Here is a 72089-nt window from a genome sequence, read left to right as displayed (position 1 = left end):
ACAATATATTTTATAGTTAATTAAAACTATTAAAAAGCATAGACTAAGCTGAAGGAAAGAGAAAGTGAATGTGATAAACTCTGTTAGCAATGTATGATATGTTAAAGTATATTAAGCTTTAAAGAGCCCCTATTATGGGTTTTGAAAATGAGACCAGTTTCTTTGTCCTCCGGATCATAACATGTAAGTGGAATTAAAATTGTTGCCTTGTTTTATGTAGTTTTCAAAATATGTGTTTAATTGTGTGTTAAAGTTGTAATCACTCCGTGCGGCTTGTAATCACGTATTGCTATAGCCACCATCAGCTGTTCCTCACACATGCGGCGCAGTCAGAACTTTTGCCACTGTGTGGATTAATACTGAATGCGTGACGCTATTACTTGGAGTTAGCGTTAAGAGTAGAGTAATATGCTGGTGTTTAACTGCAGTGCTTTATTGCATTCCTGCATTGGGCTCTCACATACTTTCTGCTACTTCATACTGTAGCCGTGGTGGGCATTTCTCTTTGTCTCACGCTAAACGCAGTCGACCAATCGCAATAGACTCGGTCATCGGTTCAATCAGCTCAGATTAGCTTCACACTAAGGAGGGGTAAGAGAACAAATTAATCGCTGAACGATTCATACGGGAGTCGCTGGGATAATTATGCAATGAAGGTGTTTTTTGACCTTGCACGCACATAAGCATGTTGTTGGAGACCCCCAAAACCAACATGTGAGATTGTCACAGTAGAATAAACCGCCAACTTATCCAGCAAACTAACTATGGTCAAGTTAGTTTATTGAATTTACCTATAGCACACATCTTTGAACTGTGGGGGAAACCAGAGCACCTGGAGGAAACCCAAGGCAGCATTAGGAGAACATGCAAACTCCACACAGAAATGCCAGCTGACCCAGAAAGGACTTGAACTAGCAATCTTCTTGCTGTGAGGTGACAGTGCTAATCACTGAGCCACCGTGCCGCCCCAACTTCCACATTCATTAAGATATTAAATGAAGAAATTAGGTTAAAAGTCTAAGTAATCACTTCGGTAATGTAAATTACTGTTTGGATGTTACTGTAGATTTAAAATGTAATCAAATATAGTTACTTATATTTATTTTTTAATTATGTACACTGTTTCATGTTTCATTACTTCCAGCCCTAGTTTTACGTCATCATTTGGCACACAAGTCAGTGTAGATAAAATAGCAGCGTATTACTTTCCTACTGAAAAGTTCAGCTGGAAATGTCTGCGATATTTACAACACATAATTCTGGATTTTTACCCCCAGCTAGACATATTTAATTATCTAAAAGCCATTTTGCTAAAGGTTGTGCAACAAAACGGCCAAGCGCTCTTCACACAGAGAACAGACAAATATTCCATGAGTCATGGCCTGTCACTTTGACCGAAACTGTAATGATACCAGTCCAAACACCAGCAAGGACAGTCAGCCGTGTTTCCGTTCTGCAGTTCCCATAGTGTCTGGTGCTCTGCACGCCTCAGTAACCGAGAGAGAGAGCAGAATAAAAAGAACCCAGCAGGATCAATATCACTCAGAGCTCTTTTATGATAGCAGGAAAATGCCCTGGATCTGCCATGTGCAATTATATCAGAACTGCCTCCGTGCATGCATGCAGACTCCCAGACACTCCACACTTCTGTCCCCCGTCTCTACCCCTGAGGGTTGTATAGCGGGATAAAAGTAACTAATGAATATCTAGGCATGTGCCAGCTTGTCACCCTGTTGAACAGATAGAAATTGTACATGTGACATTTGGATGTCGGTCTACAGGTGCTTCATTTCACACACATGCAGTTATGCTATTGGGGGAACAAAGGTGACAGTGGTGACACTTCTGCAAAATACGATTGCAATCGATAATGTAAAAGTGTGATGAAAGTTGTTGTAATCAATATTGTTCTTTAGACCACAGTGGAGGAACTTTGACGTCAATTATTTTGCAAAAACCCGGAAGCAAATTAGCATTTTAGCAGTTCCAGTTTCCTCGTCCCAAAGTCAATGGTTCTTTTGACTGGGATTTCGGTTAAATGGCTAACACAAACTCAAGATACTCTCAGGTTTTATTCCACAACATACTGTAAAACACATCAGTTACATCACACTCTTGATTTTTTAAATCAGTTACACTTCTTTAAGATGGTTGCTATCAAGTTGCTAAATAGGACTACAGGCGATGTCAGAGGCATTATCCGTCAAGCTGATCTGGAACACAGCCCGCTTGCGTTGCATTTGTATTTGTCTGTTATTTACGTATTTTCATGAATACTATTTTATAGTTTGTAGCCTTTTTCTAATTGGGAATATTGTGTGTAAATAATGCCTTCACTTGTAAAGACTGTCAAGACAGATACATTTGTTGATCCTTTATTTTAATTAAACGATATTATGGAGCTACTGCTTACCAGTGGAGTCTGTCTCTTTCCTGCTCTCAGTAATGCAAACATGTGAATAAACGTGAGGGTTTTTTTTTTTTTTTTTTTTGCAGTTGTTGTTTTCGCGAATCCACGAGAGGCAGCTCTGTACGCTTTTTGAGATCCCGACATACATAGCGAGCTAACGGGACAAACTGGTTACAGCGGGAAAGCCATCTACACGGAGGTACGCGTAAAAAGGTACAGTGTCATACGGCCCCATATCGTTCGTTTAAAAAATAAATGCAGCCATATGTACCTCTGCCTACATAATTTGCGGTCTCCAGAAACGTATGTAAGGTTACGTGTTCATTATGTTGAAAAAAATTATATTGGATGTTGTTCTCTATCCATGATGGAACTTGCAGGCATATAGACTTGTCCCTCACACCTCATATCTGTCGTCTGTTACTAAGGTAAGCGTGCTGTATGCACACGAGCGATACACTTATTTAAATATGTCTTATGATAATACTATGTAGGCACATTTATACATACATTTTTTTAAACTTTTACAACTCTAAAGAAAAACTAAAGGTATTTCTAACGTAAAAAAATCTAGCTAAAGGCATGTAGGTCTATGTGTTTATGCATATTTATTTGTTTATAATTTATAGCGTGGATTATAATATAAAAATCGAGAAAGTAAATCTTTGTCATGGACTATATCTTTAAAAATAAGCTTGAAAAGTTGTCTGTAGCAGGGTGGTGCTGACGTCACAGGCGAGCGTCCTGAAGGCACTGTAGCCTGTTTATATCCTAACAATAGCTTTTCAATTCTTGCTTTTGCAATAAGATCCAAAAGTGCTAAAAGATGTATTTTTATGTAAGGATTATCCAGTTGGGACAAAATGTGCAAGTGTAATGAGCGGTGTTTGAACACAGCAATTTTCGAAACCCTATGGTAAAATCCTATAGGGATTTTATCGAGGGAACCAGTTTTAAACTAGCAGCCCATTAGCCTAAGTGGGGTCATGGTTCCTCCACTCTATTCACGGTTTTAACAAACCATTAACTAACACTACTAGCTTAATAAACTACTAATTAACTGTTTATTAATAGTTAGTAAGGTATTAGTTTAGGTTTTGGGTAGAATTATGCTTTGGACACTGCTAACATCCACATTGCACAAGGAATGGTCAAAACTATCTAAAGTTTTCATAAAATTGGTCTTGTACATGAATAATATTAAAAATATGACATAACAGTTGGGGGCGATATCTCGTGTTTACATATGACTTCACCCAGAAATTAAAATTATGCTCTCATTAACGCACACTGACACTCTATATGACTTTTATGTTCATTTTTGTATCCCATGATCCTTTTTAATGAATCAAACCTACAGTCCCTAATGCAGGTAGATTGATAAAGTGGCTATAAAAATGATGGTAATTAATATAATGAGAGTAATTCATAAATGATAATATTCTGTCCTTATTTTCATTTTCAGTTGATTTGTCGCTTTAAATATGTGTCTTGCATCTATTGTAGTCTATAAATATAGGAGGCACAATAATAATTTCATCATTCTCTCCAGCTAATTTTAGATCTCCACCGCTTCTCTCTTGCCTCATTATGTGTCTTGCATTTATCTGAAGCTGCAGCATTTTCTCACATGTAAGGGAATGCGAGAGGGAGGTGGCAGCCATTGAGGTAATATCCTGATGCCATGCGGTGCTGAGATATAAATACTTTATTCATTTTCATTTGGTGATTGTAGCAACTGCAGCGCTCAGATCAGTAAACATGTCACTGTCAATTGAAAGCTAATATTAAGACATAGATATTCCTGTCTTAATAAAGCTGACAGAACCCAGAGGAAAATGTCATCGCTCAAAGGTTGATCTGTCAGCGCTCAAGAGACCTAATGGTGATCTCAGATGGCTCATTTAAGGATTAGTATTGTCAAGGATGTTTCTCAGAAAGTCTTATTTGGGAAATAAAAATAGACATTCAAATAGACAATGTTTGAAATACTGTAAGGATATTAAATATACATTCTATAATCAAACATAACTAGATTTTTGTATGCTTTCTGAGTACATTGTGATTGTTGTTGCTTGTCGGACTTAATGCTAGGGTTTTCTGGAAGCAGCTTTTACAGAATTCTTTGTGGTTGTTAGAGTGTTGTTATGTGGTTACTAAATTCTTTATGTTGGTATTGTGCTAAATTTAAGCATAAAGTGGGACTAAATTGAGATCTACAACTCCATGGTTATTAAAATAATTAGTGATGATAAGGACCCACCCATGTGAGTTACTCATTTTGTAAAATTGTAAGGCAGATATATACACAGATTAGCCAAAGCATTATAGACCATTTTGAGGAATGTAAACAATAACAATGGTCCTAATGTATTTCCTGTTTTACATTTTTCATTTCCATAGCTTCCGAGAATCAAAAAAGGTCCTTATATTGATAAATAATGTTATGATAGCTGTTTTAATGTGAAAATATGTATGAATTACCTTTTCTTACAGTCATGATAAAGTATGAAAATAAGCAGGAAATGTTCAAGGACCAGTGACATTACCACATTGAAGTGGTCTATAAACTTATAACATTATAACAAAGCATGCTGTTAACAGTTCTGCCAAAACGTGGTCTCTACAAGCTGTGGTAAAGCTAGGAATTGTGTAACGTAATGTGTGTATTTATATAGCGCATTTTATCAGGTATGGCCATGATGCAATGGCAGCCACAGGACAATGGCGCTCACCACACACCAGCTATACAGTGATACAGCCAATTCGGTGAATGGGGATGATTGGAGGTCTATGATGGGTAAGGGTTGATGAAGAGAATTTGAACAGGACACCTGGGATATACCCCTACTCTTTACGAGAAATGCCATGGGATTTTTAATGACCACATAGAGTCAGCACCTCGGTTTAACGTCTCATCTGAAAGACGGCGTTCATTGACAGTATAGTGTCCACTCCACTATACTGGGGCATTAGGACTCTCACAGACCGCAGATTGAGCGCCCCCTGCTGGCTCCCATCCAAGTCTCCCATCCAAGTACTAACCAGGCTCAGCCCTGCTTAGCTTTAGTGAGTAACTTGTCTTGGGCTGCAGGGTGCTATGAATGTGGATTGTGAGCCCTATGAAGACGACCTTACACAGGCCCCCTTAGTAAAGATTGTTTTCTGGGGGCCCAAGCATTTGAGCCCTATGCATTCTGTCCCTCTTTCCTTTGCACTTATGACACACCATCTACAATACCCCTAATTGTGTGCTGTGGTCTCTGGCACTTAGACGTTAACAGAATATTCTTAAAGTCCTGCAGGATGCAAGGTGGCGCCACTACATCCCATTCCAGTTGAGCACAGCCCATAGATTGATATCTGCCAAGTCTAAAGTAAGACTAAGCGATTAATTGAATAATCAATAATTAAAGCTGCGTGTCAGGGAATAACATTTCTATTAAATGAGGGCACTCTCGCACAAAAAACATCAAATACCCACAAAGAAGAAACCCAGGGTACTGTGCGTCGTAAGTAGTAAGTGCACTGATCAGGTCACCAGCCACTTTTAGGTGCTTTGTCCCATGGCACTGAAAATTCCCACAATGCACCATGAAAACCAGGGTGCATTGATACACACTATGTGCCCTAAATGGAAGTTCAGAAGTGTGAAATATAAATCTTGAGACGAAACGTAATGACAAATGAGTGACATGTTTCTAAATAGAAACTGATATTTATTTATTTATTTATTTATTTATTTATTTATTTATTTATTTATTTATTTATTTATTTATTTATTTATATAAGTTCAAGTTTAACAACTTTATTAATCCCACCAGGGGCAATTAGACTAGGGTAATAGCTTTTTATGATTCAACAAACACAGACAAATCACTTACAGACAGTGTTTAAAAAAAAAACAAAAAACAATCCAGCATGCTTCATGTATAACTTCATAAATAGCACAAAAACCTTGGAAAAACACATGTATTACAAATGTAAATTTAAAACTTGCTAAAATGTAATGTTGTAAAGCCTTACTGCCTCTGGAACAAATGTAAATTTATATCTGTTGGAAGAGCATTTAATGCTTCTTAACCTTCTTCCAGAGGGCAACAGAACAAAAAAAGGCTTCAGAGGATGGGAGTCATCTCTTATCACACTTTGAGTTTTCCTTAATACTAGCTGTTCATGTAACTCTGCTAGACTCCTCAGAGGTAGACCAATAATCTTGGAGCAAGTCTTGACTAAATTTTGCAGTTGATTTTTCTCTCTAACGGAAAGTGAAGAGAACCAGCATAAAAAGGAAAAGCTTAATAAACTCTCGATATAGGTGGTATAAAAAGTTCTCAGTATGCGTTTTTCTACACAGAAAGAGTTCAGTTTTCTAAGAACATACATTCTCTGATGCACTTTCTTAGCAACAGCTTCTGAATTCTGCTGGAACTTTAATGTGGTATCAAATATTGTACCAAGATACTTATATTCCTGTACCCTTTCAACTTGTTTTCCGTTAAAATACACTGGTTCCACTTCTAAGGCATTTTTTCTAAAATCAATTACCATCTCTTTTGTTTTTGTGATATTCAGTTGTAGTTCAGCTTCTTTGCACCACTTAAAAAATGCATTATGATTATCGCTGTCATTACAATCTGTATTTGTTAACAAGGATAAAAAAACTGTGTCGTCAGCATACTTGATTATATGGCAGTTGTTCTTAGTGCTACGACATTCATTTGTGTACAATATAAAAAGAATTGAGGACAGTACACAACCCTGTGGGGATCCTATTGATGTAAAAAGCATGTCTGAAAGCACTCCGTTCAACATGACTCTCTGCTGCCTACATGTCAAGAAGTCTAAAATCCATAAAACCAAACCATGACTCACATCAAATTCATCTACAAGTTTCTTTGCTAAAATAAAAGGATTCACAGTATTAAATGCAGAGGAGAAGTCCACAAATAGCATTTATTTATTTATTTATTTATTTATTTATTTATTTATTTATTTATTTGTTTGTTTGTTTGTTTGTTTGTTTGTTTGTTTGTTTGTTTATTTATTTATTTTTAACATGAACAAACATAGCTAGACGGATTAGGAAAAATCTGAAACAATCAAATTTAGCCTTTAAAAACTTTTTTAAATGAATATATGGAATATAAAAAATACTATATGGAAATTATTAGCTCTGTTGTTATTTATAATCTCCAGTTTTGATTATGTACAATGAGGACAATCTTATGCCACACTCAGTGTGTCCTAATGTGTGGTGAACCAATCTCATCACTGCCCTTACTACTAAACTATGAACGACTTTGGTAGCTATGGTGCTGATTGAGACGCAACAGTAAATTCCCATAGCAGTTGATAAATAAACAAAAGATTTAACTGCTCTTGTGGATTTCAACATGTCTAATGACCACACAACTGCTAAATCATCTTATAGAAGCTTATGAAGCTAGGAAGTGTGGATTTAAAATATGTTATGTGGTGTTTTCACATGCTTTTATTATACTATACATTATATTATACTATGATATAATGTATCATATTATACTTTATTGTACTATACAAATCAGTAGATCACAAAACAGCCATGCAAAGAGTTGTAGTTATTCCATAATTTTTTTCTTGATTCCATTTTCGTCGGGGTTAAATCGACTTTGATTTTAAACGTGATTTTGCATAATTTGTGTAACAATATGTCTCCGTGTAGTAAATGCTACACATGCAGGATATTTATTGACAAAATGATTCAAATAATAGCCCAGCACTAGTCAAAGGGAAACTTTTCCCTTTTTAAACGTGTGCAGTGTGGCAGGTTCATTATCTTGCTGAAAGTGGTCACTTTCTCTAAATTTACATCCTTGTGAATGACTGGACCCAGGGTTTCCCAGCAGATCATTGACCAGAGCAAAAAACTCCCTCAACTGACTTGTCATCATCCCACAGTGCATCCTAGTGCCATTACTGAAATAGTACCAGACATACACATATTGTAGAAAAATATAGGACACATTGGATGGCTCAGCCTCCTAGTGACCAAAGGTCTCGTTCCATGGCTTGAATGTCCATTGTAAATGTTTTCTTCAATAAAGAGGGGTCATCAAAGGCAATCTCATTGGTCAACAAGCAAACATTCACTGCCCTCATGCATCAATGCACCTTTGACACCCAATACCCTGTTGTCATTTGTGGTTTTCCTTACTCAGTCCAATGTTGGTAAATTCTCACCAATCAAATAGTGTCTCTGATAGTATAGTTTAAGTTGCCTTTGTGCATCTGTGACTCTTGTGCCTTCAATACTTTGTTGTGATTTGTCCTTCATCCACTCTTGGTTATTTTACAATTGCTGACTAGGAGTAACGCACAAGATACTCTGACCCAGGCATCTTGCCACAACAATTTGGCCCTCTTCATAGTCGTTCAGATTCCTGCCCATTTCTCTAGCATCCAACACATCAAATACTAGAATTAACTGTTTATTGTCCCCAAGCCCGAGTCTGAAAATCTTTAAGTCTAAAAGTCTATCGTTTCATATTATGCTATATGGTTTATTTTGTGACATCATAAAAACATGGGCAGCACGGTGGCTCAGTGGTTAGCAGTCCAGGCTAGACCAGTTGGTGTTTCTGTGTGGAGTTTGCATGTTTTCCCAGTGTTCCCATGGGTTTCCTCCTGGTGCTCCAGTTTTGCCCACAGTCTAAAGTCATGCGACCCCTGATATTTAGGAACTAAGCCGAAGGAAAATGAATTAATAAAAAACATTACAGTGATAATTTTTCATAATTTAAAAGTTATCAACATTATATACCATTGCAGGGATGCAGACAGAAACATTAATAACAGCATCGTGGGAAAGTTGCAATCTTGAAAATACTATGTTTACATATTGCACTTTTATTTACAACATAGGCTCATTCTGAAAACGTAGCCCTATGTACATTTTAGGAGATTGCGAATTATGTAGCCAGAGCTTTAAAATGAACAATACCCCGTTCCTTTTCCCGCTTACCAGCTGACCGCTTACCTCGGTATGGATGGCCTTTACGGTGTTACGAGTCTGTCTGGTAGCTCAACATGTACGTTGGCAGACTTGAGACGCAGAGTGTAACTGAGCAAGACAACAAGGTTTGAGTTCCAGAAAGCAGGTAAGACATAAACAAAAGCTAAAAAATAAAGTAAACAAGTAAATAATAGGGTGAGAATGTGGTAAAATCTGAAAATGTGGTAAACATTAGGGGACTTTTCTTTTTCTGGATTGCCTTTTAAAACACTGCAGTTGGGTTTAGGGAAGGGGGTGGGCAGGTCAATCAGTGCTTTTAAAACACTATTGGTTGAGTTTAGAGAAGGGAGGTGGGAGGATGTCAGTCGGTTGGTCAGTCAGTCAGTCAGCAACAGCAGCCTCTAGTGGATTTACGGGAGAACAGCAGGCGAGAATGGCACTCGCGAGAGAAATTTGAGATCTGAAAAAGCGTACACAGCGGCCTCTGGTAGATTTGCGAAAACAAAAACTGCAAAAAACGTACTTGTCTCTTTCCAGAAATGTATACAGGTGGAACATAATTAAAATGAGCCTGGGTTGTTTATTTATTGATATTTCAATTTTATGTTGGACCTGTAATCATTGGTTTTCGCAGAGAGTTTTTATTGTGTTATTATTTATTTCATATTTCTCAAGCATTTGCTCTGAAGTTTTAAATAAATAGAGAAATGTGACATGAATGAGTACATTTTGAGCCTACTTTGAGCATACATGTCAGATTTATTAGCCCCCTTTTGAATTTTATTTTCTTTTTTAAATATTTCCCAAATAATGTTTAACAGAGCAAGGACATTTTCACAGTATGTCTGATAATATTTTTTCTTCTGAAGAAAGTCTTTTTTATTCTGGCTAGTTAACCTAATTAACCTATTTAAGCCTTTAAATGTCACTTTAAGCTGTATAGAAGTGTCTTGAAAAATATCTAGCAAAATAAACTATAAATTGATTGCATCTATAGAAACTGTACTTGCGATATATGGACCAGGCCATATCCTATACAGATGCTGTGGTAGTCGTGGAGGATCGGAGAGCATGAGACTGATTCCTGAAAGACCCCAGTGACAGATGAGTGTCTGCGTTGATCCCATGGGCCAGCCTGAACACTTGTGACCTCACACAACGGTGACCTCTCCTACCTGCAGCTTCTCCACGATGGACGTCCAGCGTTCTCCAGTGCCTAGACTGCAGCTCTGCACAAGACGTTTGGCCAGAGGAGAAATGGTCATGCCCAACTGAGCCTGGTTTCTCTCAAGATTTTTTCCTTCACTTTTGTCAATTGGTGAAGATTGTTCCTCGCCACTAGCTTGTATGGTTTGTATGATTTGCTCTTCAGTGGTTTGACTTTCAGCATTGAAAATTAAACCACACTGAACTGAACTAAACTGAACTTCAACTCTGAAAACTGGACTGACACAGTTAGAATTTACTATAATCTTCTATGTGAAGCTGCTTTGACACAATCAACATTGTAAAAGTGCTATAGAAAAAAAGATGAATTAAACTGAATATATTATTATCATGCTATGAGATGAATTATGAAATAAATGATATTTTTGTCATGTTTCCCAGTGGATTATATGACATTACAATATTTGTTCACCCCCTAATTATGTTGCTGTCTACTAGAAATGTGTGCTGTGTAGATTGATGTAGTGTGATTTGTCTTTCTCATAGGATAGTGTTCAGCTTGTCTTGACATCTTGTGAACACTTCAATGGCAGGTCAGCAGGTTCTGAGGTTGGAAAGACATCCCGGAATTGGTTAATCGTTAGGTGAGCGACTACCACCTGTCAGGGGTGAACTTGAGAGAGGTCTGAAAAACGAATGGCCACCAGCAGACAGGGGTGGACTGTGTGTGTGTGAGTAAAAAGTGTGTCAGTGCTTTCCTGAAAAACTCTTTTATCAAGAGACAAATTTCCTCCCTGCTCTCTGTAGGTTGTCTCAGTACAATTTCTAAGATTCTATGTGTGTGTGTGCGTGATGTTCAAACACTGAACTGGACTCACCCTGTGCTCTCCGCACCTCTCAAGCATCCATCTCACTCCCCTGCAGAACTATCAATAACCCGTTTGGCTGGAAATCAAGAGGTGTGGCTGATGTAATTCAATGAAACATCCTTTTTGGCCAAAGGTTATTGAACCGCAAGAAGGAATTTAAGTTTTAATGAGGTAACAGAACGTGAAGAGTCAGTTTCTGTTCGTTTTCCAGCGATTTGTTTACTACCAAACTATCTAGCAAACACACACACACTTTCATTTTAAATGAGTCTTGTTCCTAGAAAAAATAAACTCATATATTAGGCCTAGTTTTCAGAGAATGTATTATTCAATTATATTAAAATCCTTCAAAGGTTTGAATATTTATAAAGTGTTAATGAAGCAAATGGATGTTCACCAAGGTTGACTTTCTGTGGAAGCTGTGATTCATATTTTAAGGATATTTTTGATGAAGACAAAGTTCTGAATAACCTTTATTTAAAATATGCACTTTATAACATTATGAATGTCTTTACCTCTTTTAGATTTATTATATTGCATCAAGTATGACTAAGGGTAAGATTACACAACTAACTAAAACTACACTGTTAAACCCAAAAAGTTAAGGTAACTTAAACCATTTGAGGAAACTGATTGCAAAAAACAAAGTTCAAAAACTAATCCTAATGAGCACTGTGAACTTAATCCATTTGAGTAAACAAAGCAATTTGAGCTCAGTAAAACCCAATAAATGTAGAGAACTCAAACCAACTGAGTACTGTAAAACGCAATAAGTTAAGGCAACTCAAACCGTTTGAGGAAACCGAATGCTACAAACCATTTGAGTTAAAAAACTAATCTATATGTGTACTGTGAACTTGAGTGCTGTTGAAGTAATGAGGTATTCAACACTCTTTTCAAATGAGTAGAATTAACTTTCAGTAAATTTTGAGCTAACTACACTTATTTCATTTAATAAAGTTGACTGTTGGGTTTTACAGTGCATGAACAAAAAAGTTTTTTGCTATTTGTTCAAATTATTTATTTAAAATGAGCAGAAACACCACAATTCTTGAGATTTTTTTGTGACGACTTAATTGTTTTACGTTCAGTCTACATTTATTTTAACATATTCAGTATGTGTCGGGATAACATGAATTAATTTTGTGTAATTCATTTTAAGGTTCCACAAAATTCATTCATGTTATCCCATCACAAATCGATAAAGTTAACTTAATTGTTTTTACAAATTTTGTTGAATTGAACATAAAACAAATTGAAGAGGATCACGTGCTAATGATTGCTTGCGGCTAGCCCTGCATTATCCGATTTATGATTCCACAATCAGACGATTCCTAAGCCACCATAAATACCCATAAGTTCCATATAACCGCCATCTTCATTTTGAAGAATCCGCCCTTTCACTAATACTTCTCCTCCTTTCCTAGATGGGTGGCACAGTGGCCAAGTGGTTAGCACTGTTGCCTTACAGCAAGAACATCACTGGTTATAGTCCTTACCAAGTCAGCCAACCTTTCTGTGCGGAGTTTACACATTCTCCCTGTACTCACGTGGGTTTCCCCCAGGTTCCCTGGTTTCCTCCCACCGTCCAAAAACATGCAACTTAAGTTAATTGACTAATCCAAATTAGCACCATAGACGTTTCATCAGGGAAACTCCTGAGGTAAATAAGTTCTATCTTTAAACTTTAATAATAAATCTAAATAAAATGCTGCGCTTCCCACCTCCAGTCGCTATGACTTCAGGGATTTCTAGAGGGAGTTCGGTGCATGCCAAACAAGCTTTATAATCAATCATCAGCTAAGTGTGAACTCTTGAAATAAGTAGTGTAAATAGGCAGCAGTATGTGTTGGTCATTCATTCACACAACAACACATTTTTGAGAGCACGATAGATATCTATCTAAATAATCATGGCTGGTTTACCGATTTGATTATTATAATTTGTGTTGTGGTTTCCTTCACCAATTTTTATGCCGTCTTTCATAACTAGGCGACCATAAAGCATTTTCTCAGAGAATGACAAACGGACAAACCATAGCTGCAGCTCCAATACAAAGTTATGGAGAAAATTAAAACCATTGCAGTGTTTAGATATGCTGTGAGCTACTTACTTGAATTGCGGCGCGCTCGTGGCATTCGGAAAAGATCAGATGTTTTTTCACAACTAGGTGTACCTGGAAAATGCATGTGTGTCATATGTGTGCGGCTTGAACAACATGTGCGCGTCATACAAGTTGCGCGCCTCTATAGGATATGACAAACTTACACCCTAAGCTTATTGGCATTCCTTCAAAGGCGTGCGCTCAGCATCCCCATTTTACTAAAACTATTAGCGCTTCATATCAAAACTTCATGCCAAACTTTTTTTTAATTGTTATTGTTGTTAATGGCTGCAGCAGTGGCAATGTTATCACACACTCTGAAAATCAGCTTACTTCTGTCAATTTAACCAACTTTGGAAGTTACCAAGATGAGGTACTATTTTCAAAAAAGTGGAGTGTTCCTTTATGCATCAGTTCTTCCCGATGCAGTTATTTTACTTGTAGTATATGCAATATGTTAGAATAAATCCAGGTAATTCCAGACTGCTCCTGGCCTTTAGACATCAGAAATCCTGATTAACGCTCTGAACAGGTCCTCTGTGTCTGAGAGATGTCCAGACGGTTTTATTTTGAGCCCCAGGCACCGAAAATGATAAGCATCTATGGGAGTCATCGAGAGCTTATGTGCTTTAAAATGGTAGGTGGCTAATGACTGTTTTAAGACATTGATGCACAGGGGGCTTTCAGCATCTGCAAGGTGAAGAAAGAACATTACCATATTAAACATGTAAAATATGACTCCTGAGGAGTGCAGCCCGGCTTAACTGTCAGGGAAAATGAAAGGTGCAGTCAGAGGAATGAATAAGAAGTCTGCCCAAACCAGCCAACGCTCCAATTATTTACTACCTCTTAAACTGTTCAGTGCAGTTGCCCTCATTTTTATGGACTAAATGTGTTTTCAAGAAGCAAATCTTACAGAAACATCTATTTATCGTTACTCAAACCTATGAACAGCAATTCATAGATGAGACAGAGACTGAACATAATATACTCTTAAAAACATATTACAGTTGAAGGCAAAAATATGCAACATAGGCTCATTCTGAAAACATAGCCCTAAATACATTTCCGGAGCTCACGAATTATGTAGCAAGAAGTACATTTGGCTGCATTTCCTCTTTAACCTCCTAGGGCTTGAGTGTCCATATACGTGGACAGCACATTTTAGCTCTTAAGTGGATATTTAAAATACTTTGAATGTTTTATATTTTGTTACAGACATACAGTGTCATCCTGCAACTCTTTTGCAGCATATGAAATGGCCCAAACACTATTTTTAACTGTCCAAAATGGGAAAAAAAAAATGTTTTTACTCTCTGATAGTCAAAGCAAGTAAAAAAAATACCATGTTAAATATGCATTAAAAAATTCAGGAAAAATTGTTTTATGTAAATTCGAACCAGGAGTCCACATATATGGACATCATTTTTCTCTAAAAGTACTTTGTATCAAAAGATGATCCTTAGGTTTTTATTCTAATTAGGTGTTAATAAGCCCAAATAGCAAAGAGAATTTAAAAAGGCATGTTCAAAAAACACATTGGGCCTTAAGAGGTTAAAATATATGCTACGTGGCGGTATGATGTTCTTTTTCACCATTAACAGCTGACCGCTTACCTCCGTGTGGACGGCACTTCTGCTTTTACCAGTTTGTCCAGTAGCTCGCTGTGTACTTTGGCAGATTTGTGACATGGAGTGGAGTTGACCGCGACGATGAGGTTCGAGTCTGGCAAAGAACAGTTCCAGAAAGCAGGTAAGATAAAAACAAAAGCCAAAAAATAAAATAAACAAGTAAATAACAGGATGAGAATGTGGTAAAATCTGAAAATGTTGTAAAAATCAGGCTGCCACAAGGGCTTTTTTTTCTGGATGCTTTTGAAAACACTGTTGGTTGGGTTTAGGGAAGTGGGTGGGTGATGGTCAATCGATGCTTTCGAAAACACTGTCAGTTGGGTTTACGCCCCATTCACATGGGGCGTCAGCTTCAACACTTCCCATTCAGTTTGAATGGGTGACGTCAGGCATTGCCGAACTGCATTGTGGATGCGTTGCCACCGCTTCAGAGGCATTGCTCGCTGCAGAAGTTGGGATTTACTCAACTTTTCAAGCACCAACGGAAGCGTCAGCCAATCAGATCACTGTATGCAAATACACCAGCTCAGGCAGTGGCCTATTGCTGACTAATTTTATTGGCTGACAGTGCTATGATGATCGCGTCAGCCCCAATTTCAGACACGCCCTCTTCCAAGCGTTGTGAAGCCCCGTGTGAATGGGGCGTTAGGAAAGGAGGAAGGTGGGTCAGTCGATCAGTTGGTCGGTTATTCAGTCAGTCAGTCAACAGCGGCCTCTGGTGGTTTTTCGTAAAAAGAGCAGGCACAAATGGCATTCGCAAGTGAAATGTGAGATCTTAAAAAGTGTACACAGCGGCCTCTGGTGAACTAGCGAAAACAAAAACTGCGAAAAAACGTAACTCCTGGGACATATTTGGTGCTCTCCAGAAATGTATATAGGGCTACAGATTTAGAATGAGTCTTGTTGAAATTATTAGCGTTGGAATTTCAGTTCTTTTTTCAAATATTCCCCATGCAACACATTAATTTTAAACAATATTTCTAATAACTGATTTCTAATAACCTGTTTCTTTTGCCATCTTATACTAGTTATTTCACAAGCTACTAGTACTCAGCTTAAGGTAAAATTTTTATACAATATTTCACAATATTGTTTTTTATTAAAAAATTGTTGGTAGTTGTAAAATACTATAAAATAGTATAAAACATGCCAACTTCAAGGAATGAAAATGAAAAAGAACATATTTCTGTAAAACATTTTAGCCTATTAGAATGTTTTAATACTGTAGTAATAATAATAATAATGATAATAATAATAATTTAAGGACTAATTTTAAATTATGATAAAGTAATTGTAAATAAGGATAATGATCGAATGGATTTACAGTTTACAATATGGCTGGATAAACAAAAAGTGATTGTGTTAAATTGTTTTAAAGTTATAGTTCACTCAATAATCTACATGCAAACAATATGAATGGGCTATATGTACACAGACTTTTAATTTTCAGCCACGCCGCCCAAGGGCTTCCGGTGTCTTTCCATTACAAAATTGTCACGTTTAAGGTCTTCACTGCCTATTAGGTATGCGATATAAAGTGGGTCTCAGATCGGACAAGAAGCACTGCATTAAATTCCATTTCTCTACGCCATGTCTTTAAAATATAACAGTTTATTTTACCCAGTATTTTCAATGGAATTTCTACGCTTGCCTGTTGCTACTGACGGCGCTAGTGGTTACAATGGTCTTTCATCTCGTTTTACGCTTGAACAACAAAATGAATGCTTAAGTTTATTTAACTGAATGTATTGTAATTGTAACAACATCGATGCTGTAAAAGTAACTTTGTGAAACAGAAAATTAAGCTTTCACCTGAAGTTTATTGTTGGCTTTAAAACCCTAGCTGTGAATAGAGCCCATTATATGTTTGTGTTTAGTTTTCTTAATATATAGATCTAGGTAACAATGCAAAAATAAAAAAAATAAATAAGCACTATCCTAAATAATACGGAACATCTCTACCAACCTTAAAAAAGCAAGAACGCAAAAGCAAAAAAAAAAAGCTCACTGATGTGAAAAGCAACATTGAATAAAGCCATCATGATCTCCCCAATGTCAAGTTCAAGTATTTTTGTCCCTGAAGAGCTTTCTGTGGACACCACGGGGTTATTCAATATCCTTTCTTTCTCTCCCTCCCAATTAAAATCCAGCCCAAGGCTCTGCTAAAACAATCAAGCCAAGGATGAGGCTTTAGCCAAACATTGAGGAGAGCAGCGTTCTCCCTCTGTTCTGTGTTAATAGCGATTCAGTGAAAGCTGAACAGCTCCTCCAGCCTGCATTACTGCAGCACACGCTTCATTGAAAGCCACAATGGTTTGGCTGACTGTTGACTTTTTCCATCCTTGTTAAATCTTTTATAAAAATCAGCCTCCTTGTTTTTGCCAAATATGGAGCCAGACTCTTAATGCAAAAAAATATATATTTAAGAGCTTGGACTAAAAGAGATGGGCTCTTAGACAGTAATGGGTGCTGAGTGTCATTCCCACAAATATTAATTTAGTTAGTAGGTGTGTAAAAAATAAGGGACAGAGGATTCTGCTGGGACCTGTTATTCTGACAGAAACTCTTATTCAAGCTCCAAAAAACAACCAGAAAGAGCCAGCAGATGTTATTACACAGCACATTAGGACCCTCTTCAGGTTTCAAACATTCTTGAGGAACTATAAAATGTGACGTTATATAATTGACAAAGAATTCTTTCCTTGAGGCACATACAGACATATTATTATAACCACTTTCTGTTTAAGGTTTTAAAACTTTCAAACTAATGAAAAGTCAAGATTTTACAGAACAAAGTTCATTTTCAACTGCCAAGATTTCAGCCTGATACACAGTAAGCCCGATGAAAAGTGTACAAAAATCACACAAATGTTAGAACATGACACAAAGTATCAAACAATTGTCATTGCCAGTGGTGTTTTCTCTGCTTTAGATTACTTCCGGTGTTCTGTTGATTTGTCCTACCTTGTCAGATTGTCCTACCTCCCATTCAAAAAGTAGGTAGCACATTTTGATAACGCAATATGCTACCCATCAGATTTTGATACGAGTTTACATTTTTTATGTGGATTAATGTAATATGAAGCTGTAATATCGCCCTAACCTACATAATCCAGGGGTTCTCCATCTTGGTGTTGGAGGTCCGGTGTCCTGCAGATTTTAGCTCTGACCCCAATCAGATGCACGTTGGCCAGCTTTCACTAGTTTTTTTAGAAACATGCTTGCAGGTATGTTGAGGCAAGTTGGAGCTAAAATCTGCAGGACATCGGACCTAATCTCTAACCCCAGCCTCAGAACCATTCAAATACAGTGTTGGTAGCATAACCTGAGGGGTAGGATAAAATGTAAGGACACTGTTACTCCTACCAAACTATAACTCCCAGAACTCTTTGCCACTCGTGCCACAGCTGACAATAATCCAGACACTCTCTCTCACACACACACACAGCTGAATCTTGTCTTTACTGATTACATGGACTATATATATCACTCACTTTCACAGACACTTTGCTGAGTCTTGTTTTTTGCTAAACATTACAAAGCATTTTCTCCTTTCTAGTCTTCTGGTGTTTTGACCTTTTGCTTGTTTACCGTTTTTGATACTTTTAGGATTCCGCCAAGCCTGACTATTTGCCTGTATTTTGATGACATATTTTGGATTACCTTTATGCTCCTGTTTTTGATCATTGCCTGCACAACTGCTATTTAATAAACTGCATGTGGAGTAGACGACGCAGTGGCGCAGTAGGTAGTGCTGTTGCCTCACAGCTAAAGGTCGCTGGTCTGAGCCTCGGCTGGGTCAGTTGGCATTTCTGTGTGGAGTTTGCATGTTCTACCTGCATTTGCGTGGGTTTCCTCTGGGTGCTCCGGTTTCCCCCACAGTCCAAAGACATTTGGTACAGGTGAATTGGATAGGCTAAATTGTCTCTACTGTATAAGTGTGAATGAGTGTGTATGGATGTTTCCCAGAGACAGGTTGCAGCTGGAAGGGCATCCGCTGCGTAAAACATGTGCTGGATAAGTTGGTGGTTCATTCCGCTGTGACGACCCCAGATTAATAAAGGGACTAAGCCGAAAAGAAAATTAATGAATGCATGTGGAGTAATTAAATACAGTAGAAAAATTTTATTTAAAAATAAAAAAAAATTATATTAAAAATGTTAAATATATTAAAGAAAATTGACTTATTCAAACTAGACTAATATATTCAGATATCAATCATAGTCTCAAATATAATTTCTAACCAAAATATCATGACAGGGTAATTTTAATTTCATTATATATCGACATGATGCTGATGAAATGCAAATGCTTTCCTTACTTTTGATTTCTCAACTTTGAAATTTCATATTCATGGGGACCAAAAACGTAGCTTCTGCTACGCTCGCCACCAGATTGTGTCTAATATGGTCACACTCACAACCACAGCACATATAAATGAGACTACATGATGATATTTTGCTAAAGAATAAACAAATACTCAACCCAGGCTCATTCTGAAAACGTAGTCCCGAGGACGTTTCTGGAGACCACGAATTATGAGGCCGGAGGTACGTATGGCTGCATTTAATTTTTTAAGTGAACGCTGCATGGCGATATTACGCCGTTCCTTTTTGCGCTTGCCGGCCGACCTCTTACCTTTGTGTGGAGCTTACGCTCGTCCTGTACGTCGGCGGACTTGAGACGCAGAGTGGAGCTGACCACGACTACGACGACCGGGTTCGAGTCCGGGGTGGAGCAGTTCCAGAAATTAGGTAAGACTAAAACAGAATCCAAGAAATAAAGTGAAGAAGTTCATAACAGGGTGAGAATGTGGTAAAATCCGAAAACGTGGTAAAAAAAAATCAGACAAGGGCTTTTCTTTTTTCTGGACCGCTTTTGTAAATTGTTGGTTGGGTTTAGGGCGGGCGGGTCAATCGGTAAAATTGGTTGGGTTCAGGGAAGGAGGAGGGTGGGTCGGCCGGCCAATTGGCCGGTCGCCCAGTCAATCATTCAGCCAGTCGGACAGACAGACAGCAGCCTCTGGTGGGTTTACGTGAGAACAGCGCGGGCGCGAACGGCACTCGCGGGAGACATCTGAGAAGCCAAAAAAGCGCACACAGCGGCCTCTCGCGGATTCACGAAAACCAAAAACTTCACAAATACGTACCTCCCGGGACGTATTTCGCGGTCTCCAGAAACGTCCTTGGGACTTGGTTCCTTAAAATCTGTGATGTCTGTCTCAACTTCCTTTTCTGTACAATTATGCACGGCTTCACTACTGTTTGCCATGGCCACGAACTTTAGGACATACAACCTAAAATGTATATCTAATCCACACCAAACAGCATCGACGCTCTGAGGACATTTACAGTCAGGACATGTTTATCATTCAAAATGTATTTGAAAATGAAATGTAGCTGATCAGAGAAAGTGATGTACATCTCAGCAATTAACATGACATCCATGATTTTTATTTGTGTCATAAACATAGCAGATGGCACATGTGTCATGGATTGGTCAGGCTCTCACGACCCCCACTCACGAAGATCACCATCACCTGACTTCTAATGAGCACACAGCTGCATCACATTCACGAGCACCAGATAAAAGCACAGCACTCCAGTCGCTCATTGTCCGGGCTCGTCTCGACGAAAGCGGACAACTGAGCGACCACTCAGCGTAGTCATCCTCAGCTAAAACAAACGATTTACTTACCTGTTCTCTTTGTATTCCTCCTAGTCTTCCTGGTCCTCCCGAATCGTCCTGTCTTCCAGTCCTTCCAAGTCTGTGTCATCCTCTGTCAGCTGTATCTGGTGTGTGCTGTCCATCCTCGTGTATTCCTGTTACCCAGCCACGGAGGAAAAGACCCCAACATCATTCCTGATCCTCCTGGCTATCCTTCATGTGCTCCTTGTTGTCATTTAATAAACACCCTAACGTTTCCTTACCTCTGTCTCCTGTCCGCTTCATAACAGAAGCCCGGACCTATAACGACGACAACATGAGCACCCCCGATCACTTACAAGAGCTGGTGGACCAGTTGAAGCGGATTCTACAGCCACCAGCTCCACTTTCCAACGCACCACCAGCACCGAGCACTTCCGCCTCCACAGTTTCTTCTTCGGCCCTTCCTTCCAGTCCCATGGCCCGACCAGCGCCCTACTCAGGCGGAGCGGGGGAGTGCAATGGTTTTCTGTTACAATGTTCCCTCATATTCGAAATGCAACCTTCTCTATATCCCACAGATAAGTCGAAGATCGCCTACATCGTATCTCTACTCTCTGGACCTGCACTTAAATGGGCTGAGACGATCTGGAACCAAGCCGGGCCGGTCATGAATTCCATCACTACCTTCACGGAGTATTTCAAAGAGGTGTTTGGACGTTCTGATGGGGAAGTAGTCGCTGGAGAGCAGCTGTATCATCTAAAGCAAGGTACTCTATCTACACAGGAATATGCTCTCCGGTTTCGCACTCTAGCAGCTGCAAGTGGATGGAATGAGAGATCGTTGTTGACCACGTACCGGCTCGGCTTGGAACCCACTCTCCGAATCCAACTGGCCACATTAGATGATACAATGGGTCTGGAGAGATTCATCCAACATTCTCTCCGATGTTCCGATCGTCTCCGTTCCTATCAACAGGACACCATCACCCCCTCGTCTGCACTCCTCCAATCGCCTGAGTCAACAGCCTCTCCAGAACCAGAACCCATGATAATAGAGTCTGGAAGACTGACATCAGCGGAACGACAGAGGAGGCTGACCCGGGGTCTGTGTCTATACTGCGGTGTCAGTGGACACACCCGTATGGAGTGTCCCCTTCGTCCCATTCGGACTTCAGTGAGTGTATTCAGTACGAATATTGAACAATGTAAACCACTTACTACCACCGTACAAATAACTACTGCCTCTATTTCTCTCCTTGTCACAGCCCTCATCGACTCCGGGTCAGCAGGGAACTTCATCTCCCAATCCCTCTGTCGTCAACTCCACCTCCGTACTGAGGCGTCCTCGCACATATACCAGATACAACCGATAACCCAGTGCACTCGATCTTCGACCCGTATCCATCGACAATGCGAAGACATCCTTCTTCAAGTGGGGTTGTTACATCAAGAGAGGATTCAATTTCTGGTTCTGGAGGGTGCAAATATGGACATCATTCTAGGGCGCCCGTGGCTGGTGAAGCACGATCCCATCATCTCTTGGGGCACAGGAGAGATAAAGAAATGGGGATCTGGATGTACACCTGCCTGTTTTCCAAATCTCCCTCTTCAAGGTCGGAACCCCATTTCTTTGTTTGCAACATCGGTCGAGAGCCCTCCTGAGAAGCAGTCTATCCACATTCCTAAGGAGTACAGCTCCTTTCAAGATGTCTTCTGCCCCAAGAGAGCTTCCCAGCTACCGCCGCATCGGCCATGGGACTGCGCGATCGACCTAGTTCCAGATGCCCAGTTGCCAAGAGGTAGGATCTACCCGCTCTCGCTTCCAGAGAATCAGGCAATGGAAGATTACATAAGGGAGGCTCTGAGTCAGGGGTACATACGTCACTCAAAATCACCAGCCGCCTCAAGCTTCTTCTTTGTGGCCAAGAAGGACGGAGGGCTGCGTCCATGCATCGACTACAGGGTCCTAAATAACGGTACAGTAAAATACCGATATCCCCTTCCTCTGGTACCAGCCGCTTTGGAACAGCTCCGAGAAGCTAAAGTCTTCACTAAATTGGACCTCCGCAGCGCGTATAATCTGATAAGAATACGTGAGGGGGACCAATGGAAGACAGCATTCGTGACCCCTACTGGCCACTATGAATATGAGGTCATGCCTTACGGTCTGGTCAATGCCCCCTCCGTATTCCAAAACTTCATTCATGAAGTCCTCCGGGAGTTTCTTCACCACTGTGTAATAGTGTACATAGATGACATCCTCATTTACTCCCGGAGTGAGGCCGAACATCGCCAACACGTTGCGGAGGTCCTACACACATTGAGAGAACATCACCTCTACCTCAAAGCGGAGAAATGCTCATTCCACCAGAAGTCGATTCATTTCTTGGGATACATCATTGACCAAACCGGTATACGTATGGATGGGAAGAAAATTGAGGCTGTTCTATCCTGGTCAGAACCCACTTCCATTAAGGAGCTCCAGAGGTTTCTTGGGTTTGCTAACTTTTATAGACGGTTTATCAAGGACTACAGCAGGATTACATCACCTCTCACTAATCTCCTCAAGGGTAAACCCAAAGGACTGGAGTGGACCAAAGAAGCAGCCGCAGCCTTCCGCCTTCTTAAGAAGGAGTTCACAAGGGCCCCACTCCTGACTCATCCTGACCCAAATCTTCCTTTCGTGGTGGAAGTGGACGCATCCACCACCGGCGTCGGGGCAGTATTATCTCAACATCATGATACACCGCCCCGACTGCATCCCTGTGCCTATTTCTCTCGGAAGTTGAGCCCGGCGGAGCAGAATTACAGCATAGGAGACAGGGAGCTTCTAGCAATCAAGCTAGCCTTGGAGGAGTGGCGTCACTGGTTGGAGGGAGCCAAACATCCGTTCCAGGTGATCACAGATCACAAAAACCTCCAATACATCAAAGAGGCCAAGAGACTATGTCCACGTCAAGCCAGATGGTCACTTTTCTTCTCACGTTTTGATTTCTCCATTTCCTATCGTCCAGGACCCAAGAATCTAAGAGCAGACGCTCTCTCTCGTTTACACGAGCATCACGATCATGAAGAACTCCCAACGAAGATTCTTCCCGAACACATCTCCATTTGTCCGATCACCTGGAACGCTCCTCCAGTCGTTGCCACTCCGGAAGCCCCTGCTCCGCCGGGATGCCCTCCTCATCGGCAGTTCATACCACCTGAACACCGGGTAGATCTGATCCACTCCTTACATACCTCGCTAGGCACTGGACATCCAGGGATCAACAATACTCTCTCGCTAGTATCCCAACGATTCTGGTGGCCAAACATGGCAAGGGATGTGAGGCAATATGTTCAGGGCTGTAAGGACTGTGCCCAATCCAAGAGCCCACGTCATCTACCCGCTGGAAAGCTCCATCCCTTGCCGATTCCGAACCGTCCCTGGTCACACCTAGGAGTGGACTTTATCACTGACCTCCCTTCGTCAGAAGGTAATACCTGTATTCTAGTCATAGTAGATAGATTCTCAAAGTTTGTCAAACTAATCCCTCTGAAAGGTCTTCCCACAGCCTTTGAAACTGCCGACAATATCTTTAATCAAGTCTTCAGGTCATTTGGTATTCCAGAAGATATTGTGTCGGACAGAGGTCCACAGTTCATCTCACGTCTATGGAAAGCCTTCTTCAAGCTCCTAGGTGTGGCCGTCAGCCTCTCTTCTGGATATCATCCCCAAACCAACGGGCAGACAGAGAGGAAGATTCAGGAGGTGGGACGGTTCCTGAGGACCTTCTGCAGTGGTCACCAGAACTCCTGGAGCCAGTATTTGGGCTGGGCAGAATATGCCCAAAATTCACTGCGGCAACCCTCCACCGGACTCACGCCATTCCAGTGCGTCCTGGGCTTCCAACCACCGCTCTTTCCCTGGGATGGCGAACCATCTGATGTCCCCGCAGTGGATCACTGGTTCCGGGAGAGCGAGAGAGTCTGGGACGAGGCTCATCAACATCTGCAGAGGGCAGTCCGTCGAAGCAAGGTAACCGCCGATAGGAGAAGGTCTGAAGAACCCAGATACACACCCGGACAAAAGGTGTGGCTATCCACCCGGGACATACGCATGCGACTGCCCTCTCGCAAGTTAAGTCCCCGATTTGTTGGTCCCTTCACCATCGTGGAACAGGTTAACCCCGTCACCTACAAACTACAATTACCCTCTCACTACCGTATTCACCCTACATTCCACGTATCACTCCTGAAACCCTATCACGATCCTGTTCTTCCCTCCACAGAGCCTGACCACGAAGAGGAACCCCCTCCTCCACTGCTCCTAGAAGAAGGAGCCGTCTACGCAGTGAAGGAGATCTTGCGTTCCCGACGTCGTGGTGGCCAGTTGGAGTACCTGGTGGACTGGGAAGGGTACGGCCCCGAAGAAAGGACATGGGTTCCCAGAGCTGATATTCTCGATCCTAGTCTCATGGTGGAGTTTCATGAGAGCCCCCCTGAGTTCCCAGCGCCTAGAGGCAGAGGGAGACCACCACGGCGTCGGAGGTGTCGGCCCTCAGGAGCGGGCCCTGGGGAGGGGGGTACTGTCATGGATTGGTCAGGCTCTCACGACCCCCACTCACGAAGATCACCATCACCTGACTTCTAATGAGCACACAGCTGCATCACATTCACGAGCACCAGATAAAAGCACAGCACTCCAGTCGCTCATTGTCCGGGCTCGTCTCGACGAAAGCGGACAACTGAGCGACCACTCAGCGTAGTCATCCTCAGCTAAAACAAACGATTTACTTACCTGTTCTCTTTGTATTCCTCCTAGTCTTCCTGGTCCTCCCGAATCGTCCTGTCTTCCAGTCCTTCCAAGTCTGTGTCATCCTCTGTCAGCTGTATCTGGTGTGTGCTGTCCATCCTCGTGTATTCCTGTTACCCAGCCACGGAGGAAAAGACCCCAACATCATTCCTGATCCTCCTGGCTATCCTTCATGTGCTCCTTGTTGTCATTTAATAAACACCCTAACGTTTCCTTACCTCTGTCTCCTGTCCGCTTCATAACAACATGGCACTTCCGTGTTTATACACAGACCCATGAGGGAGAGCACGCTCTTAAAGAGCAATAAATACTGTAAGTGCATCAACAATACAGAAATCAGATCCCAGGGCAATTTTGGACAAATCGTTCACCACAGTGATTTACAGTATGGGTGAGTCTGTTAATCAAATTAAATTACAATCTAGCATTGAACTATACACATTTGTATTTTTTTATGACAGTGAAAAACCCACAAGTAGCAGCATACTCCATCATTTTAGGTCAAGCAAATAAGAATAAGATATTGTTTAAAAGTTAAAGGGTTATTTTATTTGTTTAACCATGATTGTAATAAAAAAGTGTGCTTCTATTTAGAAATGAAGAACATCAGACGAGTAGCGAAAGCATGGTCACTGGACTGGATAGCATGTTGGTAAAGCATATTATTATCAACTTCATCAGGACACTTTTATAAAATGAAAATTAATTAAGTCTACTGGCGCTACTAAAGCAAGATTGACGGCATAGTACAGTTTAGTTACAAAAATGCCGGACGCACCACTATGTGACGTCAAATGGAACCTATTGGTATACAACATACATGTACTTATTTACAATATTTTTCTGCTGTTACATTGTATTTTTTTAACCTTTATAGACATAATTATTATGAACTATCATAAGTAAATAAGCTGAACAGATCAGTAAAATAGTGACAGCATCACAAGAATGAAAAAAAAACACAATTTGAACGTTCAGGTAATTATCTCTATTAAAACATGCTCCTCAGCAGTTGGGTGTTTAATAAATATTATGACCTGGATTGCGCAACCTGATCCCAGATATTGAAGAGGAAATTAATGCATGCTTTTGTGTCTGAGAATTTCAGATATGAACCACTGCTGGTTTTAGTGGTCAGAACTGTTTGTTAGATGCATGTTTGTTGCACATCTAGACAGACAGATAGATGGATGGATGGATGGATGGATGTAAAGTAGTAGTAAACATCTTTTAAAAAGTCTCGAGTGTTAACAGTGTTAGCTCTTATGTCCAGTGTTGTGTTCATATTCATGGTTATGTTTATTTATGTTGCACATTGATCATGTGAGACACAACATTTCACTCTAAAGTGTTCCACTGTAGAAGTCTAGAACAGCTAACTGCACATCTAGATCTAAAGTAACAATCTTGAGTTCACAAAAGATGTGATAAAGTATGTGAGATCAGACATATGGTTTGAACAGACATATACACATGATAAATAATAATAACATCTAAAGCTGTCGATCTTTTTTTTTTCAAATACAACTAATTTTGTCCTAAATGAGCATATAAATTTATGAAAGCAATCGAATGCTTTCATTATAACATTAGATGTGTGCATTTTTTTTAAAGTGATACCTTATTATGGTGGGCATATCCCTTATTTTCACATCCCAATGTTGATAGGTATGATATATGGGTCATACTTTACAATAAGGTTATTAGTTAACGTTAATTAATGCATTTACTAACATGAACAAACAATAAACAAAACATTTACTACAGTATTTGTTCATGTTAGTTAACATTAGTTAATGAAAATACAGTTGTTCATTGTTAGTCCGTTAACTCACAGTGCATTAACTAATGGTAACAAGCATGGACTTGGATGTTAATAATGCACTAGTAAATGTTCAATTATGATTAATAAATGCTGTACAAGTGTTGTTCATGATTAGTATGTTAGTAAATGCATTAACTAATGTATCTTATTGTAAATTGTTACCGATATATGTGTGTGTAATCAGTCCATGAGTAGCATCATCTGTGGAAGTGTAATCAGTGGAGACTTGGAGTAGGTGTGTGTGTGTGTGTGTGTGTGTGTGTGTGTGTGTCTGTTGCATGATAAAATTGCATTTTAAAAATCATCATAACTTACTGGAGGTGATGTTTCAGATTTCTTTTTTTTTTTTTTTTTTTTTGGATCTGACATCATTTGATCTTTTGACCCAAACCCTACTCACAAGTCTGTCAGAAATAGAGCTACAGAAAAACATGTTACAGCTGACTTTACCAAAAGCACATCATTGGCTAAGGTCTTCTCTTTCCAAAAAAAAAAAAAAAAAAAAAAATATATATATATATATATATAATAATGTTGGTCTTAAAAAAAACAGTGGCAGGGAAATAAACATAATTATCATGTTGCTATATTGCAACACCATGCGGTAGAGCAGGCGTGCTCAACACTTTTCCTGGAGATCTACTTTCCTGCAGATTTCAGTTGTAACCCATATCAAACACACCTGCCTAATAATCAAGTGCTGTTCAGGTCCTAATTATTTAGTTCAGGTTTATTTGATCAGGGTTGGAGCTTAAATCTGTAGGAAGGTAGATCTTCAGGAATAGGGTTGAGCACCCCTGCGGTAGAGGGTTAAGAGATGGTGGCAATTTTCACAATCAAGAGATATAGTATAATATTTCAACCAATTATCTGCACTGAATGATTTTTACAGTGATTAAAGGGATCATCTTCAAGACAATACTTTCTGTATGAAATTTGTACAAAATCTATACTAAAATCAAACAGAAAAACAAGTTACATGTTTTATGTTTAGTAGAAGTGAATGAGTTGACAGAGAAGCTGACTTAAACTTGCTCAGAGAAACGCTGTTGCTGTCAAACATTGTTTACTTCACTAAGCCAGTTTCATGGTGAAGGGATTGATCCAATAGGCCTATTGATAGAAGGTTTGCGAAGAAATTTCATTCTCAAGTATTTTGTACTATGTTCAAAATACAAAAATACAGTATTTGATTTTGATACATTTACGGCTGCTGTATTTTAAAGTTTATTTTGATACACTTAAAATTGAGGTTTTGGGTATTTTATTTTAAAAAGCATTTGAATTTATTTGTGCCCACCCCTGGTCACCAACAATACTCAGGAAGGATATGGAGTTAAACAATGCTCAATTTGTACTGTTATTTTATTGATAGGTAGCCTAAGGTGCGCTAAAAATATCTGCACACACTAATACAGCAAGAGCAGCCTGAACCATTGACACATGGCAGAATTGAATCATGCTTGTTTATGCTAAATTCATTACCTACCATATGAATGTCTCCTTTTGTACAGTATCTGCGCTCGAACCACACATACATCCAGCCCAGATTATAGACCTGCAATGAGGACAATCACAACACAGCCCCACAACACAGTCAGAGAGGACATCACCAAGACAAGCCCACTAGATTAGTCCTTATTAAGGATGACTCTTCAACACAGATCCCTATAGTCGCATGCCTGCTAATCGTCCACTTCTGTCTAGACTGCAGCTCTGCCTCTTTATTTGTTTGGCCAAAAGAGAACTTGAAGATAACTCAACTGAGCCTGACCAAAGGTTTAGTCTCATTTCTATGTCAGTTGGTGGAGTTTAGGTTCCTTGCCACGGTTGCATTTTTTTCTTGTTGTTATTTGAGGTTGGTAAATGTGGCATAAGATGATAAATAAAAATAAATTTATCTTTCAGAATGATACAAACTAATTGTCCTGTGGGGTGCGGGATGTCATATATTAAAGTTAACAAAAATATTGGCCATAATGACCATAACACAGCAGTTAGATGAAGAAAAATAAAGAGAGATACATTTACCATGATGTACTTCTTGTACTAATTTTTCTGTCATTTTCCAAAATCTACAGATACAGTTGAGTATTAAAGATTTACCAGTTGATTGCGACAGGTTGGCGACCACTTAATAACATGCAAGTGCATTTAATAAAGGTGACTTGACTTTATTAAAAATTCTACACCTATGAGATCTCATTGTAATTTCACATTTAAACAATGACTGGCATAGCCAAAAAGAGTGGAAGTCCATGAGAAAAAGATAACCACTCTACAGTACAAGCTTCAGTAACAGACACTGGAGAGACTGTGCATACATCTGTTGCCTGGTTGCTGCAACACCAGTGACAGTTTTTATGGGACAGTTGCAAAGAATAGCCGCTGACAGATAAAACACTTCAGGCTACAGGAATAAAATAAAATAAAAATCGTAGTGGGAGACTCTGAAGCCAGCTGGAAGAATCTTCTATTATCTGATGAGAGTAAAATTGAGCATTTGGCCATCAGAGTAAACAGCATGTCTGGCATAAACCATCAGAAAGACAGCATCCCCACAGTGAAGCATGGCGATGGTGGAATGAGACTTTTCAACAGCGGCTTTGGAAGATTCTTAGGGCAGAGGGCAAAATGAATTCAACAGAATGCTGATGGAAATTCTAATGTAATCTACAAGACTACTGAGTTGGAAGAAGATTGGTTTCATAGGATGAAAATGACCCACAACAAAAGTGACGTTACTGCCATAAAAAAACACTCTGACACAGATTCATGTCTGTCTCAAACAAATAAGTCTTCTAAACAAATTAGTACAAGACATTATTATTCAAGATAAATAACACAAATCCATAAGTGTGCTGTTTTGGAAAACAATAGTCCATTGAATTGAGATCTTGAGACCATTTTAGTAAAAGGAACTCAATCCCATGTTCAAGAAACCAGTTTGAGATCATTTGAGTTTGGAAGAGGTACACTGTGGTTATAAAAGGTTTGGACATGGTCACCAAAAATATTAACGTATGCTATGGAGTAAAAACAATGTGCAATTCTTGGAAATTCTTCAGAACAAATTATTTCTCAAAGTGTCCTTTTCTATTTAATAAAGCTGCAAAGTTGGAAAAGTTTGTGCATGACTGGAAATTTGATCTATGTAGGTGTATACCGAATCTATATGAATAGTTTTTAGTTGTCTGCCTACAAACATCACTTTGACCCTGAACATTATAATTGTAGCTGTGGTCCGAAACAGTTTGGTCAATACTGTTAAACCTCTGCTTCTGCATTATAAACATATCCACTATTCAGAAACGGTCCTTTATTCCAATAGACACTGTCAGTGAGTAGACCAATAAGAGACTTGGCCATCGAACCAATCAGAAAACAATGCAAGAGGAGAAAAAAACAATGATCTTAAAAGGGAGGATTGTAAAGAAACAGATCTTTGAACAAACTGTTTCAGACACTATGGAATGTATGGTGTTAATTGTAAAACAAAAAGAAAGAAAGAAAGAAAGAAAGAAAAGTAAAAACCTTGCTCAAATCCATCAATGAATACCTTAAATGCAGTCTTTTGCCCTGCCTTTAGATTACCATAATATTAGCAGTAATAAGGGTACACATTATTTTGTTAAGACTGGCTTAAGAGGAATATTCTACATCACTATTTTTTCTTTAAAAGGTATTTTGACGAGCCGCTCTTAAGATGAAGCATACTTGCATTTATTTGCACTCCATTATTCTTTTTTTTTACTGACCTTTGAATTTAGCAAACGTCATGCATTATCATGACTGGTCATTATTTACATTATCGAGCATTGCTGTAATTTCACACATCCCTGCTAAAATGTAATATAGCTTGTGCTATGTTGTAATGCTTACTATATTAGAAATAGCCCAATACAACAAATTCCTACTGTAGAAAGGAGTTATTTATAGTTATTTAAAATATTACCTCGAGATTCCGAATTTCAGAGTTTTGATTCAAGGTGCTGTATGTGAGTTTTTGACTATGGTAAAGCATAAAAATACCATGATATGTTTGCAGATATTCAAGAAACATGTTATGTGAATATCCGAATATTTTGTTTATCCGAAAAACAATGCTGAAGTCAGATATTCTGCTTTGAAAACGTGAATTATGTTCCAGAATGTCTTTGTCTTGGTTCGTTTAATCCACCCACTTTATCTAATTATACTACAGTACCCGGGGTTGCTTTCGTGGAAAAAAAAACGTATTTGTGACATTCAGTCAAAAAGAATCTCAAAGCATGCGACCGAAAATATGACCTCCGATGGACAGTAGCAACCTCAAAATGATTCAGATAAAGAATTCTACCAGAAAGACTTTAGGAGGCAGATAAACGTTTTAACATTTATTGTGAATTGTTTGGATAAATGTAAGTTCGTTACTGTCCTTTCATAAAGTCATTTGGCGTAAGCCACGTTTATGGTGCAGAACTCAGGATGAGCTAGCAAATCCTGCCTGAAGATGAGACAGGGCGAAGCCAACCCCCAAGTGGAGACAAGGTGGTTAGGAGGATGAAACGCAACGTCACCTGAGTACAGCAAAACAGATTGTTTAGATGGGTTTATATGTAGCACGATTGGTTGTCATAGGCTGATGAGATAATTATTATGAATGATGTGACATACCAGTCTTCCTGGCAGAACTATCACTAAAGCTTTCATTTCCACATGAGTTGGCTATTAATTAGCAAAAAATATACATTTTATGAATATAAACATTAGGTGAGCAGGTTACATTGTAACCTCGTGTCCTAACGACAGTCTACATGACGAGATTTGCAGTGACAAGCAATTGGGCTGTTTGCACCAGATAAAACATGAAATTTAAATACAGCCATTGAGAGGCACAGAATAGTGCACTTACTGCACACCAACAAAATGGTAAGGTTTATAATCTAATTAATACATATTAAACCTCTTTAACATTATTAAATGTACATGCTGAATCACTGATATGTGTTGGCTTGCACTGAGTCACAGTTCTAAAGTTCAATTTCAAATGGTTTATTTTCAAGATCTGAGGTGAACTATCTGCTGCTGCTTTCAGTAGTATGGCAATAAATGTCACTTAAAATGGCATTCAAACTGAAATTATTAGCATTTAACACTGAATAAAGCACATGAGGTGTACCTGAGGTGATCATTGTTCACCTGTGCGAAATAGAAGACATTTCTAAAATAGAAATTCCAGGTGTTGGTTAGGACAAAAACTCCTTTTAGTATGGAAAATATTTCTTCTTTCACGCGGCTGTTGCTTTTAGTTTGAAATCGGTTCAAATCAGCCTTTAGGCTCGATAGTCAGGCAAACTCACGTCAATCTGGCAACCCACATTTACATGGACTCATCAGAGGAGGAGCCGAGTGAAAATGTGTTTTGATCCAGGAGTGCAATACCAAGTTCAACCACTGGGTGTCAATCTTACATTCTGCACCTTTAAAGAACATCCAAACATTCTTATTCTTCCCTTTGCAATACAAAATATTCTTAACTTTTTCCCCTAACAAAATAAGACAAACTCAAGAAATATGTATTCAAGAAAAAAATGTATTCAACAAAAATATGACTTGTAAGACATGCATAATAATACATTTGCAAGGAAATGAAAGCTTTAGCTCAATAGATGAGCCTGTATTTGTCATACTTGAGCTGTCTGTTTCTGAGATTAATGGTGCCACATCAGCTACAAAGCTCTCCCGCACAGTGTAAATCCCCATCATTACAGATTTTTTTCCATGTCATATTTGGGGAAGATTCATTATCAGAGTTTCTCATGCTTATATTTGTTTTGAGATCCATCTTTGAAACTGTCATTATATAAACACTGTACCCACCCACCTACAGACACACAATTACTAACTAAATTCACATAAACACAAACTCTACAACCCAATCCAAAGGGGGAGGGTGGGGAGGTGGTTTCTGGATTGAACAACGGGCCCTCTGTTTACACATTTTTTTTGTCAGACGCTTTATTACCAAAGACATACAAGAATGTATTTCAGTCAGCAGAAAGAACAAGGTTTGGCTCTATTTCCAGAACATGTCTATTCAGATTTTCCAGCTTGCATATTTGGGTTTCAAAGCAGATCGCTATTGAATGCATAGTCAGAATAATTAGTTCCCTGTCTGCATGTTCTTTGGCACAAAGAATTTCCCCTTTGGTCCATCTGAGTTTTTTACATGTTTCTGCTTAGGCTAACAATTAGTTAAATCATAATTAATCAAATATACTCATGTTTGTTCAAAAACATGATGTGAATTGTGTCAGACAAATTAATTATTTAAGAGACATTATAAAAAGTGGCTATACAACTCTTCATGTTGCATAGTTAATGTCTATTTTTCCATTACATCACTGGCCTAGAGTTCCAAACAGTTATTTTTAGTTTGACACAGGATGTAATATTATATTCTACACTGTAAAAATGCTGGGTTCCACACAATTCCCTTATGTTGTCCCAACACAAACTGATTAAGTTAACATACATTATTGTTTAAAATAATAGCAGGCTGTGCATTTAGGCAGTTAGTTGAAAGGGGTGTGTTCAAAAAATAGCAGTGTGGCATGCAATCAGTCATCAATTTTGTGAAAAAACAGGTGTGAATTAGGTGACCCCTATTTAAGGATGAAGTCAGTTCTTGTTGAACATGCATTTTAAAGCCTGAGGCAAATGGGTCAGTGAACGGCTTACTTTGATTAAAAAGTTGATTGGAGATGGGAAAACCTATAAAGAAGTGCCAAAGATTATAGGCTGTTCAGCTAATATGATCTCCAATGCCTTAAAATGGAGGGCAAAACCAGAGATACATGGAAAAAAATGGAAGACAACGATCAAAATGGATTGAAGAATAACCAGAATGGCAAAGGCTCAGCTAATGATCAGCTCCAGGATGATCAAAGACAGTTTGGAGTTACCTGTAAGTCCTGTGACAGTTAAAAGACGTCTGTGTGAAGCAAATCTATTTTCAAGAATCCCCTACAAAGTCCCCCTGTTAAAAAAAGGCATGTGCAGAAGAATTTACAATTTGCCAAAGAACACATCAACTGGTCTAAAGAGAAATAGAGGAACAGTTTGTGGACTGATGAGAGTAAAATTGTTCTTTTTGGGTCCACGAGCCACTGACAGTTTGTGAGATGACCCCCAAAATCTGAAATCAAGCCACGGTACACAGTGAAGAATGGTGGTGCAAGCATCATGATATGGGCATGTTTCTCCTACTATGCTGTTGAGCCTATTTATCGCATATCAGGAATCATGGATCAGTTTTCATATGTGAAAATACTTGAAGAGGTCATGTTGCCTTATGCTGAAGAGGACATGCCCTTGAAATGGTTGTTTCAACAAGACAATGACCCCAAACACACTAGTAAACAAGCAAAGCCTTGGATCAAAACCAACAAAATTAGTGTTATGGAGTGGCCAGCCCAATCCCCAGACTTAAGCCAATCGAGAACTTTTTAGGTGATATTAAAAATGCTGTTTCTGAAGCAAACCAAGAAATGTAAATGAATTGTGGATTGTTGTTAAGGAATCATGGAGCAGAACAACAGCTGAAAGGTGCCACAAGTTGATGACTCAATGCCAGACAGATGTGAAGCAGTTATAAAAAACGGTGGTCATACAACTAAATATTAGTTTAGTGATTCACAAGATTGCTAAATCCTAAAAACAAAAATGTTTGTACAAAAAAGTTTTGAGTTTGTACAGTCAACGGCAGACACTGCTATTTTGTTAAACACACCCCTTTCAACTAACTTCCCAACTGCACAGTCTTCAGAGCATACTTATCATGAATGCTGGGTCTTGTTTTTTTTCTGAGAATCTACTGCACCTACTGGTATCGTGTTTGCCATGTATCATTAAAAAATATATACAAAAACCTGGATTATTTTCGTCAGTCACTTTTATTATTATTTTGAACAATATTATAATTGTCTTTACAAATTTTAAGGAACTGAACATAAAACAATTACGTTGTCACTCCTAAAAAAATTAAGAATTCTGTTGTTTCTACTTATTAAGTCGTTTTAAAAAGCAGCAAAAGTCATCTTTGACACAGGTGTCAAACTCAGTTCCTGGAGGGCCGCTGCTCTGCAGTTTAGTTCCAACCCTGTTTCAACAAACTTATCTGTAGGTATCAAACAAGCCTGAATGACTCCATTAGTTTGATCAGGTGTGTTTTATTAGGGTTAAAGCTAAACTGTGGAGAGCTGCGGCCCTCCTGGAACTGGATTTGACACCTGTGATCTCTGATATCTATAAATAGCTGGTCTATGCAAATAAGACCTATACTGGATCTTTGGTTGTCAAATCTTTTATTACTGCATCTCCCGCTATGAGCCTCACACAAATTTATCCAATGCAACTTCACACAAACTAGATGAAAATATCTGTTAATTAACAGCTGTCTGTAGCTGATGATTTAACTTGTTCCCTGCCAGCATTTTATTTAAGTTTCCAGTCACCGTCAGCATGACTGCCCTCAGAATATTTTCTGCTATGAATACATATATAAAGATAAAGAACCAAGCCTGTTCTTTCAAACAAAAAACAAAACAAACAAAAAAACTTTTATTTCTATCTTCATGTTTTATCACCACTTGAATGGAGATGGGGTTCATCAAAAATACAACATATTGAACAAAAACAGAGAATTTATTTTACAAACTAGTGCCTTTTTAAGCTTTTATATACAGAACCACCTGACACAAAGTGTGTTTAAGTCCTTTAAAGCACAAGCTGTTCATTATCATGCTTATTCCGTGGTTAATTACCAAGTTATAACAAGTTAAAACAAATTTCGCTCTAAGTGGGGCAATATTTGACAAAATTTTCATCAACCTCCTAAATCTCCTTTTAAGTGCACATACGAGAGAGACAGAGAGAGAAAGAGACAGTGAGAAAGAGATATTTTTTTATTTCAAGAGTTCACACTTAGCTGATGATCCATCAAAAGCTTGTTTGGCATGCTGTCCTGGATGAGAGCCCTAAGCTCAAGGGATCCTAGAGTCCAGGGCTCCCTCCCGTTCGCAGAGCGAGAGGGGAGCTTGAGCTCAGGTGGATCTCAAAAACTCCCCGGCTGCAGTAGCTAAGGGAACACTTGAGAAAGAAGGGAGCTAGACAAGTGCCTGATTTGCTAAATCTGTTATGCATAATGTATATCTTTGGATGGTGGGAGGAAACCAAAGAACCTGGGGGAAACCCATAAGGACACGGGGCGAATATACAAACTCTTCACAGAAACACCCACTGGCCTGGCGGGGACCAGGGCCGGCAGTATTCTTGCTGTGGGGCTAACAGTGCTAACCACTGTGCCGCCGTGCCACCCGATTAATGGTAAAGGAGGAGAAAGGGGAGGAAGAGGAGTTTCGTCCAAACAAAGATAAATGTGGACTGAAGACTGTGGTTATTTATAGTAAATTAGGAATCATATGATTGGAAGATCATGATTAGCTAATGCAAGACCGGCTGTGGTAAATCATAAGCACGTGATCCTCTCGAAATTACTTTAAAACGCTACGGTCACACTGGGCGCTGCGAAAAGGGGTGGGATTAAACAAGATTATTAGACATTTAAAAAAGCGAGCGATCGCTCCATGTTTTAAATTTCTGTCCAGAGAGGTCCTGTTTTGATCCTCGATTGGTCTCACGCAGTCAAGTGATGCGATTTCGCTGGTCAGAGTTCACCAAGCTCGAACTTTGGACCGCAGCGAACTGCGAAACTTAATGCATGACCCTGCGTTTCCGGTCTGACACATTCGCATGCGTATGAATGGAAGTCTATGGGAGGAAAAGCCCAGTGTGACTGCAGCTTAAATAAACCTCACTTTAATGACTTTACCATGTACTTGGAGAGGATGAATTGACGTCTAAACTGGCTGCAAAACATGTATACACCCTACACACCATAAGAAATGGTTAATGTAAATTCATGTGTCATATTTAAATAATCTAGACTTCATTAAATTTATTATTAATATTATTGTAATTGTTATAATTATCAAATGTATTATGTTTTTCCCATTTTTTTTGTCATTTATTTCCTATTTACTGTATATTTTATTAATTTGATGATGTTAATACTGTATTACATATCATGTACATATTTCAAATGCTTTGGCAATACTGTACTAAATGTCTGCCAATAAAGCAACTTAAACTTGATAGAGAGAGAGAGCGATATGCATGTCTGTGCATGTAAATGTAATCTAATAGCTCATGGTAACGTGTTAGCTAACATTTTACTAATATTTTTGGGCATATTTGAGAGTTGGTTGATCAACATCAGCTGTCTGTTGAAGAAAACAGCAGAGTCTTTGAAATTACAAAGAAGAAGGCTCCAGCAACTGTACTTAGTTATTATGGTTACTACTTAGCACATAAGGAGAAACAGTTTTAGTCCCAGTTGACTTACACTGATTTGGACAAAACTAATACCAATTTCAAGAGTTCACACTTAGATATGCTTAGCGTTCAGCAGGTTTGGCCTGGTCAGTAAGCATATAAAGGGGGTCCCAGATCAGATACTGTAGGTCTTGATAGCTCTCCTTAGAAAAGGAAGAAAAAGGAGGAGATAGGGTGGAAGTGGGGTTTATTCCAAAATTAAGTTAAGGCAGTAGGGTAAAATCGTTCTATTTATTGTCAGCTTGGATCAATCTGATTGCATTATTACTGATTGAGGTTGAGAATTCAGCCGTGCTCAATCATATCATGTGCTCCTCTCGAAATTAGTTTATAAAACTTCACTTAACATTGTAACTGTAGTTTTTTGTACTTTTAAATGGCTGAATCTTTTTTTTTCTATGTTATTTTATTTGACATTTTTCTCTTTTCATATTGACTTTAGTTGCCCACACTATTTATCCAGTTGCCCACCCAGAATGCCATTGAATCACACTGTGTTTGATCCCCTTGACATGCTATTGAGCTTCTTGTACAAATGTGTTCCAGGACAGAGGTGCTATAATCAATGTGCGGCCTGTCATCCAAGTGCCAAAAACCCTCATCAATCAGCTCCGATGTAAGTGTCATCTCAGGTAACACTTTTTACTTTAACCTTTGCATCTGTCAGAGTCATTCATTGTCACATAGAAAGTGGTAATATAAGGCAACATAAATGAATGACAGCATGAATGTTATTATACACTGAACACATAAGCATTACAAAAAGTTTAGTGGTGGTAAGATTTACTTATTTATTTGCATTTTTGAAAGAAGCTGACTTTTATGCTCACCAAGACAACAATTATGTGATGAAAAAATACAGTAAGAGCAGTAATTTTGTGAAAAATTATGACAAAGCAAAACTTTCAGCATCAAATCTACAAGACTTATAATACTTCAAATCCTACAAATCACATAATGCTGCAGAAATCATTTTAATATGTTGAATTGGTGATTTACTTTTTCTTGTTGTTCATGTGGAAAACTTTAAACTGAGCCCAGACTTTCAAACAGTAGTGTATATCAAATTATTTAACACACACAATGCTGTTCTTGGTTCTGATCATTAAAGCACCTCATTGGGCCTCTTAAAACTTTTCATGATGTGAAATAAAGATGAAGTATGTCCATGTTTAATCCAAGAACTGTACCTTTGGTGTTTTGAGACCCAGCATGCTTAAAATTACAGTACATACACTTTTGTGGCAACTGAACTGAGGAGCCCCTTTGGCTCAATGGTCCCATAGAGAAGTATTGTTGGCCAAGTCAAACACATGCTCCGTATTCCCCAGCGGTGGGAAGGGTTTGAGAATAGAGCAGACAGCATGTGAAATAGCTCTTTAGTAGGACCTTTCGGAAACCTTTCTGACATTATGGTGTCAAGAGGGAGCAAAAAAGGCGAGAACTTGAAGACAGAGAGGGTTTTCACACCCGCTAAGTGTTTGGTTCTATTATGAGCGCTTGTGTTCTGTGAGTTGTCAGTGAGCTCAGATTCAGCAGCAAATTAACTGGCTCTGCTCCCTCAGCTTTTAAACTAGCATAACATGAAACGGATGAAAGAAGAGGAATAGAGATTGAATGAAAGTGGCTTTACCTTGTAGCGTGAATTACCCTTTAGATATTATTTTGACTGTGGCTCTGTTTATATTTGGCATTATTCTGCCAATCCAATCACTAGTTGATGACTCTAAATGCATGTGTGAACATTTTGAGCATGTCTACTTTTGACCACTTCCAAATGTAGACAAAATAGATTGCTTTTAAAGTGTAAATGCAAGTAAAACACATTAAACCAAATCACTGCATTAAAAATCAGAGTTATCATTTGCCATTTCATTTGATCATTTTCCCCCTTGCTTGTACAATACTTGCCATTTAGTGCTCCTAAAAAGGTGGTGGAATATGAAGGAAGGTTTCTTGACAAATCTGAACACAAGTGGTCAAAGTAGATGGATATGGATGACCAGATGAATCGGAGGAGTATTAGAAACCAGAAGGGCCCAGGAGAAAACCACACTAGGAAGGAGAGACACAGACACTGGAGATCACAGGGAAATGAGAAAGGTAAGTAAGCAGAATATATTTTGACACTGCCCTTGAGGAGAGTGTAGTCCTTCATAGTAGCAACAAGGCTGTACACAGAATGGAGCATGATGCTGGTTTTTATGGGGCTGAGGTAATGACTGGTGATGACTTACAGGTTAATCAGAGTTCAGGTGACTGTGATCGGGATGATTGTGGTGACTGTGCTGACTGGAAGAAGGAGAACCTGGCCTGGCTGTGACAAAACCAGGGCTGTCGATCCTTTATAATTAAATCAAAGTATTTACATGATGTGGCAATTAATAAACTCTGTGTCCATACGTTAGTATTTCTAAAGTTTATACTGGCAATGGAGACTTGTGCTTAGCTGTAAAAATGTTAACTTAAGATTTGAATCTATGTTTTTTAAATCTATAATTTGTGAATAATCCAATAAAATAAACGTTTGACAGATATACTTGCATTGTTTCTGCATGACAAATCCTACAAATGCCATGTAGATGAAAATAAGAAGTGGTCCAAAACTGATCTCTGAGGCACCCCAGTAGCTAGATGTCATGACTTGGATAATTCACCCCTCTAATGGCCCGTTTCCACTGAGTGGCATGGTATGGGTCGGCATGGGTCACCTTTATCAACCTAAATACTTGTGTATAAATGTTCATTACTAACCTTTCTATGAACAGGATTTGATTATGACTGCAGATTAACAATTGCCCACTGTAACTAAACAACTACAGTGCAAAATAGCCTACTGTAACGTCTGTAATTATAGAAACTAAATAAATAAATGCAATATATATGAACACATACAGACCCTCACAGTCTTCGATATATTACCAATTACAGTAAAACTACACACAACATACATTTAGTCCTTATTTGGGTTCAAAAACAACACGCAACATATATATATAACCTCTTTAATCTTCACCAGCACATGTATCCCGAATTCATAATAGTCCAAAAGGTGATGATAACAGTTAAACATGGCAGTTTGTTTGTGTTTTAGGTTGCTGAAAGAATCCGTTTCTAAAAGGATGTCAGAAGAACTTACACGCATGTTAACTTCATTACACGCATGTTATTATCATCAGCTTAAGAAGTTTGCAATTTCAAATATAGACATGCGACGAGCGATTGCAAGCTCTCTAAAGAAACTGCAACCCCTAATGCTTTAGACAGCCTTGTAAACAACGACATATGCACATTCTGCTATTCTTCTTGGCTTTGTGGCTGTTCATTCAAGACGACGACAAGGTTTGTTTGAACTCGGGTCAACCATGGCTCATTATTATATGTATATACTATTATTGTGTAATGTCTCGGCTGTGTATTTAAAAATGGCGCTTCCTTTCTTTTTAATCTCCTGGTTTGTACACGCGCTAGTGATGTTTCTCTGTAAACCAATAGCGCTCAGCTGCACGTGTTGCTCCGCCTTTTGGTTCCGCGGTTTGCTTTTTGGTACCTTTTGACAGTGGAAACAGCCATAAAAGAGTACTTAACCGAACCGTTCAGTACCGTACCACTCAGTGGAAATGGGCCAAAAGACAACCTAAATGACTTACAGTACATGAAATGTAAGATCTGAATCAGTATAGAGAACAGTTCCTGAGATGTCCTGGGAAATGAGGATCTGGTCATTAATCCTGACAAAAGTAGTGGACATTTTAACTGTTGTTTAAAATCTATTTCAGATTGCTATCCTGGACAAAATCATCAGTTGTGTGATTGTGCTAACATCATATAATGAAAATATAAAATTAATAAACAGAAAGGAGCATATAGAGTAACTGTGGAGGAGTTCAGAATGATTCACAAGATGAAGTCTACATGTACAAAAATAATTTTCCATAGCAACATGATAAGGCGATACTCCATTGCGCTGGTTTCACTGGAGTTCCACATAGACATTCTGAGACTAAAAGAACAGATTTTTGTAATCCTTTATTGCCAATAAAACTTGGCTGAGTTTCATCAAAGATTTTATTAGGGGAATGGAATGGGCCACTTGTAGAAAATGAATTGAAGAAATAGAAACGCTCAATATGGTGCATGTAGCAATGGGAGCAAGAATGATATCAGTGTTGTTAGATTTCATTTCTGATTGTTCTTGAAACATACAGTATGAAGATTTCAGCCTTTCCCTTCATTCTCTCTGGATGTTGATGATAGAACTGGGTTAGCATGTTGTATTTGTCACTCTGGCAGGGATCTTCTTCTATGTACTCACAGTTAGTTTTAGAGTAATTAAGATTTGTATCCTAGTGAAAGGCTGGAGGTCTGGGTGATTCAGAAGAAAAAAACAAAAAGGCTGTCTGAGTTAGCAGGGTTGCAGTCAATGCTGGTTATAACGTTTGCCGCTAAAGAAATGCACATGCTCAAACATTGTGAAAACATGATAATTGTGACAACAATTATCATGAAAATGTGACAACTGATAATTGTTCCTTCACTTTATAAAGCCTATTTTTTGACAACCCACTGAGTCAAATAATGAGAAGCAAGTTGTTTTGACTCAGTTAAATGATGACACTGGAACTACCAGAATATAAGTACGATGTATGAATTAGCCTTAACCTATTTCTTCAATGATCGATCCAATGACATTTACATTTTTAGCAGTTGCTTTCTGACACCTATTGGTATTTGAAGCTTCATTTGAATGGACGCGTTATTTTCAACAGGTGATTTACTCTATATTCATAGCTACTGTATGCAAATATTTTACCCAAACTACTTAACAACCGTAATTGTAAATCTACTAGAATGGCCATAGCAGTCATTCCGACCATTTATATAAGACTGTATAGAATTTAACTTTTCATCATGTTACCATGTTATTCAACATGTTACAGATGTTAACATAAGTGAACAACATATTTTATAAAGTCATTACCTTTAAAATATGTATTAGTTATTAGTTTGTCCCTGAAAGTGTGTGCCTCACTTTGTCCAGCAAGTGAGAGAGCAAAGTTTTTTGGCTGCAGTGAAAATGCTGTTTTTAAAACTTTAAAAGATGTCTAAAGTAAAGTTATGTTTTTGTTATCAGAGTGTTGCTAGGCAACACAGGCATTCTTATTCAAAGACGTAACCATAAATATGGTTATGGTCATACAAGATAGAAATTTATGTCTACCAGATATACTTGCATTGTTTCTAAATGACAAATCCTACAGGTGCCACGTAGATGAAAAAGAGAAATGGGTTCAAGAACTGAGCCCTAAGGCACCCCAGTAGCTAGATGTCGTGACATAATGCTTAAGGTACAGTAGAAAGAACTTTTTTGTTTTGTTTTATAGTAACAATATTAGAATGATATATACGCAGACTTTGGGAATTTACACTGTGTACTGTAGTTGCACTGGTTTTATTTTAACAAAGTTTTAGCAACATTTAAAAATGGCCAAAATGACTGCCTTGGTAGGTCTAGTGTTAACAGTGCACTACAAAATCACTACAAAAGGCAACTGTAATAACCAAAAAGGCTAAGCATTAAGAAGTTAGAACAGCAATGGACTAAAATAGCTTTGTAACCTACATAGGTTTTTAACGCTGATTTCTGCACTTTGCATGCCACTTTTCATGCATTTCCTAAGCATGAGTCAGACTTGAACTGAAACCAAAATTTCTGTTACTGTTAATATCACTGTGTTTAATGGAATTTTAATGGAATTCTGATTCATACACTTTGAAGTAAAACAGTTCTAACAGACTGGGCCATCTAAACAATAAGAGCAAAGTACATTTTAGGAAAGGAGGGGTACCAGATCCTTAAAAAAAGTGATGCTGCATATAATAATAAATGCAACGTATCATCTGAAAATGTAATATATACATACATACATCCACATACACACACACACACACACGCACACACATGCACACACACACACACACACACACACACACACACACACACACACATATATATATATATATATATATATATATATATATATATATATATATATAGCTAGCTATTTAAATGATTCTCTAGCGTAATGTCTAAAGTGATGATAAAACAGGTGATTTTTGCTCATATTTTAAGATTATGAGAGTGACCGGCATGAAAATGCCATCAATCTACAGAGATTTCCCAGTATTTCTCTGTTGCAATCAGGGTTTCACAGTAATTAACCCCGAAAAAGCCAGAGCAAGGCAAACACTTTCAGTTTCTGTGGTATAAATACAGCAATACAAAATACAACAGAGAGAACTCAACTTAGATTGTTAGTTACTTGATTTCTGATTATTTTTTCTGCTGTAGTTTGAAATTTACGCTGAGAAAATGCTGTTTAGCTCCCCTAAGGAATTATTATGCAGTCTCTGTCGCCATCTTGTAGCGGAACGTCAACCGTCACTTTCTTTTGGTTCTTTCTAGGCACTGTCCTTACAAATAAACCGCATAGTTGCAATCTAAACAGCTACATTCTCAACTAAAAAAAGCTTCAAAAGTACATTATGTTGTCCAACAGCAGCAATATTTGTCAAACTGTAGAGTGTCCTCTGCTTTTCACTGTATGTGGGCGGAGTAATACACAAGGGTGAAGGGTTAAGAGGCTGGACGAATACTGTTATTTGCAGACTATTGCATGGCTATCATCAGCCAATCAGATTTAAGAACCATGTATACATATATATTCTCCTGAAACCCCGCTCATTGACTTGTGTCCTCTGTAGTGAACATTGTGTTCATGAATTTTCTTAGAATTTTTGGAGCTACTCTGTCAAGACCTGTTGTACAGTTCACAGGACATCCGGGGCTTTCTAGTGATATGTCATTTGATTGGCTGGCATGCTAGGAACCACTTCTTACACTGCATCCAAAATGGCAGACATACAAAAAAGCACATTTTATGGGAAGGAGAGAGGAATGTAAAATTTCGCTTTTTAAATGTTTTTTTACTATTATTATTATTGTTATTACATATATATGTGTTTATATATGTGCGCATGTATATATACACACACACACACACACACATATATATATATATATATATATATATATTATATATATATATATATATATATATATATATATATATATATATACAGTACACATATATACATATATGTATGTATATATATATATATATATATATATATATATATATATATATATATATATATATATATATATATATATATATATATATAAAATAAAATGCAATAAATACAATATTTATAACAATGTTTAAATAAATTATTCTTGTATTTGTTTTTACAAATATATATATATTCATGAATCAGTTTTTGCAAATATTTATTTCATAAATCACTGAACAGACACGGATCAGTGTATTCTGTGGTGAGTGGAAATGATTGAATTTTTATGCAAATTCACATTCTGTTTTATTTTATCAAGCTCTTTCCACCAGGATTTAATACCACATGATTAAGTTGAGATAGATTTATGGTCGCAATTGGGCTTTATTTTGTGTCTATGCTAGAAGGAATACCATTTCTATTGGCAGTTTTGCACATCTTGGTCTTCTTTTACACGACTGAAAAGTGTGTTTCAATTTACATGCAATGCAATAAAATGAATTCCATAGTTATTATGCAAGAATTTGAATTTTAACAGTGAAATGGCTTCATCCATTTTAGAGAGAAACTTCTGGGTTCCATTTTCTCATTAGATGCTTATGCAATGGTGATCTCATATTACTGCAGTCCACACAGCTGCTAGATATTGTAGCATCTGTTATTCATACTCATACATTTTCCTCCACAAGGCATATGCAGAGCAATCCTAAACCAAGAACACTGGCGCAACAAAATTTATAATTTAATGCAATAGTCTTTCACATGCAGAATGGGAGAAGGGAAATGGGAAAGAGAAAGAGGGACAGATAGAGACATCTCCATTTAGAAGGCAATCACCCGCATTGTAATGGCATATTAGAGCGTATCATTTTTTCTTCTTCTTTGTTCTGTTGTCTGCAGTGTTCCTGCATGACTTTTGCCCATTTCCTCATGCTAAAAATAGCCATGCTGAGCACACACTCAAAGTCTGCCGGTGAGCATGCTGGAGGTCTCTTTCTCTCTCTCCTCCACTATTCTTTTCCTTTTCCTTCAGCCAACCCACCTCCTCATGACATAATCACATAAAGCAGGGGCTCTCAGCCTTTTTTTGGTCAATGAAATATTTTATATTAAGGTTAAACATTTTTATGTAATTTCAAAAGCAAATTTTATTCTTAAGTATACAGCGGGGAAAATAAGTATTGAAAACGTCATGTTTTTTTCCTGAGAATAATATTTCTAAAGGAGCTGTTGACATGGAATTGAACCAGATTTTGATAAAATGCAAACAATATAAACATAAAAATAAACAATAAAACAACAAAAATAAACAAAGAAAATGTGAAAAATTGTTGTGTAATAACAATGGAATGAAACCAGGAGAAAGTACTGAACTACTGAAATCTATTTAATATATGGCAGCTTAAAGACACCTCGCATATGGACAATGAAGTCATACATTACACAGGTGTGAGATTCTCACAGTCTTCAACAGAGAGTAAAAATCTTGATGGTCCAGTGGGTCTCATCTAATCATCTATTAAATCTGATCTTTATTTTCTATTGGATTCAAGTCAGATGATGGGCTGGGCCATTCTACAGCTTGATTTTCTTTCTCTGAAAGCATTTAAGAGTTTCCTTGGCTGTGTTTTGGATCATTGTCTTGCTGAAATGTCCACCCTGGTTTCATCTTCATCATCCTGATAATGTAGATTTTGGACTAAAGCAGCTAATATTCATTTACAATGAGGAAGGGCAGAGGGTTGCTGAAGAACTACTGAGAGATTTCAGCTGCTGTCTGGGCTTTCTACACCTCCCATTCTTCATGTGTTCAATGCTTTTTCCATGCATCAATTCACTTTATTACGCATAACTTCATTTGTAAACAAATTAGTCTTATTTTCCTTGCATATGTAGATTTCTTTAGTGAAAATGTCAAGACTTAAGAAATATGCTTTCTAAGAAAAATGGTGACGTATTCAATACCTATTACTTGAATTGTTGTCTTCCATGAAACGGCAATGATAACGAGATATATTTCAGTTCAATTTGTATCCATATAATTCAAGTCAGTTGCTTGCGTTACTGGTTAATATTCATTTTATCCTCTGCAGAAGAAAGCTTTAGAACTATCATTTTATGAATACAAGTAAACAGTGATTTATACAAATAAGTGCTGGCAAATAACAGTACACCCTGCTTTTCAAATTATTAAGAAAAAGACATGCTCAATATGGTGTATGTAGGAATAGGGGCAAAAATAATATAAGTGTTGTATATATTATATTATATTATATTATATTATATTATATTATATTATATTATATTATATTATATTATATTATATTATAGTGTGTGGCGATGTCGCCTAACAGCAAGAAGGTTGCTGGTTCGAGCCTTGGCTGGGTCAGTTGGCATTTCTGTGGAGTTTGCATGTTCTCCTTGTGCTTGCGTGGGTTTCCTCTACAGTCCAAAGACATGTGGTATAGGTGAATTGATTAAGCTAAAATTGTTTGTAGTGTATAAGTGTAAATGAGAGTGTATCAGTGTTTCCCAGTGATGGGTTGCAGCTGGAAGGGCATCCAATGCGTAAAAACATATGCTGGATAAGTTGGCGGTTCATTCCACTGTGGTGACCCCTGATTAATAAAGGGACTAAGCCGAAAAGAAAATGAATAAATGAATGGATATATTATACTGTAGGTCTTTTTAAGGGCTGTATTAAATTGGATGGATGGATGGATGGATGGATGGATGGATGGATGGATGGATGGGTGAATGGTTGGACAAATGGATGACAAGACAGTAGATGTACAGTATAGACAAATGGAAAAATAGACAAATAAATGGAAGAACTGTAAAACAGTTACAGAAAGACAAACAGATAGAGCGATAGATAGATAGATACAAGATTGTGTGATTAAATAATAATGTATCTGTCATACTGCAGTCCAGTCATTTATTTTGTTCTGCTGCATCCTACTCATGAATCTCAATAAGAATCAGACTGTAATGGGCTTTAATAAGAGCTCTCCTTCTCTCCCTTCCTCTGACTCTGCCTTTGTCAAAGCCAATGTTTGGAACAGACTCATCACTGAGATTCTTTTTTCTTTTTTTCCAAAAGAATATGCATATTTCATTTCTGTATGTTCTGATGATTGCATATTTGAAGGTCAAGGGCAGTTATGATTAAAAAGATAGTTCATCAAAAAAAAAAAAAAAAAAGATTCTGCCTTCATTTACTCACCCTTGCCTTGTTTAAAACCATTGTTTTCCGATGTATGTAAAAGAAGATATTTTGAAGAATGCATGAAAAACAGTAACCATTGACATCCATAGTAGAAAAAAAACACATTGGAAGTCAATATTAACAGGTTATTTATTTTCTTTGTGTTCAACAGAATTAAACAACAACAACAACGTAAATTGGTTTGAAACAAGTCAGTAAATTAGAGTGAGTAAACTGTAATTGATATTTTTGGATGAACTGTTCTGAGGCAATGACTACGTTAACATGGACATCAGTAATCAATTTATTTGCCTTAATCTGAATAAGACAATAATATGATCAAGGTGTTTACATGAATTGCTTTTTGAATGTTCCTTTCCTGATTCCGTTTAACATGTCATAACACAAAATAGTACGTTTAATGTCATTGCGTCACCGCGCTATCCACCTTTCCTCCAGAGCTTCATGTAATTTTGGGTGTTTCATTATATATTTTTTTACTTTAACTGCAGTGTGGTGTCATAAGAAATTGAGACCCTCTGAGAATTGGGTCTGCCTACAGGACCCCGAGTGATCCTATTGTTTTACTGGAGTTGTAATAGGTATAGTTTGTAGTGCCTAATTATAAAGTACAGTATATGAAATCACGTTCATAATTTATATAATGTAAAAAGCGTGACTATTTTATTTCACCATTAAAATGGCATGTATAAGTGTTATATTTACCCTTTCGTATGCTTATGTATATTTAAAGGCATGCATGGGTTATGAAAATGAGCATTTATTTTTAAACTGTTTAGTTAGCCCAGTTAGGTTATGTGCTAGCATAATCATACCCCTACCATTAGCCTCCTGGCTACAATAAGCTAACGTAGTTCTGATTAGCCACACAACAAGGTATCACAATAATAGCTTTTGGTCAGGCATTCACAACAGACGTAAGCGGACTCGATTGCAGGGGTGACTCAATTTCTCACCAGTCCGGCAGTTTCACTTTCATTCAGGAAAACTTTATTCATGCCCCCACGTGACAAACTGAGGTATTGGATGCATGTATGAAGTAAGGACTGCTAGAAGTTGTTGTTTTAATGGAATGTTGTGGAATGGAATTTGATACCGCACACCCAATGGAAAGAAAAAACCTCAGCATTTCGTGATGTGTGTGTCTGTGGTCCTTTACTGACTTGGTAGGTGCAGCTTCATAATGTTGGGTCAAACAGCCGTGTGTCTATAGACTGTCCTGTCGTATAATTCAACGACAAGTTCTACACGACGGTAATAGTTTGATTAAGGTGTTTACATGTTTGTGCTGAACTTCAGTAATGCGACTAAAATCGGCATACTCCACATTTTTGTTTAGTTCAATTATGACCTAATTGGATTAAATTAATCAAAAATCCCTGTTTACATGGTAGACTCTTAATCAGAGTATTGTCTTAATAATTTTAAAATCGTAAACGTACGACATGTAAACGTACTCTATGTCTAATTTTAAAATACCATCACCTACAAATACAGTTTCTGTATATTCTGATTAGCATAACTGAATAAAATAATAAATTACACAATACCGAAAATAAAACAATAACATTACAGACTATATAATTCTAAAAAGTTTATGTGTCCTCCTGTGTAATTATAATATCTGCATAGTTGCACTTTGCACTTTATTCTGTCCAGAAATACCCAGAAACTGATCTGATGCCATGACTTTTGGCATCTTCAACATAATGAACAAAGTTTACAGCCAAGCCCACACTGTTATGCACTTGTTTACTGGTGTACTTTAAAAAACCAATTTGGAAACAAAAAGTTAGAGCTAAATGCATGATTTGCATTTTATTTTATCTGCTAGATCTGCATAAAACTCAGTGCATTGATAGAGTTTGCCAAGTCACCGTCCTGCTGGTTGCTGGTGTTCAGGATGTGGTGCCCTAATATTATAAATGTGCTGTTCATAAATTTTGAAAGTTTCATCACAATTGGTCAATGAGTTTACTGAAAGGGCAAGGGGGTTTGATTGCTTTTCTGCTGTTATCAGTTTGTTGCCTACGTCAGAGAATTTGAGATGCAGAGCAAAGTTTTCCATGATGACGGGATTCAAGTCCGGCGAAGAATGGTTCCAGAAAGCAGGTAGGACAAAAAATTAGGGCTGCCGGCTTTTCTTTTTCTGGATTGCTTTTCAAAATACTGTTGGTTGGGTTTAGGAAAATGGGTTGGTGGGGGGATCGGATGGTCGATCGGTCAGTCAGTCAGTTGACAGCGGCTTCTGGTGGATTTACGCAAGCAGAACACGGAGTGAACAACACTTGCAAGCAGTGTTGGGATAATATTTTAAAAGTAACGCCTGTTTCGTAATAATATTACTTTTTTTTAGGTAACGCATTACTTTTAAAAATAAGTCATATTATTTGAGTTACTTTTAAAAAATGTAATGTGAGTTACTTTGAACCTTACTTAATCGGCTTTAAAAATATATTGTGAAATAAAAAAAGACCTTATTCAGGTTGTATCACACACTCGAGAGAATGTTTTGCAAGGGTACAGACAGTTGGCTCACACTCATCATCATTAGGTCTCTTGAGAGTTAATGTACTGTTCTTGTAACTAAATAACTCAGGATATTTGTTTATTTCATATCCAAAATTGGTATCCAGTATGATAAAAAAGTAAGAAATTACTTACTTAAGACACAAACTGTTCCATGACAACTCATATCAATTTAATGAACTGGTTCTTCCGGTTTACTTAGAGAATCAGTAAAAAAAATGGTTAATTTGCGAATTGCCTGTCATCACTACAGACAGTCAGAAACAGAAACAATGGCAGTCCGGAGATTTACATTTTTGCAATGGATTCTTGTTATTTTGAACTCATCGAGGAAATTAAGTAGATTGTCGTTAAGTGTAGATTATGTGTAAGTAAAACTCTTGACAACTGCAGAAACACGTCATCGTAACAAAAACAAAACAAAACTGGATGCAAAGCACTACACACACACCCCACTGGCTAAACAACAAATGACTGACATCAGTTCACGTTCTCCAGGTAAAACAATTAATACGACCAAACTAAAAAAAAAAGATTATGGCTTTTATTGTTGAGGAGATGCAGCCTCTGTCTACTATAGAAGCGACAACGTTTCATAAGATTTTTTTCTCTTTAGCGAAACAATTTACACATTTCTTAAGACCACGTGAAGCAATTTATTTAATGTATAAAGCTTAAAGATTAATTTTGCCTTAATATAAATAATTTCATGGGAGTACACATAGGCTTTATTGCAAACTTTATCTCAATCGACAGTGAATTTATTTAACTAATAACACAAAACATTCAAAAGTAGCAAACACATTACTTTACATGCGTACCCTAATCTGTATGTACAGCATGTATAGCTCTGGGTTCAGAAAGTTCTCAAAATATAATATTATTCTACACTTTTATAGACAAATGAAGGTGTAGGTTATATAGGTGGCTGTTAAATGCAGAGCTTCTCTATAAAATGGTGAAAAATATCCTGCAAGTTCTGAAAGTGATAAAACCTCAGCCAGGTAAGGAAAAGTAATGCAAAAGTAACTCAAAAGTAATATGACACATTACTTTCCATAAAAAGCAACTAAGTAACGCAATTAATAACTTTTTTGAACTAAATATTGTAATGCACTACTTACAAAAGTAACTTTCCCTAACACTGCTCACGAGAGAAATTTGAGATCTCAAAAAACGTACACAGCGGCCTCTTGCAGATTTGTGAAAACACAAACTGGGATGTATTTGGCGCACTCCAGAGATGTACTATATACACATGATCAGAGTGAGCTTGGGTTGCTTGAAGTGGATCAAATAATAATAATAATATTAATATTAATAATAATAATAATAATAAATAATAAAAACTGTCCTAAAACAAAAATGGGTGTTGTTCAATATTTTCAGAATAACTTTGATAAAAGGTGATGAACCACTTCAAATGTTGACTACAATATACCCAAACATGTATACAGATTCCTGCAAATCAGTAAAGCGTGGCATAAATTAAGTAATGGTCTCAATTCCCTACCAGTGTGTAGGGACCAATGACACCTACCAATGGCACCCAGTGTATCAAAACTTAATATAAATATAGCTAAATAATATAATAAAGCTAAATAATGTCTCTTAAAAGGATAATTCACCCAAAACAGAAAATTTGCTTATTGTTTGCTTACTCTTCACTTGTTAAAAATGTTTTTACTTTTCATAAGATAGCTGGTAACCTGTAACCATTGACTTCCATAGGATTTATTGGTGTTCATCAGAAAATTAGAAGCAAAAGATGGAAAATATGGCATCTTATTAGTATTCTGTATTCCTAGTTGTGCTGCGTTAAGGCATCAGTAAAGGTGCAAACGTTTGATTCATTAAAAAATTATGTTGGCCCCGAAGTTCACAATATGTTTAAAATTATATATTTTTTTGAGAATCCAGCAAATGCACCGGTTTAAATCAGTATCAGATTGTTCCCAGAAGTGGTTTTGAGTGGCTGCGCTCACAATGAGCCCAAAATTCCTTTCTTTTTCATGTTCTGAGGTGTAAGTAATTTATTATATTAAAATAAAGTCCCACAATGGCTTCTTCTACCTCAGCAAATTCCATTTTATTTTTGATATTTAGCACCAGTTTTTCAGGAAGTGACGATTGTGTTTTCTTTGACTCATTGGATGGAAACATTAGCGGTTGAAATGTTTTATGTGAGATTCTGGTTTTGCACACAAGTCTAATTCACTAATTTGCACCATTCGCATTTTTGAATGGAAACAGCTACTGTTAGCATTAGCTTGTGCAGCATCTGAGGTAAACTCCAGAGGACTCCAGAAGAGTGTGTTTGTGCTCACAGCGGCCTCTTCCTGTTGTCATTTCAGCAGACATTTGAGAAGGACCACATTTCATGCTGACTCTTCTCCAAGTTACAGAGCGGTAAATCAACACAATCTGTCTCCATTTTAAATCCTCTGCCAGTAATGAGTACAGTCAGAGTAAATCTTATTTGAATGCTCTCATTATTGAGCTCTTCTTTCACTCACTCATAGTGTACTGGGAGAGAGGAGGTGACATCACACAGACGGAGAAATATTAATAAGATTTTTGGCCTCAATTTTACCGTATGGGACACATTTGAGGAATTTGATTTGTGTCATCATAAGGTAGATATGCTGTATAGCTCAAAAATCAAATAGAATTTAGTGGAGTTTGCTTTTATTAATACAGAAAAAGATTTGTATTTAGGTTGATCATGACACTGTAATCTCAGTCTCTATCTTTTTTGTAGCCACTATAAAATTGTTTGGTCTTAGTGAAGTTTATTTATAAACTAATTTCGAGAGGATCACCTGCTTATGATTGCTTGCGGCTAGCCCTGCATTATCCAATTTATCATTCATCAATCAGACAACTTCTAAGCCACTATAAATGCCCTAGGTTTCATACCACAGTCATCTTCGTTTTGAAGAATCCCCCCTTACACCTCTACTCCTCCTCCTTTTCTAGATGGGTGGCACGGTGCCCCAGTGGTTAGCACTGTTGCCTCACAGCAAGAATGTCTTTGGTTCTGGTCATTACCAAACCAGCTGACGTTTCTGTGAGGAGTTTGCACGTTCTCCCCATGCTCGCGTGGGTTTCCCCAGGGTCCCTCAATTTCCTCCCACCATCCAAAAACTTGTCTGCTGCTGTCCACGTCGCATGTCTTTTGGACTGCAGACCACTCAGAGGTTGAATCACCAACTCAAGGAGAACATGCAAACTACACAAAAAAACGCCATCTGGTCCAGCTGGGACTCGAACCATAAATCTTATCACTGTGAGGTCACAGTGCTAACCACTGAGCCACCGTGCTGCCATCGTTTTAGAACAAAAAAAATTCATGTCCAAAGTTTTCAAGTCAAGCCTCTTTTGGCACCTTTAGAAATATGTTTTCTGAGAAAAATGGTGATGCATTTTCCCCAATGTGTCATGTTCAACTACTTTTTTCAGAGGAAACAAACGAATAAACTATTACTAATTTACTTTTTAAACAGAAACACTGAAAAGGTTCTCACTAAAATGTCACTGAGTTTAGTTTATTATTTTGAATGACATAAAAAATAAGATTAAAGACTACTCCTCTCTCTCTCTCTCTCTCTCTCTCTCTCTCTCACTCTCTCTCTCGCTCATTCTCTCTCTCTCTCTCTCTCTCTCTCTCTCTCTCTCTCTCTCTCTCTCAATTCAATTAAATTCAATTCAATTCAATTCAATTCAATAATAGCTTTATTGGGATGACAAATGTATTGCCAAAGCATTTAAAAAGTTTAATTAAATAATTAAATAAAAATATTATATATCATATTATTATTCAATATGTCAATATTATTCAATATATCACATTATTTATTTATATAAATTAAAACATAATAGATCAGAATACACTACATTTAACAATCAACATCTCTCTCTCTCTCTCTCTCTCTCTCTCTCTCTCTCTCTCTCTCTCTCTCTCTCTCTCTCTCTCTCTCTCTCTCAGAATCTCAGAGTTGTGTTACAAATATCGATTCCTTGTGTCATTCCAATCAATTTTCTGCTCTCAGTGTTCAGTTAGTTTGAGACTGCACTCACCTCCATGCCAAGGTCACTTCTCAGCAATGATTCAGACACATATGATTATTTTCCCATTTAAATGTTATGCGTTATGGTTAGGAATATATAGTTTTTCATACATATCCTGACACTGCAAAAAAAAGAAAAAAAATTCAGACTTTTAAATGAATGTATAATATACAACATGTAGAAATAATAATAATAATAATAACAACAACAACGACAGCAATAATGATAATGAAACTATTTGTTTTTTATGTAAATACTTTATTTTTAATTTATATATGTTTATTATTTTGTGTAAATTACCAATTAGTGAACTGTGAAGAATAATAATAATAATAATAATAATAATAATAATAATAATAATAATGATAATAATTGTAAAGTGTTTGCAAATATATATATATATATATATATATATATATATATATATATATATATATATATATATATATATATATATATATATATATATATATATATATATATTTGTAGTATATTTTCAAAATTATACAACACTGGTTTTGTTTTATTTTATTTTTTTTCCTGCAATAGATGTTTTAACTAAAGATTTTTTAATATTAGTTTACTTGTCAGGTTGTCTGCTTTTGATTTATTGACCCCAAAGAAGTGTTTATTTTAGTTTAAGCTTTAAAAAAAAAAAAAAAAAAAACACAAAAAGAGGAATCTCAGTTTATCCCAGCCATTTTGAGAGTGAATTAATGTCTATGAGGGAAGACGTTTGTCAACATGCCCTTTTTTTGTTCAATGACAGGCCATTTTGGCTTCTAAATTGCAGGTCTCCTCCAACAGCTAAATATCAAACCACTTCCACGTCACCGCAAAATGCATGTTCTAGAATATTTTTGGAGTGTGGCCCCAAAGTACAGAGCAAAGCTTTTAGGATAAGACGGTAAATGGGGAAGGTAAGAATAGGTCTGGTAAAGATAAAGCTATTTTGCCTTCAACTGTGTTTTCTCCAATATGGAGATACTTCTGAGTTTAAAATATTACTATTATTTTCTTCTGTAACTATTCCAAAACAAAATGCATTCCATCATTCTGTTAAGTACAGGTCCATATGAATGCTGTTCCTTCATCATTATTTTGTTCTCATTTTAGCATTTTATTTCCACAAACGTTACTTAAAATTTTACTAATAATATTAATATACAATCCCAAATCAGACAAAGTTGGGACAGTATGACAAACTCGAATAAAAAAGAAAGTAGTGATTTCTAAATTTACTTTGACTTACATGTCATTGCAGACAATAAAACAAACATTTTTTAATGTGTTCCTCATGATTTTTATTGTTTTATTTATTTATTTATTAATATATTTTTTTAAATAAACATATTCCAATTTTGGTTCTTGCAACAAATTTAAAAAAGTTGGAACACTAAAGCATATACCACTTTGTAATGTTGCCATTCCTTTTCACAACACTTAAAAGATGTTTAGAGACTGGAGACAGCAAGTGATAGTGTTTCAAGTGTAATTTTGTCTATTCTTCCTGCAAACAAGTCTTAAAGTGAACAACAGTACAGGGTTTTCGTTGTCGCATTTTGTGCTTCAAAATGTTCCAGACATTCTTTATTGGAGAGAGGTCTGGACTTCAGGCAGGCCAGTCAAGTACCTGTATCCTCTTCCTCCATAGCCAGGACTTTGTAATGTGTGCATAATGTGATTACCCTTTGCCAAGGGCACTGACACAACCCCATAAGATGACAGACCTTGACATTTGGACTTGTGGATGATTCTTTTCTTCCACTCCATTTCTCCCAAAAATACCTGAAATACTGATTCATCTGACTACAGTACACGTTTCCACTGTGTGATGTTGCATTCCAGATGCCACCTTGCCCAGAGAAGTTGACAGTGCTTCTGGACACTGTTAACATAGGGCTTGCTTTCGGCACAATACAGTTTTCACTGGCATTTGTGGATGTAACGTATTGTGGTACATGACATAGGTTTACCAAAGTAGTCCTGAGCCCATGTGATGATATGGCTTCTAGATGAATGACGATTCTTGATGCAGTGCCGCCTGAGGGAGAGATCACGGATCTTCAGCTTAGGCTTGCGCCCTTGCCCTTTACGGGCTGAATTACAAAATATGATTTCTTACTGTTTTTAAATTATGTTATGTTGAAAATGAAATATCCAAATGTCTACATAATTTCAATAATTGTCTCATCTATTTGTTGGCAAACAGGTGATCCTTGCCCCATCATTGATCCTAAAGGACTAGACCTTTCTTGGATGCTGCTTTTGTACAAATCATAATTACAAATTTCAAATTACATTATTATTTAACCAATTTATCTGTTTTCTAGCCCTAAACTGCTACTCTCCCAACTTTTTTTGGAATTGGAATTTTGTTGCCGGTCTGAATGACAGGAAAGGATGTATATTTACAAATGAAATGAAGTTGACCATATAAACAGGAAATATTTTAAGTTCATATTGTCTGCAATGAATTAAAGGTCAAAGTAAATTTGGAAATCACTACTTTCTTTTTTATTCGCATTTTCCATACTGTCCCAACTTTTTTCTAATTTGGAGTTGTATAATGCTGTATGTACATAAAATCTTTTTTTGTCATTTAAATTTGCTAAATTATTAATTTAATTTGGGTTTCATTATTTAAAATATAACTGTACATACCAATTTCAAGACCAATTATGTTTATAGACAATATTTGGACATAGGAAACTTTCAAGAGTTTACACTTAGCTGATGAGTCATAATAAAGCGTGTTTGGCATGTTGTCCTGGGAGAGAGCCCTAAGCTCAGAGGCCGGGACTCCCTCGAGTTTGAAGAGCAAGAGGGGAGTTTGAGCTCAGGTAGGTCTCGAGAACACCCCTTCTTGTGATCGTGTAAAGAATAACTGAGATATAGATGGCTAAGAGTTTGTCTTAAAAAGCTACTTTGGAGTAGTCAATTAACTTATAATGTATGTCTTTGGATGGTGGGAGTAAACCGGGGAACCTGGGGAAAACCCATGCAAGCACGGGACTGAAAATTCTGCCACCCTTCACTTGTCACATGCCTGTTTGAGTTTTTGAACACAAAATATATATTTTTAACATATATATATATAGAATATACAGTATATATAAACCAGTGTTGATTGACTTTCATGGTATGTATTTCTCGTACTTCGGAAGGTAAGCATTACCAGTTTCCAGCTTTCTTTAAATTAATTTGTGTTCTACATAAAGAAACTCTTAAAGATTTGGAACCACTTGTGGCTGAGTAAATGGTAAGTTTTCATTTTAGAGTGAACTGTCCTTTTAAGAATAGTTTGCCTTACATCGTTCAAGACAAAGACAAAAATCGAACTTAAAGTCTTTCTTTTATGACTTAGAGGAATTTTTTCTAACTATGAAAGCATTGCACTCTGTTTTACTCATGACAACCCAAACACAAGCAAACTTCTTTAAAACGTGATGCAATTTATTTGAAGTCACACCTAACACACCTTGACTTTTTAGTGCACAAGGACATCAGTTTCCATTCAGAGCTGCTCAGATTTCATCTGCGCTTTCAACACTCTCAAAACATCAGCTAGTTTATTTACACCATGAACAAATCCCTAAAAAGTATCTTTCAATGAGGTTGTTTGTTTTATTTCAGTGATGCGTGAAACCCAGGTGGTTTAAACATTAAGGATACTGTAATCAAAGCAGCTGTTTCGAATTTAACCCCCAGTCCCCTGAAAGTAAGAAAGGACAGATTTATGTACGTCTTTTTAAAGGTTAATCATCTCATCTCTATTGCTCATCCACCACATAATCAAACTTATAGCACTTTACTCTTCTGCGTAAGCCAATTATCTGCTCACAGGTAATATGATCAACCTTTGCTCTGCTAAAAGTGTGTGTGAGTAATGTTTCATGTGTGTGTGTGTGTGTGTGTGTGTGTGTGTGTGTGTGTGTGTGTGTGTGTGTGTGTGTATGTGTGTGCGTGTGTGTGTGTTCTCGTTTTTATCAGTATGGCTATACCTGTCATTTTTTACCTTTTGGGAAAGTATCTTGATCCCCATGATGAAAACAGCTCATAAATTAAACAGAAGTAATTTGAAAATGTAAAAATGCTTTCTTTGAGGGTTGGAATTTGGATTAGATATGTAGACTGTACAGTACATACATCTGAGCTAAGAATGATTAGTTCACCCAAAGATGAAAAATAATTATAAATTACTCACCTTCATGTCATTCCAACCCCCTGAGGCCTTTGTTCATCTTCGGACCACAAATAAAGATATATTAGATGAAATCCAGGAGCTCCCTCAAGTTTGAAGCTCCCTCTTTCACTTACTTCGAAGACACTACTGACTACGTTTATATGGACATCTGTAATCTAGTTATTTGCCTTAATAAACAAAAATATAATTAAGGTGTTTACGTGAAGTGCTTTCATGTAAGAGTTTCCTGTAATTCCGGGTGACTTTAACTGCAGTTCCACTTTAACTCATGCACATTTCATTCATGCCCCCGTGACAAACTGGGGTTTTAGACGCAAATACGGAGTAAGGACTGGTGAGAGTGTAATGGAATTTAACAACGCACGCCAAATGGAAAGAAAAAAACTTCCACATTTCACGATGTGTGTGTGTGTGTGGTCCTTTACTTACGGGCCGCGTGTGTGGATTTTGTCTGAAAAATAGTGAAAAGTCCTACATGACGGTAATAGTTTGATTGCGGTGTTCACTTCAATAATGCCACTAATGTATGGATACGCCATGTCTTAATTGCATTTCTGTTTAGTTTAGTTATGACTTTAGTCGGATTAAGGTCATCAAAAATTGTTGTCTCCGGACTTGCAGACTATGGAGGGTCAGAGAGCTTCTGGATTTCGCCTAAAATATCTTAATCTGTGTTCCGAAGATGAGTGAAGGTCTCAATGGGATTGAAATGACACGACAGTGAGTAATTAATAACAGACTTTTATTTTTTGGGTGAACTAATTCTTTAATTCTATTGGATGTCCCTATAAAACATGAAAACACAGCATGTGCTAGTGTGTGTGTGCGTGTGTGTGTGTGTGTGTGTGTGTGTATGTCTACTTCTCCAAACCTTTGTTCTCTTTTCTGTGTGATGAACTCATGAAGTATTAATGTTAGGCACTGTTCTATTTCAGTTCTCGTTGGCTCCTACGGTGGACAGTGGACAGTTCAATATCTTCTCTCATTCATCTCAGTGTCATATGTCTGAACCGCTCTTATTTCCCAGTGACTCTTATGGGTACAAATGTATCTTTCAATTTCACACATTTTTCACTTGGGTTTGGCTAAAGAGTGGAGAAAGTCTTTCTTCACATATTTACATGAGTTTTTATCTAAAACATGGTGATGTATCTTGCTATTTATTAGCACAATTAACAGTAATCATATAGTGCAAAGCCACATCATCAATTATACAATGTTTACACACCTAAAAACACTGTTCAGACATTGTATGAGTCATTTGTCAGTCTTTTGTTCTCAAACAACTTCTTTGTGTTAGACTAGTTTCTTGCACATTGCATTCAAAGCCTTTGGTTTTGATTAGATTTTTATGCTGTGAAATGATTGAAGTAACACATCTTACAACATCAGGCTGATGTCGATGTACAATGTCAGACAGATGTTGTATTTTGGTTGCTTTCCAATGCAACCTAAAAACAAAATATCAACGTGTAATGATGTTATAGCTTGGTGTTGTGTGGACATTACAAATATGATGTCTATTAGACGTTGGATTTTGGTTGCTATACTTGACGAATAAATGTCAGTATTTCACGTCAATATGACTTAAAATAAACCAAACTTAAACTTAAAGTCAACCAAATATTAACGTCATTTCACATTGTTGTTGGACATCAAAATAACATTGTGCTTAGATGTTGACGACCTAAATCTCAGCTAATATTAATGTTGTATGACATTGTGTGTCTGCTGGATTGGTATGTATTCAAATTTGGAAGATAAAACAATATCACATGGCATCCCACACCATGTCATAATTTATTTAACAAAACACTGTATTTTAGCATTCTAGATGACAGTTTAGATGACTGTTAACAGTAAGTATTTTATTAAATGAAAAGCTTTTCAGATGTTAGAATCTGTATGTTAGTTTTAAGGATATCAATTATCTATTAGTGTGCTCCAAAACAGTGACAAAATTTTCATTTAGAAAATGTTTAAAACCAAAATAAACACCTAAAGCTTGCCGTTTGTCATTTCCTCCTAAATGAACTAACTTTTTTTTTTCCATGCCACCTCATACTTCAGTTTTCATCAATTCAAGAGTTACAACACTTAGATATTGCTTGATAATAACAGCAGGTTTGGCATGCTGTCCTGGGAGAGAACCCTGAGCTCGGAGATTATTGAGCCCAGGGCTCACGCCTGGTCAATGAACATGTAAGGAGGTATGAGATCAGGTAGTTCTTGAGAGCTCCCCCTGGTAAAGGAGGAAAGGGGGAGATGGGGTGGATGGAGGGTTTCTTTGGAAAACAAAAATAAGGGATATAGTGCTTATAGTGAGTTTGGATTAATCTGATTGGCTTACTAATGATTACAGATGACAGACCAGCTGCAATCAATCGTATCACTTGCTCCTCTCGAAATTAGTTTGTGAAACTTCACTTCTTGACCAAACAAAACTCACTATAGACCATTTCACTGGCCCATGAACATTTCCTGCTTGTTGCTGAACTACTTCATAACTGTAAGAAGCAATTTATTCATATGTTAATCTTAAAACAGCTGCCATAAAATTATTTATCAATATGTGGACCTTTTTGGATTCTTGGGAGCTATGGAAATTAAAAATGTAACACAGGAAATACATTAGGACCACTGTTATTGTTTACATCCCTCAAAATGGTCTATATTGCTTTCCATATGATGTGCTTAATCTCAACCACTCTCGCTGGCAAAAACGAAATGCTGTTTGCTATGTTTTGTTTTTTTGTTTTTTATAAAGAAGAGGGACTACTCTTTGTTCCGCCCTCTCTTCATGTGTCAGTTGGGATTACGTCAAACATTGAATAAAAATTTCAAAGCACTTCATGGAACCTTTAAAGTAATCATTTTTTGTATTACTTTAAGATAATTCTGGAAGAGTTTTGGAGCTTTTTGCACATCTCTGGACTTTGACTGGACTATTGCAACTCCTTGATTTTTTATTTTATGTTTTTTACTATTCTGGTGTTGTGCTGTAGATTTGCTGATGAGATTGGGAACATTGTCTTGTTTTGCATGACCCAAATTTGGCTAAGCTGTAGCTGTCAAATCGACATTGTGTTGAGACACACCAGGAGGCTCCAGACTGACAAACTGCTAAAACTTCCGCTGATGATTATGGACCCATATTTGTGGGTAGATAGGTTGGAGGTTGGACCCCCCTGATAATATTTCTGGGGGCCCAAAAGTGCTTACTCTTGCTTAGTGTACACATGTACACACACACACTGGTTACTCATTGATACAACCATAAATTAATATCTTCGACAAATCTCATTGCAATGATGGAATGACACTAGAGCTGTCAATACTTTCAGTAATTGAATTTCAGTGATTTATGATTATCTCATAACTTCAGTTATTGCTTATTGAGGTGAGAAATACAATGTTGAATGAGATGCATGGCAGAATATAAGTACTTGAAGACAATAGATAATTACAGTACATGTGCAACATGTTTTGTCATTGTTTTGACAATTTAACTGTGTTCTCATTAATATTTGTACAAACAGTGTTTCATAGCTTCAGTGTTAATTAAATTGAATTTAATAAGCACAATTTGTATTTGTAGATAATACTACAGAAAATACCTTATAGAGAAGTTACAATATGAAATCCTTATATAACATTAAATTCACTACTAAGCATAATGAATGTCATGCATTTTTTCAGGTGGTAAATGAACATTGCTGAAACGACTTTTCAAAAAACAGACATTTAGATTCAATGTATTGCCTCTTCTTTATGAATAATAGTGAATATTACTTGTAGAATTTGCACAACTCAAAGGCATTTTGGATTATTTAATGCCTAATTTTGGAAAAGACTACTGGGCAAACAATTAATGTAAATGAGAAACACTGGTTTTGTATTATGTTTTTAGTCCTCTAAAATGCTACATAAAGTGTTAGTAATATTACTAAATTAAGTAATTTTAACTGCTCTGCTGATCCCCATTAAGCCCCATTAATCTATTGGACTCCTCTGGATGATCTTTAAGGGTCCTCCGTGTCCCGGTGTATCAAAAGAGGTCAAATAAACTGAAAGTATTGTACGTTTTAGCCTGTCCTCTGGCATGGCTGAGCTGAAGGGCAAAGTCTCTGGCAACTTGGTGTTTGCTGCAGTATTCATTTAAACAAGTGCTTGGAGGAAATCCCAATCTAATCTACTCTTTAATGGAGTCACGTTTCCCTCGTATTCACTATGGTGCACGTTCAAAACTTTGTTTGATTTGAGTTTGCAAATACAGGCAGAATTTGCTACATACTCAAGAGCTCACAGAAACATTGAGATTGACACATTATTCTAATTTAAAGGGTTGATTTACTCTGAAATTACTCACCCTCAAGGCATCCTACTATAGGTGAATGGGATGTTTTTTTTCCAGTCGAAAATGGATATTTAAAGGGGACCTATGGTGAAAAATCTACTTTACAAGCTGTTTGGACAGAAATGGGTGTAAGTACAGTGTATAAACTGTCATATTGGGGTGAAATAAACACACCCAGTCCTTTTTTTTCAAATTTAACAACCTAAAAATGGTTGACCAATTGCAGCGGTTCTTAGATCGACCGCAACTTTACGTAGGAGTGCGGTCCCCCCGCTCACCAATAATGATTGACAGCTGCGCGCATTAACATGTCCCGGTAGTCACGTGTATAATCATATCAACAAAAGAGGACGACTGCAAAGCAATCAGGAATAAAAGGTCTGTACAGTTCGCTAGGATCTTCAATCATCATCAAACGTGATCAAGAGTGAGTTTTACAAGTTTAAAATGTTTTAAAACAGAGCATGTGTGTAATGAATTACAGCAATTTACTTCAGCTTTACTTCATCAGCACAGCCGCGTGTCAGAACAATTATAAAAGAAGACGATTCAATACCAGTTTGTGGACGTTAAATCAGGTTTATTTTGTACATTAACATAACAGATATCCATACAGCAGTGGAGATTACCAGTATCATGTCACATATGCGTGCAAAACGAGTGCAAAGCTTAACATGCTGTCTCTCTCTCTCTGTGTGTGTGTGTGTGTGTGTGTGTGTGTGTGTGTGTGTGCGTGTGTGTGTGTGTGTGTGTCTGCACTATGTGTGTGTGTGTGTGTGTATGTGTCTGCGCTATGTGTGTGTGTCCTCGCTGTGTGTGTGCGTGAACTTTGTAATGACATTGTGTGTGACTCATTGTTGCAACTTCACAAAAAAATGCATCAAATACTGATTGTTAAAGTTCTTACTGTAGTATTTCTCACACACGTTACGTGAGATCTGCTTCCTGAGGCAGCCGAGGGCGGCAATTGCTGACAGGGTAGGAACGGTGGGCGGGGAGGACTAGCCTTAAAGGCCCAGTACAAAAAAACAGCAGCAACTTTTTTTCAGCTATAATACAGACACTTCAAACAGCTATAATAACTAATCTGATGGGTGTTTTGAGTTGAAACTTTACAGACACATTCTGAGGACACAAAAGACTTATAATAAATATGAAAAAAGGGGTAACCTATGTGCCCTTTAAAACATTTTTTTAGGCTTTTCTATCTTTATTCTAATGGCAATATTCAGCTGATTTCTATTAGCAGTTACAAAAGAAGTTCAAAAAAGTGCATCTATCCAAGATAAAAGGTCCTCACTTGGCTCCTGAATGGGGTGCTCCTGTCCAGCTGATGGTGCTAATGCACTAAAACAATGCACTTAAATAGAAGATGACAAAGGGTGCTCACCAGAAGTTACACAAAATTGTTTATAAAGTTAGAAATATTGCTATTTTTCTTGCAAAAAAGGCATGCTTTCTCTAAAGGAGACCTTTATTCACCCCCAGGACAACATGAGGGATATACACCAAGGGTGAGTAAATCATGGGATACTTTTAATTTTTGAGTAAACTAACACAATTAACAAACTTCAGCTAGTTCAAAATGCAGCTGCAAGAGTGCTTTCTAGAACAAAGAATTCTGATCATATTATTCCAGTTCTTTCATCATTGCATTGGCTCCCTATTAAACATTGTATAAATTTTATTGTTTTAAAATTTTATTGACTACATACAATGCCCTGAATGGCTTAGCTCCCCAGTATTTGAGGGAGCTCCTGGTGTATTACAGCTCCTCATGTCTACTACACTCAATTAATTCTGAACAATTGATTATTCCCAGAATATCAAAATTAACTGTAGGTGGTAGATCTTTCTCATATCTGGCACCTAAACTCTAGAAGCAGACACACTCTGTCAGTTTAAAACTAGATTAAAGACTTAGCATACACATAAAACACAGATGCATTAATAGGGCAACTGAAGCCCTAATTATAATTTGAACCGCATCTGCGCTTATGTTAGTTTGTTTTTTTTTTCTTATCCAGATCTCTTCATAATCTTGGACCAGGCCGTATCCTGAGCAGATGCTGTGGTGGACAAGGAGAGGTGAGAGCATGAGTCCTGAAAGATCCCAGTGACAGACAAGTGTCCAAATTGATTCTGTGGGCCAGCCTGAACACCCGCTGGTGACCTATTCACACCTGCAGCTTCTTCATGATGAACTTCTCCAGCCTCTGGGGGCCAAGACTGCAGCTCTGCACAAGAAATTTGGCCAGAGGACAAATGGTCATGCCCAACTGAGCCTGGTTTCTCTTCAGGCTTCACTTTCGTCAATTGGTGAAGTTTTGTTCCTCACCACTGTCGCCACTGGATTCTTTTGGCCTTCAGTGTTTGGACTTTCAGCAGTGAAAAGTAAACCACACTGAACTGAACTGAACTAAACTGAGCTTCAACTCCGAAAACTGGACTGACAGTTTTAATCTACTAGAACTTCTATGTTAAGCTGCTTTGACACAATCTACGTTGTAAAATAGCTATAGAAATAAACATGAATTGAACTAAATTGAAATACAACGTCTTTGAGTTATTATCTGGTGATTAAGACTGAATTGGATTGTGCTACTCTTAGATCATTTGTTTATTGAGATGATGGGGATGTTTTTGCTAATATAGTTCATGTGGATGATTACGGTATGTATAGCTAGCACTGCACATAGGTGACAGATAATGAGATGATACAGGAAACACTGTACCTCACATTGGTTTCATATGTATTACATAACCAGAGAATATTTGTTTCTATAACTTTCTATAACTTCTCATTTCTATGAGTCTATGATTTTTCATTTTGCTGAGCAAGTACATGCAAGTTGGGTCAACTTGTGTTTTGTTAACAACCCAGTAGTGATGTTCTTGGTCAAAAATAAATAAAAAAAAAAAGAATAAAAAACCCTCATCAATTGCTTGATATTCTATAATATAACAAATATTGAATTCAATCCTTTTGTCTTCTTGTTTTGTTTCAGTAAGTTTTGTTTTTGAATTACTATTTTTAGATCTGATTAATCAAAGACATCACTGATTTTTGCATCTCTCTCACTTTTCATTTTTTTCTTGATTGAAAAAAAAGTGTTATTTATGTTTTTTCTTTCAGATTTTTCCGATTGCTAAAACATTCTTTTTTTTGTACTTTTTTTTTTATTGACCATTACAAGATCAACCTTACAAGAGCCGGTTCTAAAAAGAAACACAAAACCAGTTCTAACTAAAAAAAAAAACTAGTTTATAAAAATAGTAAATCCATATTAATATAATAAGACTTTTAAAAGCCTTTTTTTGAGTTGTAACACAGTTAAAGAAAACGCCTAGAACAAAAATTGTCCAAGAAGGCTATTAAATCCAGTGTGAGCAAAATCTGAATATTTTATGATAACAATGATAAAAAATGTTGGTAAAAGTTAGACGGCATAATTGTGTATTTAAAAAAAGAAAATCAAACACAGACAGTCTAAAAATCCTTTTGTCTGAGGAACTACTTTCTTCCAACATTGATTCACATTGATGCAGCTGACATCAGAGCAGTAGAAACTGTTCCTACTTCATAAACGTCACTTTAGAGCTAGTATTTTAATGATTCTATTTAAAACAAGGTTTATATAAACAAACTGCATAGTTGCAATATAAACAACTACATTCACATCTAAAAAGCCTCAAAAGTACATTATGTTGCCCAACAGCTGCAATATTTGTCAAACATTTGTCACTCTGTAGGCGGAGTAATACACAAGTGTGAAGAGGTTGTATGAGTTCTGATATTGCAGAATATCGTACGCTATCAGCCAATCAGATTCGAGAACCAGACAGAATTGTTGTATGTATGTATGTATGTATGTATATATATATATATATATATATATATATATATATATATATATATATATATATATATATATATATATATATATATATATATATAAATGCCGCAGTCCTCCTTCCTTTTATATGCAGCCAAAACAAATTAAAAAAAAGATTTTTTTTCTCCCTCTCTGAATCCGCCTCTCACTTTAATGGCTTATAGAAGATTCTTGTATAAAAAGCACACATCTCACAGTGACCTGAATTACAAGCGCTTCATACTGAGTCATTGCCTGTGCCATTTCACACACACACACAAAGCCTATCAGCAGCACTCAAAAAGGAAGAGGGGACTTACAGAACTATCTTACTTATTTATGTAAGCAACCAATGGCTGGCAATGCTGCATGCACAATACTGGAAATCCAAGGTCTCTGCCTATAGAGACTGAATGCCCTCAGATAACCTCCATATAGTCACAATTCATTATTCACCCTGGCTGAGCACAAAGAGCTCATTCTTCCTCCCCTCCCTTCACTCTCGCTCTGTTGTGCTCCTTCTCTTCCTTTACTCTCTGTCTTGCTCTGTTGTTTGCTGTTTATTCCTCCTCTCCCCTTAGTAACAGTTGCTACCTTGTGTATCTGTGTGCTCTGTCTCTTCCTGCTGTGTTGAGCATAATCATTCTAAGTGGTCTTTCTTCTGCCAAGTAATATCCATCGCCAGGGGCTTAAACTTTAGCGTTGCGTAAAATACAGGAATCAAGCCAAAATGTCAACCGTAAGTTGTTTTACTGTAAATCTCCGTACAGCAGTGCGGAAATTCAGACTGTAGAAACTGGCTGCCTTTCAGTTTATAAGTTGGAAACGGAATTGCGTTGAATTCACATCCCAGAGGAAGTTAAATCTGAATGACAGGAAGAGAAATGTACTGCAATGCAATTCAGAGAAATTTAAGGAAGTCACTCTATGGGGAGATTTTATTTATCACATTTTATTCATCACATTAAACATTCTCACTCATTCACTTTCCTTCAGCTTATTCTCTGCTTTACCAGGGGTTGCCACAGAGGAATGAACCACCTATTACTCTGGAATATTTCTTATCTATTATGTTATTACAAACTATTAAAATGTCAATAAAAGTCACTTTGTTAAAATTGAATTTTCAACATCAAAAGTCTCCAGAGCAAAGATCAACATCCCATAATGCAATTCACAACCATACATAAATGGAAAACACTTGTAAATCAAAATATTATGGAAACTGTTAATTAACAGATATTTAGTGTACACGCTCAGAAAAAAAAGGTACAAAATCTGTCCCTGGGGTGGTAACTTTTCAAAAAGTGCATTTTTGTTCCTAACAGGTCCCTAAAGATACATTTGTGTATCCCAAAAGTACAAATGTGTACCTTATGATAACTTAAAGGTACAAAAGTGAACCTTAAAGGTACAAAAGTGCTCCCCAAAGGCACCAATGTCCACCTCTATGTTAGAACAGTGTACCTTTTCAAAAGTTACCGCCCCATTGACAGATTTTGCATCTTTATTTCTGAGTGTGTATCATGTTTTAAAGTTTACTTGCATATTGGCTGTTCACAAACATTTAAAAACTTCAAACTAATACCCAAGTATATGCATTACGAGAGTTTAAAACCACAGATTTTATCTTACCTCATATTTAACTGTTAAAAAGCATTGATTTAAAAGTTTACTAAGGCAAACGCTGTTGTAAATAGTTTATAGTGAGAATTGGTGAGTTTTTTTCTCTATAAAAACCAAATGGGTCCCAGCAGGCACAGGACATCAACATGACGTCAGATTGAAGTTGTACCCAACCCTTGTGGGGATGTTACATTTTGTTTAGAAATTGACATCAGAATTCAACGTCAGGCCAACATCAATGTCCAACATCCAACCTTAAAATCAACCAAATATCAACATCTAATGATGTTAAAACTTGACGTTGTGTGGACGTTACCACTATGATGTCTATCAAACATTGGATTTTGGTTGCCATACCTGATGAATAAATATCAGTTTTTTGACGACAATCTAACATTGGTATAAGATGTTGGCTCGAAGTAGGATTTTGGTCACTTTTCAACACAACCTAAAATCAACCTAATATCAACGTCAACCGATGTCGTTATTGGACGTCAAAATAACGTTGTCCTTAGATGCTGGCTAGACATTGAATTTTAGTCACCTGACGTCAGGACCTAAATCTCATAATTAACATCTAATATTAACATCTTGTGACATTGTGTGCCTGCTACAATAGTATCTGGATGCAGCTTTTATGATGCAAGCTGAGATTGCAACACTCAAATATGCAGTGTCAGACACAATGGACTTAATGGAGCTAGTGAGTCACTGTGACAGGTAGGGTTAGGGGTGGGGTTAGGTGAGCGCATTTAAAGCATTGGATGCAGCTCAGATTGCATCTGCACCGAGTCTACACCCAGACCCCTCTCGCCTGCTAGGTTATAGGATCAGATTTACCAAATCGGACAAATTTGTACAAGAAAGCAATTCCAAAACAGCACAGATGAGTTTGGAAATATATGAGGATGGTTTACTGACAATGCACGGATTAAAGAACAAAGACATAAAATCTCATTTACATATAAACCAATGCAATAAGCCTAGCAAAATATAACATAGTAAAACATAAGGTCAGAAACGATGCTCATAAGATGCACTTGATCTACTATGACTAGGCACAACATATATTTTTTTGCTCTATGGGGGTAATATGTGGGGCTGCTAAGAGAATAATTGATTTTCCTTCGGCTCAGTCTTTATTTCAGAGGTCACCACAACGGAATGAACCGCCAATTATTTCAGCATATGTTTGCATACCCAGTATTGGGAAACACCCATATACTCATTTACACACACACACACACACGCACACACACACACACTCATACACTATGGGCAATTTAGTTTATTCAATTCACCAATAGTGCATGTCTTTGGACTGTAGAGGAAACCAGAGCACCCGGAGGAAAACCACACATATGTGAACACAGGACTCGAACCAGCGACCATATTGCCTACTTCATGAGAACTATAAGAATAAATAAATAAAAAATAGCAGCTATGTTACACATATTGAACAAACGTATAGTTATACTTATTATTTGGGTATATTTATTTATTTATTTATTAGTTCTCTATTTAACAGCACGAGCAGTGAAATGTGACATCGATCATCTTATGTAGATTGCACATTTTCTTTCATGTCTGGTGTCCAGAATTTGTGTGTGTGTGTGTGTGTGTGCATGTGTGTGTGTTTGACAAAACTTATTTGCTGAAATCATAAACATGAAGCCAGAGGAACAGACAGCAGAGGATTCCTTTTGGTCATAAAACCTTTATTAAGCAGCTATTTTGACTATTTGTGATGGCACAGCAGGTCAAAAAACTAGAAAAGGAAGATTATGTATGCAACCTGTCAACCCTCTTGTTTTTCTCGTGATTTTCCCATCTTTTACAGTTCTATCCTGCTATCCTCCCGTAAAGGTATTTCCATGTATTTCTCCCATATTGTCAATCTTTCTATGAAGGGTGGCAATAAACAAAGAGCCGATCCTCCCCTATACGCAATCCATACCACCAAACCACTAGGGGAGGCCTCTAGCTCTTAAACGTGAATTTAAACGTGTGCTTTCATTTTATTTAGGCATGAAAACACTGAACTTAATGGTGGGATTCCTTTTCTTTCCATTACAGGCGCCATCGCCCTTCCTGTGCAATCCTTAAAACAGTCAGTTCATGTAGCAGTGCATATTTGTCAGACATGCTCCATAATGATAAAAAGACGCTGTTTCCCATTCCCATTCGTATTCTGTACATGAGATTTAAAGCAGAGCGAAAGTGGTCAACCTGGGTTTGGGTGTGTGTTTGAACAGGCATATACACATAATAATAAGAAGAATAATAATAATAACAACAACAACAACAACAACAACATCTAAACATGCCGATCTTGGTGGGTTTTCTTTTAAACACAACAAATATATCCCTTGTCTTCACATCCCAATGTTGACAGGTATGTGTATATGACAAGTAAATTAACAAATTCTGGATCTTTTCCATTTGAGAGTGGGTTGTTTGAACCATCAGAGGGTTTCCTGGCTATGGACCCATGGGTGATGTTTTTTTTTTTCTTCTTCCTTCCTTTTTCTTTTTTTTTTTTTTTTACCAAATGCAAGCACCACTTACCACATGTTTAATTTCCATAGGGCTACAATATGTACCGTTTGATGACTGCACCTCCATGATACAACAATACAGTTTTAAATTCTGTATGTTAATCCATTGTCACAGCTGTGGTGTAGCGATGGTTGTTTCTAACATTCTGATTGGTCAGTTCAAACATCTCAAGTTTTGCTGAGTCACATACTTCAGTGAAAGGATAAAAAGCTTGTAATTTATGCTTATCTTATTTGGTTCTGCTATTCATCTTGTTCATCTGAGTTGTCCTGTATCCCTCTTTCGGCTTTCTGACTTTTCACAAGCAGCTTTTTCTACCTTGATCTATTTTTAGTCCTCTCTCAAGAAGTATATGGTTTCACAAATAATTCATTATTATAATTTGCTACTTAGTGGTTTGATTTGCAGCTATTTCATATATGTGACCTTTTAATACAGTCCTGTTAATAAAATGAGTGCAACAGTGGTCTGAGAATCATATAGTGAAAATGTCATCTCATTGTACTATCTACATTTTTTCCCATTTTTCAAAGTTGAAATAGTTACAAGTGGATTTTCAAAAGGGCTCATCAACTGAGAAATTAAAAAATTTGAATGGCCTTGATTTCTAGACATATAAAA

This window comes from Danio aesculapii, chromosome 11 (assembly GCF_903798145.1).
Source record: "Danio aesculapii chromosome 11, fDanAes4.1, whole genome shotgun sequence".
Taxonomy (NCBI): Eukaryota; Metazoa; Chordata; class Actinopteri; order Cypriniformes; family Danionidae; genus Danio; species Danio aesculapii.
Note: the sequence above shows the minus strand (reverse complement) of the source record.